At 28.3% G+C, this 72,089-nt stretch overlaps 5 protein-coding genes and 1 pseudogene across 5 annotated transcripts; 3 read left to right on the forward strand and 3 right to left on the reverse strand.

The window, feature by feature from the left end:
- The first annotated feature begins 656 nt into the window (after positions 1 to 656).
- LOC126553155 (zinc finger BED domain-containing protein 5-like) lies at positions 657 to 2,552 on the forward strand. Its single transcript, XM_050208326.1, has one exon. The coding sequence runs from the start codon at positions 657 to 659 to the stop codon at positions 2,550 to 2,552; it is 1,896 nt and encodes a 631-aa protein (XP_050064283.1).
- A 27,668-nt stretch (positions 2,553 to 30,220) lies between these two features.
- LOC126553156 (uncharacterized) lies at positions 30,221 to 30,962 on the reverse strand. The gene is made up of 3 exons (XM_050208327.1): positions 30,872 to 30,962; positions 30,570 to 30,781; positions 30,221 to 30,323 (listed from the first exon to the last, which is right to left on the reverse strand). The coding sequence occupies exons 1-3, from the start codon at positions 30,932 to 30,934 to the stop codon at positions 30,221 to 30,223; spliced, it is 378 nt and encodes a 125-aa protein (XP_050064284.1). The 5' UTR covers positions 30,935 to 30,962.
- An 889-nt stretch (positions 30,963 to 31,851) lies between these two features.
- LOC126553157 (uncharacterized) lies at positions 31,852 to 36,045 on the forward strand (annotated as a pseudogene).
- Positions 36,046 to 40,504: 4,459 nt separating this feature from the next.
- Positions 40,505 to 41,662, forward strand: LOC126553158 (uncharacterized). Its single transcript, XM_050208329.1, has one exon. It carries the CDS (start codon positions 40,634 to 40,636, stop codon positions 41,333 to 41,335), a length of 702 nt encoding a protein of 233 aa, XP_050064286.1. The 5' UTR covers positions 40,505 to 40,633; the 3' UTR covers positions 41,336 to 41,662.
- A 1,413-nt stretch (positions 41,663 to 43,075) lies between these two features.
- LOC126553151 (uncharacterized) lies at positions 43,076 to 44,594 on the reverse strand. Its single transcript, XM_050208322.1, has 2 exons — positions 43,493 to 44,594; positions 43,076 to 43,413 (listed from the first exon to the last, which is right to left on the reverse strand). Exons 1-2 carry the CDS (start codon positions 44,378 to 44,380, stop codon positions 43,387 to 43,389), a joined length of 915 nt encoding a protein of 304 aa, XP_050064279.1. The 5' UTR covers positions 44,381 to 44,594; the 3' UTR covers positions 43,076 to 43,386.
- A 25,571-nt stretch (positions 44,595 to 70,165) lies between these two features.
- On the reverse strand, positions 70,166 to 71,842 carry LOC114119283 (zinc finger MYM-type protein 1-like). Its single transcript, XM_050208328.1, has 2 exons — positions 70,384 to 71,842; positions 70,166 to 70,320 (listed from the first exon to the last, which is right to left on the reverse strand). The coding sequence occupies exons 1-2, from the start codon at positions 71,840 to 71,842 to the stop codon at positions 70,166 to 70,168; spliced, it is 1,614 nt and encodes a 537-aa protein (XP_050064285.1).
- Between the last annotated feature and the right edge of the window lie 247 nt (positions 71,843 to 72,089).

Consider the following 72,089-nt stretch of genomic DNA (forward strand, 5'->3'; position numbering starts at 1 on the left):
AATGTACTTCCTCACCAAAAGACGATAAGTAAATGGTATAAAGCAGCGTTTCTTAAACTGTGTTCCGCGGAACCCCGGGGTTCCGCGGAGATCACTTCAGGGTTCCGCGAAGCTTAAGTAATTTTTTTCAAAATTTTCAAGAAAATTACTTAAAAATGTCTAACTAAAGAATGTTTGTATATTAAATAATAATGTATAATATGTCATATGGAATAGTCTATCTCTATACTCTAACAGTCTAACCTCTATACTTCTATAATATATAGTGTTCTTATACTGCTTATACAGTTATACAGTTTTTATACAAAAATAATATTTGAACGTCGTTGATAAAAATACTAATTGGTTATGACCGTCCGCGATAGCGTGAACTTAAGAGAAACGACCGTCGATAACGATAAGCATAAGAGTAACATAGGTACTAGTACTATTCATAAATAATATTGTGTGTCGTTAATAAAAATACTGATTGGTCACAGCCGTCCGCGATAGCTTGAATTTCTGAAAAACAGATAAACGAATAAAATAACGTTTCAACGTTTCAATACAACGCGACAGTCTACCGCGTGTCTTGTGACCTGTGCGTTATATTCGAGTGCGTTGTGTTATAATTTTATTGTTTGTCTCAAAGATGGTTTTGTTATTTTATTTGCAATATGGAGAGATGGCTTAAAAAAGGAACTCTAAAACGTTCCTCTCAAGAACCTGAATATTTTGCGGTGAACTCAAGTCATATTGATAACCATAGTAATAATGAGAATGATACAAATGAAATCACCCCAAAATATTTTAAAAAATGTAGAAAGTATGATGAAAGTTACATATCATTAGGATTTATGAATAATAATGATAATCCTCAGTGCGTTATTTGCAGCAAAGTTCTCCCAAATAGCTCTATGGCTCCAGCTAAAATGCGTCGTCATTTAGAATCTGTTCACGGTGAACTTAAAGAAAAAAATGTAGAATTCTTTATTCGAAAGCGTGACGAACTATTAAAATCAATAAACTGTATGATTCAAACCACAAAAACTGTGAATGAAAAAGCAACCGAAGCTTCTTATTTAGTTAGCTATCAGATAGCTCAACGCGGTGAAGCTTACACAATTGCCGAAAGTCTAATAAAACCTTGTGCTATGGAGATGGTAAAATGTATGTTAGATGAAAAATCTGCAAAAGAAATATCTAAAATCCCAATATTGATAGATAATCGTATTAATGATTTAGCAGCCGATATACAGAATGAACTTGTTTTTCGTCTCAAATCGTGCAAATTTGCATTACAAATGGATGAGTCTACCGATGTAGCTGGGCTTACAATATTAATTGTCATCGTTAGGTATCAACACGAAAGCACATTATTGGAAGATCTTCTTTTATGCAAATCTCTACCAACACGTACTACTGGAGCTGAAATATTTGATCTTCTAAATTCATTTCTTGAAGGAAATGAAATACCATGGGAAAACTGCGTTGATATCTGTACCGATGGAGCAAAGGCTATGAGTGGTATAATTAATGGAGCTGTACAGCGTATTAAAAATATTGCAAAAAACTGTTCTAGTAGCCACTGTATGATACATAGACAGGCACTCGCTGCAAAAAAGTTATCTGTTAGTTTTAAGAAAGCTCTTGATGAAGTCGTAAAAATCATAAACTTCATAAAATCTCGGCCTCTTCAAAATCGTTTATTCAAAATCCTATGTGAGGACATGGGAAGTGTACATACTTCTCTTCTCTTACATACCGAGGTCAGGTGGTTATTTCGAGGAAAGATACTAACTCGTATTTTTGAATTAAGGGACGAGGTACGTGCTTTTTTTTTGGAACACAATTTCGAATTAAAAGATCGATTTCTTGATCAAATGTGGCTACTTAAAGTCGCCTATTTAAGTGATATTTTTACAAAAATCAATGAGCTTAATTTCACACTTCAAGGCAGACACGTAAATGTTTTTACTGCACACGAAAAAATTCATGCTTTTAAGAAAAAGTTAGATTTTTGGAAAATTTGTATGAGCTCCAACAAGTTTGATTGCTTTCCTACAATTAAATGCTTTTCGAAAGAGGAAGAGGTCAAAATTAATGAAGTTTTCATTGAGGAAATTATTCAGCACCTCACTGGATTGAGTGAAGGATTCAACCAGTATTTTCCAAATGACCAACAGGTGAAATATAAAAATGAACTGTGGATTAAAAATCCATTTATTGTCAATACACGACCTCCAGCCATGTCAGCAAAAGAATATGAAACCTTTATTGAATTTACATCTGATTCGTCGCTGCAAGAAAAATTTAAATCAATGCCATTAGCAGAATTTTGGTGCAATTCAAAAGATGAATATCCTCAATTGTCACAAAAGGCCGTGTTGGCACTTTTACCATTTGCAACCACGTATATGTGTGAAACGGGGTTCTCTACCTATGTATCGACAAAAACAAAATACCGCAACAGACTTGATGCCGAACCTAATATGTTATTACAACTTTCGTCAATAAAGCCCAATATTAAGAATATTTGTAATAATAAAAAGCAATTTCACGCATCTCATTAAGTAATTATTGTCAAAGTAAAATTATATACAATTTTTATTATTTTTATTATTTTTTTTTTAACATATATTTTAATTAAGTACCTTTAACACAATATAAGTATATGCAATAATTATATTTTTTTTTTGCAAATAATCCTAACAAAAAGCTTAAAAGCTAGAAAACAAAGTAGGGCTTCCACGATAAAAGTGCACGTCAAAAAGTGTTCCACGGATAAAAAAGTTTAAGAAACGCTGGTCTATGATAATAATTAAAACTTATAAGCATAATATTATACTTTAATAATGTTAATAAACTAATAAATATCTTACGTTATTTTCGGCAGTCGGATAATCAAAGATAAGGTATCCAAAAGAGCCCGGCATGTTATTGACTATTGATTTTTGTAATAAAATTGTTTTCACTTAAATTAATGTCTTAAAATAGACATGGAAAATACCGATGTCTCGGTCGGTACGCACTACACAACATTCCGCTGCCCGCACTTTGCAGTCTGTTGTTTATCAGTTCACAATATTGTTTTCCAATATCCCCTATAATTTTATATTACATGCATTACATATTATTATTACTTTTTCGATTTCTACACAACGACACGATTTATGATTAATATTTCATTTTTATTTTATTTATTCTAGATACGTTACACTGGCACCCCAAAGTTAGAATTTTCCACAAAAAATGTCATCATTAGTTAGTAACCAATTCGTAACCATTCGTAACCACAAATTCGGAATTCGTAACTTCATTTTCACACGGGAAAATTTGTTTTTTCTTCGGGGGTGCATCGCGTTTCACTAGTTGTTCTACCCGGTTTCAAAAAATTTTACTTTTTGATTTTAAAATTGGGCTAGGGTATTAAACCGTTTAATGACCGTTTCGTAAGCATCACCTTCCAATATTTGTATATTTACTCTAATGGACATTAATTTTATAATTTAAATACTTTGTCTTATTTTAGATGTATCATGTGTAGATCATAATATTGTATTCTATATCATAGAATTTTAAATTTAAATATCCTAATCATTTTTCAGAACTGAAAATCTATTTTACCAATGACTAATTTTCTCAAATGTTTTTTAAGCATAGGGTAAAGCTTTAATTTTCAAACCGAAAATCATAATATTATCTCAAAGTATATTATTAAGTATATGGATTTTCTCTCCAGAATTTTATGCAAATAGTTAATGGGGTGCCAGTGCAACATTTAGCAACTAATTTGTAACCATAAATTTTGGAATTAGTAACTTTATTTTCTACACGGGAAAATTCGATTTGGGGGAGCTACAGTAAGGTTACACTATATTTGTAACAGTACATAATGTGACTAGAAATAATATATTCTCTTTGTTAATTATATTAATCTATGGTTTTCCAAAAGCTTATTTTAATTTTATATTCATTCTTACTAAATTTGCAATGACATAATGGTATGATATATTACATTTATTATAATTTAAAAACACATGAATAATTTATTAAAATGAATAGGCTTTTATTCAGCTACATGATAAAAAAATGTGTATTCCTTATCTACTTAAAGTATTGAAAATAATAATAATAATAAAGTAATAATATAACATAATAATGTTATATATATTTTTATATATGTCTATATAATAGTATAATACGATTAAAAGTTTATTAAATGGTAAAAATGATCATTTCAGCGTCAACAATTTTAGATGAATGAATGTTTAGTATCTTTAATTTTGTGTCATCGTATAGTTCCCAATGATCATTTGTTCTTAAAGAGCAAGCTGTATAGTGTCCAGTTGTACACCGAAGTCCTCTTCTTTCACTTCCGTGGAAGTTAATTATACCTCTCAGCTTGTACAAATTACCTTTGATTATTAAATTGTTGTTTATGTCTTGAATTTACATTTGTTCGGTTTTGCAAAATTCTGTTTAATAAGGTCCAATGGTACGTTGTCTATGTCCGTTGTACTGGTTGAATTGTTTAAATCTGAAAATAATAATTTATAATAAATCAAAAGTATTCTTTGTTATTTAAAGAAAATGTATATTATTACCTAACGGAATTGAGTTCAGCTCTACTAATATATAAGTTGTTGTTTTAACCACTGATTTTCTTTCATCTCCACAGTAAACACATAATTCCTTTTTATCATTAACATATTCTTCCAGCTCATTTTGAATACTAAATTCTTCATTAAAGATGTTAAGGGATAGTTTAGAAGATGTGTGTTCAAAATGTGGAAGTGGACATAAATTATTTTGACAATCACTTGACCTTATGAACGAAGGCATTTCTTTTAAGAGTTTATCCACCATGGATGCCACTGTGTCGGTTATGTCAATTGTTATTAACCCACCAATTAAAGTTTTTTTGTTATCATTAAACAATTGTAATAATAACATTAATCGTGTGAGGTAAAGTTTCTTGACATTTTTTTGGGAAATCATTTGCATAGCAAGAGAAGCGGTCAAATTTGGTATCATTTTTTCCAAATAATTCCTAAAAATTATGCTATCAGCGGCTGCAGTTGCTAATATGGACATTATAGAATCTACTGTGCATGTATTATTCAAAACTATTTTTCCTATACCAGATACTGAAATCGGTTTATTTAACAAACTGTTACCAATTTTTAACAAATATATTAATGTTGAAGACCTTTTTCTATTTAAATCTAAGAAGTCAAAACCCGGTTGTGGGACAATATAAGACCGAGCCGAACGTGTTCTCTTTAATAACGAGTTTTGATTGTTTCCTTTTCTATTCCATTTTTCGAATGCTTTGTTTTCAGCTAGTTCTGATGTTATCTTATCACAATTTAAGCATAGTCTTCCTTGTCCACAACCCTCTTCTGTACCAGACACCGAAACAGAACATCCAAACAAATGAATAGATTTTTTGCATCTTCCACACTTATGTAATCCGGTAGGTAGATCACCATTCTCACAAGGAAGGCATGTTGTTAATTGCATAGTTTTTGGTTTCATAGAATCTGTTGTTGTTGTAAGTTGTACTATTGTATGTAATTGATTAGTGTTGATTTTTTCGGTTTTTTTAACTGATTTAACTACCAATTCATTTTCATTAATTTTTAAATAATCTAATTCGCTGTTTTCTTCTTCGATCGTAAACTTATTTTCAGTATCACTGTATGCGCCCAACACAATGGGCCGAAGGACCACTCGGTACTGACCGAGAACAATGTAGGCCAAAAATCGGCCAACTCTGGTTCGAAACGCCGATTAAGTGGTGGGTAGGCAACCGAATATACTCGCGCCTTATGTATTGAGAGTAGGCAATATATGTGCGCTCGTCGACAACAAGGCGGAACGGGAGAGAAATATATATATGTGAGGAACAAGTGAAGTAGGATAATACAAGTTATTTATTCAGGGCTGAGGGGCCCTATGGTCGATCCGGTCTGGTGCAATGACCACAGGGGGGAACTATCAATGGGACAACTTAAAAACTACCATAGGCGTGCGTAGACTTCGGTTTCAGGGGCAGCAAGAGATTAATTCGGCCCATTCTTCAAATTCACCATTAAACCCAGCCCATAGTTTTACTATTTTTGCTATTGGGTATCAAAATTAAAGTTGTATTGATTATTTGTTTATTTGGATAAACAGTTGTACAGTAAGGTACTAAGCCACTTAAGGTGTACTTTTCCACAAGCCTATAGTTAATAATATTATTATAATATGATAAAATAAAAAAAACATTAATAATAATATAAAGTATATATTTTAAAAATAATAATTAAAGTAATAACAATTGGTTGTAAATAAAACAATAAAACCTCTTATAAACATTCATACACTTTTTTCACAAACTTATAATACTAATCTACGCTCTACAGGTAATAAATTTTTAAATTCATCAATTACACTCTCAATATTTACAGAAGAAGTTAATTCTTGTTCGACAAATAGAAACAATAATGCATTTAGTCTATCTTGTGTCATGGTAGATCTAAGTTTGCTTTTAACGATTGTAAGTTTAGAAAAACTCCTCTCACAACCACAACTCGTGACAGGGATAATAACAAACATTTTTAAACATAGAAAAAAATTATTAAAAATATTTGATCGATCACATTTGTTTAACCAGTCAAGCCACTTATAAACAGAACCAGAACAAGTACCTTTAGGAGTATCTTCTAATTGTTTCAAAAGGGTTATCTCAGAAATTAATGATTCTTTAGAAATATGGAAATATTTATTTAATGCAACTCCAATAGTCCAATTACGTAATAGCTAATCGCTATTTAATATCGTCTATCATTAATGTTGTGGCGGGCCAGCATCGTCATGGCATACGCATATTAGTGTACGATATTACGATAACGTTAAAAACCCAGTTTATTTTTAGATTTGTTGACCATAAATGATAGTAATATTTTCGATTAAAAACCATGGCTATTTATTTTAATAGTAGACACGAGACAGTTTTATACTGATAAATTCTATAATCATAAAATATTCATATCTATAATTGACCAAAAAAAAAAAAAATCATTTGTGGAAATATAATTTTACCGAGGCCCATTATTTAATATTATCCGGCCCCGGTAGCCCCAAATAAAGTCCAGGGGCAGCATATGCTGCCTCTGCTGCCCCCGTGCGCACGCCTATGAAAACTACTTATAATTAAGGCAGGTGTTGGCAGGCTGGGAACTGGTTGGCTGGTAACGGGTACAACTGGACGACCGGGGCGGCCTCTCACACAACCCACAGTGGGTGCTGGCGGTCTTACGCGGTGACGCTCTCGGTGGTGGTACTGCCGTGGTGGTGAAGTCGCGTCGCACAGTACTCGGAGGACGCTGGCTATGGTGAATGAATGGATGAGGTGGTGATATGGTGAAGAAACTTACGAAGTGGGTCGTGGTATGAGGGTGTTTATTTTGATTCTTCACTAATAGAATCAATTTCATTGTTATGTAAACATAATATGTCATCATTTTCATTTTTAAAAATACTTTTATTCTGTCTGTATTTGGTTTCTCTATTATATTCGTTTATATCGTAATTTGAACTAGCATATCCATAATCACCATTTCGATTACCGTCACTGTTTTTGTTTTGGTCACTATATTCATCTCTATTTATTTCTTCATTTTCACTGCTATTTTTACTGCTGTCTTGTCTATTATTTTTGTCCTCCACACCAGACTGATTTTAGATTCTGAACGAAGTGATGAATGTATTGATTTTACAATGATGTGTGTTTTTTTTTTTTTTTTTTTGTGTCTGTCACCACGTTTTGGAGCAGTAAAAGTGCTCCGATTTTAAAAAGTGGACCCTGCTTCGGATAGGAAAGTGAATGTACTTTGGGGGGTCAAAAGTAAAAAATTTCCTATAGTTTTCAAAAGCGCCGGGAAAAACCAAAAAAAAATGACGGAAAAACGGGAATTTTTACGCAAAACCAGTTTTCGACCAAATCGATTTTTTTTTATGGTTGTAATTCAAAAACTAATCACTGAAAATACTTGAAATTTTCACCAAATGTTAATGTCAGTGGTATCCGTATATAGTTAAATTTTCAAAAAATTTTGACTTTTTTTGAGTTATTTATAGACCACTGAAATTTTCGATTTTTTTGAGAAATTTTTTTTAAAGTATCGATAAAAAATTTTTGGATGACCAAAAAGTTTTGAAAATTTAATACAAGGTTCCTTATGAGTTGTTTTTAATGTAGCTAAAAAAAATTAAAAATCGTTAGTCACAATTTTTTTTTATAAGCGTTTATAGTTCAAATTTTTACGAAATCTGTCGAAAACGCGAAAATTTGCAAGTAATTTTGAAGTTGAAAAATCATAAAATTTTTTTCTTTTATAACTAAATTTTGAAAATTTGGTACAAGGTTCTCCATAAATTTTTCTTCAAATATCTGTAAAAAAACTCTACCGGATTCAGACAAAAAATTTTTATGAGTGTTTGAAATTTAAATTTTTACAAAACCGCGCTAAATAACGGTTTAGCCTCAAACGATTTTTGATATTTGTTATAATTCAAAAAGTATAAGTCGTAGATACTTGAAAATTTTACCAGTTATTTAGATTGGCATTTTATTTACTTGATTTAATTTTCAAAATATTTTGAGTTTTTTTGAGCTATTTATAGACAACTGAAATTTTTAATTTTTCTGAAAAAATTTTTTGTAGGGTCGATAAAATTGTTTTGGCCCTATCAAAATACTTGAAAATTTTATACAAAGTTCCTCATATGTTATTCTTATAGTGATTAAAAAATTATAAGAATACATGGGCACAATTTTTTTTTATTAGCATTTGAAGTTCAAATATTGACAACAATTCGTCAAAACCATGAATATTTGCAAATTATTTTGTAGTTAAAAATTCATAAAATTTGTTGTTTATATAACTAACGATTAAAAATATAACACTAAGTTGTCCATAAGTTTTCCTTCAAGTATCTATAGAGAAAACTCGAAGCATCATTATAGGAAAAATTTAAGTGCGTTTGAATTTTAAATTTAATTTTTAAATTAAACGATAACGATTTATCCTCAAACGATTTTAAATATTTGTTATTTTTCGAAAAAAAGTATAAGTCGTAGATACTTGAAAATTTTACCAGTTATTAAGATTGGCGTTTCCTTTACGTGATTTAATTTTCAAAATATTTTGACTTTTTTTGAGCTATTTATAGACAACTGAAATTTGAAATCATGAATATTTGTTAACTATTTGGTAGTTAAAAATTTATAAATGTTTTACTTACTATCAAAAGCTAAGAATTGAAAATTTAATAATATGCTGTCCATAAGTTAAGCTTAGAATAATTATAGAAAAGTTTGAGGATTATTCAATTAAAAAAATGTTAGGAGTGATTAAATTTAAGTTAAGGTAGGTTTTAATTTGAAATCAAAAATTAACGTGTCAAATAACTTTTTACTACTAAAAATTTTTCGATTTTTGTTATTTTTAAAAATTTACTGATCGTAGGATCTTGAATCTTTTACTTAAATGTTTGAATTTTCTTTTTTTTACTCATTGTCTAAAAATCCGCGAGTATAGTTAGAATCTTGAATATTTGAATTGCCGCTTTAATTTCCCTCCGGAACCATGTGAGTATGTCTGATAGTGGGCAGTGATAACGAGGGAACAAGCAAGTTTGTTTATGCTGGCAATCGTTAATTCCAAAATATTATATTGTATAATTATATGGAGGAATGTTTCTATTGTAACTATTCACTATTCTTTTCTATGTTATCAACTATCAATTATACTTACGTTAAAAGTTAGGTTAGGTTAACACATTTCTTGCATACTATATAATATTTTATTTACCGAATGGGGAACTGTAATTATTGTTTTCTAATTCCTCGTGAGTTGAACTTCTATTTTTTTTTTAATTAATTACGCCGCAGTTGTTTTTATTACATAATATTGTTTAAATTGTTAGTTAGAATACTAAATAACCAAGTGATTGGTTTAATTTATCAACGTAGGTAGTTGCTTAATAATAATTTATGTTTGAGAATAAAATATTGGTCAGTCATGCGATTGATGTAAGTTTTTTTGAAATTGTTAATCTGGGTCCATATTATACCATGTTGTGGAGAGTTAAATAAATTCAACTTGTAGGTGACATGTTACCAATATTTTATTACCCGTGTATCAAATATAAAATACGTGACACGACATTTGAACTCAACTTAAGTTGTGTCTTCGAAATGAAAAACATTTGGACCAACACCTTACAAAACATCTCTAATGAATATCCAACGCAAACTGTTGTGATTATGGGCGACTCTGCGTTGGCTCGATGTAAATTTAGACATTGCAATACAACCATTCAATTAATTACTAACACTTGTAGTGTTTTCGGTGAGTATTTTCTTGATATGGTGGTATACATTGAGTTACTTAACAAAATGCACCTACATTTTCAGGTCCTACAACCCTGACGTTAATCGAAGCTGCATTAATGTACTATGTACATATGTACCTATTATGCAGTAGATATTAATCATACTGTGATAGTGTGATATTTGGGCCAAAATATATTATGTGCCTGCTACAAACAGTAAAACTCAATCCTAACCTAACCAGGTATAGTAAAATTTGGCATATGTTTTAGAATTTTTTTTTATAAACCTAGTAATATGTATTTTAAAAACTAAAATGAATAACATTTACAGGGTTTTTTTTTTTTAAATTTTTCTTTATTACCTATGTATTTTTTTCATACATTTTTTTTTTTAAATTCATGACCATAGGTGATATTATGGTCCTTACCGGTCCCGGGTTTATCTCCATTGCATCCATGAGACTGGTGATTGGACTAGGAGTATCTGCCTATAACATAATTTAATAGTATTTGCATTCATTGTAATTAAAAGCAATATACAATCGTTTTAACATAATAAACATAATACCTACTAATTGACTATGATAACAAAAAGAGTTTTGTACACTTTTAGCTTTTTATGCAAGGCTTCTGCAAATTTGAAGTACCTACATTTCTAATATAAACTATCTTTTATATATCTTATTATATTAGTATCTTTTAAATTGTAGGTAGTTGATAAAAAGTTATGATGATTTAATTAGAATGTAAACCCCCCAAAAAAGTCTCTCCCAATACCACATTTATTAAATTTATCAACTATCATATGTTTAAATAAATATCAATGCTGACAGTGACCTATTTATTTTGGCTATGTACTGGTTTGGGGTTTAAATTAAAAAAAAAAATGATTGTTTCATTAATAAGGTTATAAATATTCTACAGATACTATTGTTCTATGCAGACACCTATAACATTATAACCTTTATAAGCCACAACCCCGGTAGTAATTTACAAGGGCTCTCTTATAAAAAACAAAAAAGGTTTCTTACATTTATAATATTTATAATCATATAAAATAAAGGTAATAATTGCATTTCCGTGTACATTTAATATGAATTTACAATTCTTTATCATTAAATAATTAAATAAAATATACAATTTAAAAAATATACTTTTAATACATTTTAATAATATTAAATACTAGTATTTATAATCAATGGTTCAATGTTTACAAACTGATTCGATGGGAATCCGAGTAACCTAACCTAATCCGAGTCGCGAGTTAACTTAATATTCTTTTCCATTTAGATATGGGCCCCTAATATTAAACGTTCAGTGGCCCCCAGTAATCGCCGGGTAGCTGGGTGGGCAAAACCGACACTGTTAAAACCTAAACTTACTAATTAGTTATTTTGTTCTTTTGTAAAATATTATACCTATCATTTATTAATATTTCATGTAAATAAATAATAACTTAGGTATCCTGTTAAATCGTTATGACTAAAGTCTAAATGCATTAGGGATTGCTGATTCAAATAGAAATTGTTTTTAATTTTAATTGTTCTAACTCTAAAAAGCAGAAATTAAATAATATGAGTTCAAATGATTTAGTTCCAATTCGGTAAGAAAATAAATGTGTTAACCTTTATACTGATACATTTGTTATTATTATTTTTTAAATATTGGTACCTAATTGCTTGTTGTTTAAACAATAGGATATAAGCTCATAAAATGACAACCACTAATACTCATATTTGAAAATTTAAAATACTGTTATTTGAATGTTATATATTTAAATTTTTTTTTTTAGGTTTGATTACTAGATGGTTATAGAAAATATAAAACCACCTTGTTATATGTGTAATTGCAAATAATATACATAGGTAAGTACTGAAAACTTACTTTATGTCTTTGTTCGTTAAGAACGTCCCTCAAATCACCAGTCACATGTTTTGCATCCTGCCACCAGCAAACACCAAAATGCCACTTACAGCAAACTTGGCATTCTAGTTAAAAAATAATATACATTGCCATTATTCTTTAAGTATAATAATCATTTAATCATTAAAATACATTTGTCCAAATATACTTACTTTTCTTTTTTTTTTTTTTTTGGTTGTGTTGTGGCCTTACAGGGCCCTCTGTGTTTTTTTTTTGCAAACATGGCATTCTTTAAAATAATTTAAATCAATTTTATTAGAGAAATTCATTAATTTTAACACTATATTAGTACACTTATACATACTTGGTTTGTAATTTTTTTTTTTTTTAAAGGCATTTGCAACAACAGTTTCTAAAAAAAAAACAAATTGAAATTAAAACACAATTTATAAAAAATAATTAAATTTTGGGCTTGCTTACTCTCTGGCGTAGTTTTGGGGGGCTCCATCCCATAGTAGTTATTATGGACAATTGTATATGCCATCTAGACAAATTTAAATAACAGTGTTTATTGTAAAATTACAGAATTAATAATGTAAATTTAAATATTATAATGGTGGTTATTTGTAAAAATTCTTATTCGGAATAAAAAGCCGATGCTGTAGGCAAATAAAATTTCCGGAGAAACAATTAGTTTTAAATAGTTTATTTGGATTAGTCAATAAAATATGTAGGTACACTAGTATAATAAAAAAAGTATTATTTAGTTCATCAGTTGGTACTGGGCTTTTTCTCTGATGGCAATGTCACCAGATATTTTTCACTTATTATATTTAAATATGGTTACAGGTTTCAAGCAAAAAGAGTTGTTGACTTTTAAAAAGCACTTATGTTTTTCTATGTTGATTGGCTACCTATTTAAATATTATTTACAAATTGTATTCTTAAGGGTTACATTAAGAATTTTTTTCTGTTAATATTAAATGTATGTGTGTTACCCATTTAGCATTTATAAAACGTTTTGTGCCACGGTGGGCATAGTGGTTGGCCTCCGTCACCGAACAGATACCGCGGTTAAGCACCACCCGACGTCGCTAGTTCCCGGATGGGTGATCATTCAGGAATTTTAGCGACAAAGCCATGGCACAAATACCCACACGTGTTTAAATTAAACCAAAGCTGGGCAAGTTAGTAATTTTTTTCAACTAGTTGAATTTAAGTTACTTTAATAAAAAAATTAATTAAGTTAGAATATAAGTTAGTTTCTGAAACTGTCAAAATTTCTAACTTAGTTAGAAGTTAGTTTGGTGAAAATAGTAACTAAAGTTAGAGTATAAGTTAGAAGTTAGTTTTTTATAGATTAAAAACTTTTTGTTTTGTTAAATTGTAAATAATAAGTTATCTAACTTCAATTATTGATTTAAACTGAAAAATTGAAATAAATACCTAGTAGTTTGGTCAAAATGTTCTAATTAAGTAAGTAATAATTTCAATTTCTTGAAAATTAATTGGTATATCATTTATTGGTTATTAGAACATGAAAGGTGAACAGCTTAAAATATTAATTTAAATAATAATACATAATATAATACAATTATAATAATAACTAGGTAGTTACTTTATTTTCTAACGAGCTAGATTAGACTATTTTACACATTAAATAAACTAGTTAAGTTATAAAGTTAATATGAATTAAAACTAACTAGTTAGTGCCCAGCTTTTACTTTAACCCTATTGTTTCAACCATATACTTCCCACCCTTACCGCCAATAATGGCCATAGTTAATTAATAATAATAAAATTTTAATATTCGTATAATACATGTAGAATTTAAAGAAATTCTAATAGTAATACGTAGCCAGGTGTAAAAAAAAAAAAAAAAAGTGAATATTTTACTTACTTTTTATTTAGTTCTGTCGAGCTTCGTGACGAAAATGAGATTGAGCTTATAATGCCGCTGACCAAACCACCACTTCCAATATTAATAATTTTCGTTATATTACGTGTGTACTTAAATAAATGTGTAGTTTGTCCCTCAATTAATCTATATAACTAGGTCACTTGTCAAATTTGTACCTAATACAACATTATCATCGAGATTATCATATAATTTATTACCGTCTATCGCCATATAATACTGGTCGTCATTAAATAACAAGTTTTTCGTACTTTTGAAATCGCAATAGTTATCTTAAGGAATTGCGGAGACGTGCAAAGAAATGATACCGAATACCGAATAATGGGTTTTATATATATATTATCTTCCTACATATATAGTGATCGGCAGTATTTCGTCAAGTACATATTTTATTTTTGATTTCGATTCAGGCTGTTTTATGCTGTTTATGTGGCAGGTACTCGTGTCTCATCATCCAGTTTTGTCTATACCTATCAAATTACATCGTGATTCTGGTGAGTATAATACCTAAAGTTTATATAATGTTAATAGCACCCAGGTATTAACGCTTGTAATTAATAATTATTTTAATTTATATTTTATTATTTATTACTCAACTATATCAATTTGCAATTTTGATTTGTTCCTGAATTGTATTTATTGATTTACTTTTATGTTATACACTTTTACTTTCATATAGTTATGCGTTCATTATACGTTTTAGGTTTTGAACAGAGACGATGTGTGAGCCTATATATATTATTTGTTAGTAAAGTGTTAATAAGTTTCCCTTAATAATATGGAGTTATGACGACTTAATAAAATTTCCAGTTTCAAACAATAAAAAAAAGCGGGCAATTGAGTACCGCTCTGCTGTACATTAGGTGCCGTATGGATCATTATAATATTATAGGAGTGTTAAATTTGAATCCATGATAGTTATCATTGTATACGAAAAACGATTCTGAACGAAGATGATTTGTCAGCCTAGGATATAATTTCTAGTGGTTGGTGAAAAAGGTGGTTTATGTTTTAATGGCCTGAATACAACAAAATTTAAGTTCTTTTATAATATTGTAAGTTAACTTATGAAAACCTGTATTAAATTTTCAACTCTTAGCTACTTATACAAAAATTTTTATGAAATATACCTACAAAATAATTTGCAAATATTCATGGTTTTGACGAATTGTTGTCATATTTGAACTTCAAATGCTAATAAAAAAAATTGTGCCCATGTATTCTTATAATTTTTTAATCACTATAAGAATAACATATGAGGAACTTTGTATAAAATTTTCAAGTATTTTGATAGTGCCAAAACAATTTTATCGACCCTACAAAAAAATTTTTCAGAAAAATTAAAAATTTCAGTTGTCTATAAATAGCTCAAAAAAACTCAAAATATTTGAAAATTAAATCAAGTAAATAAAATGCCAATCTAAATAACTGGTAAAATTTTCAAGTATCTACGACTTATACTTTTTGAATTATAACAAATATCAAAAATCGTTTGAGGCTAAACCGTTATTAGCGCGGTTTTGTAAAAATTTAAATTTCAAACACTCATAAAAATTTTTTGTCTGATCCGGTAGAGTTTTTTTTACAGATATTTGAAGAAAAATTTATGGAGAACCTTGTACCAAATTTTCAAAATTTAGTTATAAAAGAAAAAAATTTTATGATTTTTCAACTTCAAAATTACTCAAATTTCGCGTTTTCGACAGATTTCGTAAAAATTTGAACTATAAACGCTTATAAAAAAAAATTGTGACAAACGATTTTTAATTTTTTTTAGCTACATTAAAAACAACTCATAAGGAACCTTGTATTAAATTTTCAAAACTTTTTGGTCATCCAAATTTTTTATCGACACTTAAAAAAAAGAGAAAACGAAAATTTCAGTGATCTATAAATAACTCAAAAAAAGTCAAAATTTTTTGAAAATTTAACTATATACAGATACTACTGACATTAACATTTGGTAAAAATTTCAAGTATTTTCAGTGATTAGTTTTTGAATTACAACAATAAAAAAAATCGATTTGGTCGAAAACTGGTTTTGCGTAAAAATTGCCGTTTTTCAGTCATTTTTTTTTTGTTTTTCTCGATTTTTTTGAAAACTGTTGGAAAATGTTAACTTTTTACCTCTATAATGCACCAAGGATATTCACTTTTACATCGGAAACCACCCCCATAGTTTGAAATTGGAGCATTATTTCGACTAGTTATGCTGTACACAGACACAAAAAAAAACACACATCATTGTAAAATCAATACATTCATCACTTCGTTCAGAATCTAAAAATGGAATATAAAATGTCTATAAATAGCTTAAAAATAAGCGAAATATTTCGAAAATTAAATTATGTAGAAAAAAAATAACAAAAATATTCCTAGAAACGTTATATTCACATGCATTTTTGATATCATGAAAATAAACATTAAACACTCATAAAAATGTTTTGACTTACACTAGATTTTTTTTCATAATTATTGTAAGCAAAACTTGTAATAATCGTTTTTTGATAAATTGTTATTTTACGCAATTTTGTAAACATTTTAATTTCAGACGTTTATAAAAAATTTTCCGAATCTGACACTTGAGTTTTTTTTTTAGTTATTTGAAGAAAAACTTAAGGATAACCTTGTTTTGTATTTTTTAAGTTTAGGTATAAAATAATAAAACTGGATTTTAAACTACAATATTACTTTCAAATTTTACCGATTTTTACAATTCCTTAAAAATTTAAACTTAAAGCGTTTACAAATAACATTTTTTTTTTTTTTAACTGCGATAATAACGACATAAGAAACCTTCTATTACATTTTCAAGATTTTTTTGGAGGTCAAATGTATTTTATCGATATTTCAAAAAAAAAAAAGCTGGCAAGTGGGTACCGCTCTGCTGTACCTACATAAGTGCCGCGTGGATCACTATATATATATATATTATATATCACGACTTATAGAAATTAATTCAATTTTTATGAAAACTTAGGTCTATGGTTAAAATTAAGGGTTAAACACATTGACAGTATTTGACTTATAATAATTAAGTTAATTTAATACAATTACTCCTTGCACTAAAATATGATACTGATTTTTATTACAAACATAAGCTATAATAACATAACCTATTATGTTACATCAATGTATAGTCAAAAATGACTATATAAATAAGTGATACTACTAATATTAATTATTTTTAATTTATATTATTTTGCTAACATACATCATTTCGATTTAGATCTGATACATAAGATACATTGCTGCTCAAATTCCTCGTTGCAGATTCTTTGGATCGAATTAAGGTAATTTTATGTTATCACGATACATACATACTCGTACATCAAACTATACCATATATTTCATGGCACTTTTATATGAAGTTTTATACACATGAATATCAATAATAATTAAATGTTCTAAAAATTATACAACCAATTATTTTCATTGTAAAATATATAAAATATATTTTAAAACTAAATTAGTTTAAAGATGTTCTAACTATAACCAATAATAATCAATGTACATAGTGATATATATACTATGAACAGATAAATATTCAGTATGTTAGTGTATACTATAATTATATACTATGTTAATATTTATTATTTATTGGATTGGATGATATTATATAATACAGGATGTAACAGAAATAACTGATTGATGTAACTTACCAACTTGTGATATATTTTTTCTTCTTTTAAAATTTTTAATTGAAATGTTATGTTACTGCATACTGTTAATTCTCTGTTTTTCATGTGTATTATTGTTACACTCTATATACATATAATTTCTGTTATATTGTGTTACACGGTCTGTGAAAAAAGTTTATTAAAAGCCATGAGCTTAGGCGACATTGTCAGATCAAGGAATCCTTGTTTCAATTATAGCTTAGAGCAGGGATTCCCAACCTTTTTATCATCGAGTACCACCAGACACTTTTTCAATCAATACGCGTACCACTTCAATTCTAAAACTAAATTAGGAGTCAAATTTTTTTTAACGTATATTTTTATGATTCATTAATTTCTTAACATTTTTTTTTATTGTTGGATATTTATGAAAGTAAAAAAAAAATAAGTTAAAATTTCTTTGCGTACCACCTACGAGCTTTCCACGTACCACTAGTGGTACGCGTACCACGGGGGGAACCTCTGGCTTAGAGTACTATTTCTAACACCACCAATAAAGTTAATCGACAAAATGTATTATTAAATGTTTAGGGGGGTGTTTATTATGTCTTATTTATAATCTTTTAGTTACTTTTACATTTATTTGTTTTTATCGTATGGGTTTTTATTACAATTAAACAATTTTTATTTTTTTAGAACCTTAGAAATCCTGTGACAATTAAGGTTTTGATTTTGCTGTGTTTAGTAAGGTAATTTTCTGCTGTAACTTTTTTCGTTTTTTGTTGATATGAACTAACCTTGTTTGTTTTTTTTAGGTTGTCATAAGTAATTTTCAGTTTTTTATTTTTTTTTTTTTTTACAATTCTCATTGTTTGGGAAATAGTTTTTTGTATCATAAATTAAGTATTCTGTTTGTATTTTTTTTTCGTTTTCGTATTGTATTTTTTTTTTTTTTCAAAATGGGACGACTATCAAAACGTGCACTTAAAAATAAAGAAAATAAGAAACGATCCCGTGAAAACCAAAGTGTTCATGTACATGAACTTGAAAAAGATAAATTAAGAAAAACACTATGTCGTGCATCTCAAGATATTGTTGTTACAAATCAAATAAAATTACTTAATTTGAAGTGTACATTGAAACGATTGGAAGACCCAGTTTTAAGAAAGCAAACCAGATCGCCAGTCATAAGAGCATGTTGAAACGATTGCAAGATCCGGATTTCAAAAAAGCACATCAGATCGCCTATCGTAAGAGCATGTTGAAACGACTGCAAGATCCGGATGTTAAAAAAGCCAACCAGATCGCCAGTCGTAAGAGCATGTTGAAACGACTGCAAGATCCGGATGTTAAAAAAGCCAACCAGATCACCAGTCGTAAGAGCATGTTGAAACGACTGCAAGATCCGGATGTTAAAAAAGCCAACCAGACGCCAGTCGTAAGAGCATGTTGAAACGATTGCAAGATCCATTTAAAAAATGCAAACAAGGTTGCCAGTGTGAAGAACAGATTGAAACGAATGGAAAATCCAGTTTTCAAAAAAAACATATCAAATTCAAAATGTTCGAAACATGAGAAAGCGAAGATTACCATCAGATAGTAGCCTATGTCAAAATGTATCTACTAAAAAGAAAACACCAAATTCAATATCTTATAAAAAAAGAGAACGGCAAAAATTAAATGAAACTAGGCAGAAGGAAGATGTTTTGATATCTGAATATATTTTGAAAAGGTCTCAAGGTTTATCAGAAAAAGTATTCGTGTCATAGATTACGTTTCCCATCCAGTGTCAATAAATGCAACTCTGATATCTTCAGTCGATTGGGGATGTCAATTCCAAGTGATGCCAAGAATACTGTGACGATATGTTCCAGTTGTCTTCCGCATATAAAAAAATCCAAAGTTCCTCCGTTGTACATAGAAAATGGTTATGAGTTAAACAGTGTTCCGTCTTCAGTTACGCAATTAAATCAAATAGAAAAGCAAATGGTTTCCCTTAGATTACCGTTTATGAAAATATTCAAATGTCTTCGCAGTGATGGACAGCTAAAAATTAAAGGTAACGTTATCAATGTTCCAATAGATCTGACTAAGACTACATCTATTTTGCCAAGGCGTGCCGAAAATTTAGCTGCAGTTAAGATGATGAAGGTAAAATTAAAAAGAAAATCGTGCTTTAAACAGCATTATCTTTATCAAAATGTCAGACCATCATTAGTAGTATCAGCATTGAATGATTTGATTAAAAAACCTCTATATAAAGATGCTGTAATAGACAAAGATTGGCTGGCGCATGTGTCAGAAACAACAAAAAGTTTAGAAAACAGCTCGGATCACGAAAGTGAAGAAACAGACGATGAAGACACAAATATTGAACCAATCAATCCGGGATCAATGGACACGATGATTGAAAACTATGATTTTGTTTCTTTTGCACCAGGCGAAGGCATGAAACCGTTATCTATTCTTATTGATGACCATGCAGAGGAAAAAGCTTTTCCTGATTTATTTGGTGGTCATCCACGTACAAATAAATCACCTTTAAAAAATTACTCAAAAGTAGTAAGGTCTGAACTGCTGAACGTAGATCAAAGGTTTGCATCGGACTCATCTAACTTGTTTTTTAAATGCAAAGTATTAGTTCAAAAACTCATTGCAAGCAATGTGCAAATTGTTTTACGAAAAACAAAAAAGGAAACACAACTGCGAATGACGTAGCAAATCCAGCTGTTCTAAACAAAATTATAGATAACGATCAAGGATACCGAATGTTACACAACGTACAAAATTCACCTTCATATCTTGCAGCGATGAGAAAAAATGTTTTTGCCATGGTGCATCAAGAAGGTCAACCGACATTATTCTTAACATTTAGCCCTAGTGAATCAACTTGGACTGATCTGTTAAAGATTTTGTATAAACTGCGTTACTAAAACGTTGTCTGATGATACTGTCCTAACTTATGCACAAAAATCAGATTTAATTCGACAAGACCTAGTTGTTTGTGCTACTTATTTTGATCATAAGTTTAGAGCACTTTTTAAATTGATCAAGTCCAAAAATGTTATTTTCAAAGAACACAGTGTGAAACATTTTTTTTATCGTGTCAAATATCAACATAGGGGCAGTCCACATGTACACATGCTATTGTGGTTAGACAATGCACCTGTTTTCGACCCAGCCAAACCAGAAACTTTTGGTGCATGTGTAACACTTATCAACAAATACATTACGTGTATGGTAGACGATGGCAGTCCGGCCCATGAGTATTTGCATAAAAATACTCATAGCCATACACACACTTGTTACAGAACTGACAAAGACAAACAAATGAAAAAGTGACGCTTCAACATACCATATCCGCCAATGAATGAAACCTGTATATTGACTCCGCTAACAGAAGACATAAGTAATCCGATCACAAGAAAAATTCGTACACTACAATATGAAAAACGTCTGCAATACCTCAGGGACTTCAAGGACAGTGATTCATCTTCAGATCCATCATTAGAAGACATTTTACAAAATTTTCAATTAAAGATGTTAATGAATATAAATCCATTATTCGAACTGTTATCAGACGGCCAACAGTTTTTCTAAAACGTACAATAAAACAACGAATGATTCTGGATTCAATGAAAAATTATTTCCGTTATGGCAATCTAACATGGATATACAGTTCATATTGGACGTTTATTCTTGTGTTAGATATGTAATCGAGTATATTGGAAAAAGCCAACGTGGATATCAAAACTAATGAGAGACATTGTCGAAAATCTTATGTCTTCTACTGATTTATCGGTTAAAGAACAACTGAAAAAAATAGCGTCAACTTTTTCAGGGAGTCAAGAAATCTCTGCACAGGAAGCAGTGTATACTTGCTTAGGTATGAAGCAATGCAATACTTCAACTGGGTATATATTTATTAACACTAGCCATCCTGATAAAAGAACTCGAATGTTGAAACCAATGGCAGTTAGAGGAGAAATGGATCCAAAATCTGATGACATTTTTTTTGACGGTCTCAATGAATACTATTCATGTAGACCACACAGTCTTGAAGATGTAACTTTAGCAGAATTTGGCTCCAATTATGAAGTCCGCGGTAAAAAAAAACCGGCTAACAACAGTTCTGATTCTGACACTGATAATGAACCTGATACCACTTATCCGATTGACTCCACTCTAATCGGAAAACCAAACAAGTATATACATAAACGTAAAATCAAAAAATCATACGGTATGTTAGGTTTAATGTGGATAAAAATGAACAAGACTTTTACAGAGAAAATATTATGTTATTTTTACCATGGCGCGATGAAAAAACTGATTTGTTAGATATTAACTGTAAACAAGTGTATGAAACAAACATTGATCAAATAAAAAAGTTGTACCAACAGTTTAATAAAGTAGAAGAAACCCAATTAGACGATAATGAAATTCAAATAGAAGGAGAACAAGGCCGTAACAATAATCAGCTTGTAGACGATGAAGATTGGGTACCAGACGATGTACTAATAAACGATGTTGGAGATTATGTTGAAAATACCAATACATCAGATGTAGATTCACCTAAAGATGATGGTAAGATAATAGTGCACCTGATAGACAATGAACAGTTTAAAGACTTAATCGGATGTCTAAACGACGGTCAACGCCAACTCTTATATCATACAACTAATGTCATAAGAAGTCAATTGTGGGGAAAAGGTCATCCTGCGATGAAGGTATTTGTCACTGGACCAGCGGGAGCTGGAAAGTCAATGCTTATACGTGCATTAGCACAATCTGTAATTCGGATAGCAAATCTTAGACCAGATATAGATGATCTGTCACTTCCTCCCGTATTGCGGACAGTACCAACAGGTAAAGCTGCATATGGAATAAAAGGATCAACACTTCATTCCGCATTCAATTACCATTGAATCAATTTGCCGGATTGTTACCAAAGTTAAGTTCAGATATTTCAAATACACTACGTTGTCAGTTTGCCAATGTAAAACTTTTGATAATTGATGAAATTTCCATGGTTGGCATAAAAACACTGGGATACATTGATCAACGATTGAGGTCTATATTAAGAATAAATAAACCATTTGTGGACATAAATGTAATAGTGTTTGGCGATTTCTTTCAATTAGCACCGGTATTAGCAACACTATTGTACGATAGTTTTGAAGAAATATTGTCTAAATTTCCAAGTGCTGTAGAAATGTTATCGATTAAATCTATTTGGGAAACATTCAAGTTTTATGAGTTGACTGAAATAATGCGCCAAAAAGATGACAAACAATTTGCAATGATGTTAACAAAGTTGGCCAGAGGACAGTTGGAGGAAGCTGATGTAAAATATTTTCAAAATCTTATAACCCACCTAGACATTACTTTTCAACCACAAGTAATGCATCTTTGGGCTACTAATAACGAAGTCGACGAAATTACCAGGAGAGTGCTTAACTCTATGAATCAAGTTAGTTTCATATCCGAAGCCATTGATACGTCTGCAAAACGATCGGATATTGAATCTGCCAAGAAACTGCCATGACAAAAGACTATGGGTTTAGCTTTACGTTAGTTTTAAAAGAAACAGCTAAATACATGGTGATAGCAAACATTTCAACCGAAGACGGCATAGTGAACGGTGCAATCGGAGAACTCGTGCAAATAAACAAAGGACAGACTGTAGGAGGTAAAGAAGTTCCAAAAAGAATTTGGATCAAGTTTGATGAGCCAGATGTGTGGTCACTAACCAGACAGAAGATAAAAAACAAATAAAACCCGAAGGCGAACACACAGATGATATGTGCAAGTGGACACCAATTGAAATTATAAAATTAGAATTTCAACTCGGTAATGCAGAGCACCATAAAGTAACTAGAATGCAATTGCCCTTAGTGGAAGCTTTGGCATTGACGGTACACAAAAGTCAAGGTGCCACATATCAATCTGTAGCATTTCATATACCCCAAAAATTCTTGAAGTGCAATATGTTATATGTAGGATGTAGTCGAGCAACTTCTGCTCAAGGTTTGCGTATAGATTACTTTCCTGCAAAGCCACCAAAACCTTCTGCAAAAGTTGAACATGAGATGTGCAGACTTAGGACACCAAGTTGTGCTCTTTTTCCGCGCTTTTCTAGAATTATGACACACAACATGCCACTCTCCTGCATGTCACACAATATAAGGTCTTTAAAAAAATATGAAGCTCACATTATGCGGATATCGTTCTTTTACAATCTAAAATAATGTTCTTCCAAGAAACTGGTTCAAAATCATCTGACACATATACCATTAAGAACCATACTGAATGCTGTAGAATAGACAGTATACATGCAAATGGTAAAAGTGGTTCATTTGTTTTGTTGGAGAATCCATTAATCATAAAGAAATAATCTGCAGCACAACATTGCTTCAAGATCAAAAGAAAAAGACACACTTAGAAGCAATTGAAGTCATCATTGAAAATATTACCTATATTGGGATATATTCATCGCCAAATTTTCCTGTACAGAAGCTTTGTGATTTCATTGAAACGGTAGCTTCCACCAAAAACAATGTTATCTTTATTGGTGATTTCAATGTAAACTTCAACAAACCGCCAAAACAACTAGTTCAAATATTAAAACATTTCAATTACAAAATATTGGTTGACGGTATTACTACAGATCACGGAACAACCATTGACAATGTCATTACAAATGTTGACATTGCAGCTTTGGTGTACGAGTCCCTCATAAGTGATCACAGACCTATTCTGGTTATGGACATAGATACTTTCAAGGAAATAGAAAAATATTCTGAGACTGTTGATGACCAAATTGTACAAGAAGAAGTCAAAAACAATTTTATTAAACCAAACGTTCCTGCAATCGATGGATTTCCTGTAGAAAAATCCAAAAAATCGATTAAATCAACTAAGGTCCTGAATAATAATAATAAGTTGGACGATATTGAGTTTATACAGGTTGATAGTGACACTATTTTGGTTCCAGAAACTAAAACTAAATCAACCAAAATAGTTGATTATAATACCGTAATTAATGATATTCAATTTATTCAGGTCAATAGTAATACTCTCAAAGTTCCAGAAAATTGCAACATAAGGTCAGATTCATTATTAGAAACAATAAGTGATAATGCAACTATGTCAAAAAATCCAAAAACAATAAAAATATCAAGTATTAAGAATAAAGTTGACATAACATCAAGTAGTATATTTTGTGGCTTTACTAACATTGATGGTGTATCATGTTATGCTAATTCTGTCATACAGGTTCTTTTTAATTGCCAATCTCTTGTAAATGAAATTCGCAATAATCAACTCGGACCAACACTTCAACATAGCTTACACGAATATACAAGTAACAGTGGGTCATGTGATACTCGAACAATCAGAGAATATTTGGACAACGAGACAATATTATATACTCTGCAACAGCAACAAGATTGTATAGAATTTTTAGAAGCACTTATGGACCGTAGTAGACCTACATTTGAATCTTTATTTGGATTTCAAGAATTGTATACCATTCGTTGCAATACTTGTAATCATACAACGGCCAACAATGCACTACAAGTTTGATTCTACATTTTGAGATTCCACAGCACAGATCACAACTTTGCAAACATTATTTTCAACAAATCAAAATGTTTGGAATACATTAGACGACTACAAATGCAATAATTGTAACAAAATCGGAAGTTCTGAAGATAAACATCAGATAATAGTGGCAAATGAGTATATTTATAGTAATTCAACTAAAACTATTTATTCCAACATTTGTAAATGGTCAATTTATTCCCACAAGATAACAGATCTAAAACTTAGTGGCGTACCCACCTCTATTTGGAAATTGCTGGAGCACAATACAAAACTCAAGCTGCAATATTACATATGGGAGAAAACACAAGTTCTGGCCATTACATTGCATACCTGAGACAAGGAACTTCCAATTGGGTTTGCGCCAATGACACAATAGTTGCAGAAAAAAGATGGCCAAACAACAGCAAAGATGTATATGTTATCATTCTAAAAATAATGTAAAAATATTCTCCAATTGGAAAAATACAAAACATAACACAGCTAAAAATAAATTGTAAACTTAACCTGTAAGTATACAATCTGACTGTTAAAGGATTCAAAAAGGAACGTATAACCGCCAACTATTCACTTACATAATATTATGTATGAGTTGCCAGTCCCAAGCCTGGATAAAAAGTGTGAGGGTGCTAACCTTATAATAATTGTTATTTTTTAACATAGGCAGAAACCTAGATTTTATTTTTATTTAAATAATATCGAACTATATATTATTATCCACACTTCTGACCTTAATATCTTATACTATGTATGTTTGTATTCAATCCTCCAAATACAAACTACAGTTTTAATTGTGCGGTCTTAAGATTATCAACATTCATTATGTATTCGTCTAGGATCATAACTTATTTTAATAACTTATATAATATCAGTTATACAGCAAAGCCTATCATCCAGTGTTAAGTATTTAGATGACTTTAGCCTGTATAATAGATGTTATTTTCCATACATAATTTAAATTGTTTAGGACATTTTATTTTGTAATTTTGTGTAAAGTATATAATTATAATATACAATGACTAAAAATAAATAATCAGAGTTTATTTAAATTTATTTATTCATAATACTTCATATTTTACATTGTACATTTAACTATGATACAACTCGAATACTAACAATTTATTGAATATATTATAATTCATATAATACATTAAAGGTAAAAAGTAAATACTTACAAAGCCACTTATTATATATGTTTATACTAATTTATTACATTAAATTTGTTATTTTTACAGATTCAAAATATTTAATCAATTTAAGGGTTGAAAGTATATGAATCTTTCAATGGCCTTCATTGGGTATAACAGTGCAAACATTTTTATTAGTTGATATCGTTGATGTACTGTGAAGTATGAATCTTATAAACAATTTGTCATTACTCAATGTGCTGTGTAATACAAAATTCTTACTCAATTCTGTATCTATTGAACTTAGAATTTAAGAAATGTATTAATCCACTGTTATTTTTATAAAATATTAGCTGACCCTGTGCACTTCGTTGCCCGTTAAAAATGCAAATTCTATATAATATGATTCGAATTTTGATTAATTTGTTATTTACTATTCGGTTTAACGGTGTTCAAAGTTAGACATTTTCATTGACTGTTTTTATTCTCAAAAATCTTGTGAAAGCACCACTTTAATATGCGAATTTTGTAAAATGCTTTCTTATTACACACTAAATTTGTGATACGATTTTACGAATGTACCGTGTAAATTGTAAGCATCCATCTAGCATTGTTCAGGCTCTACGTTTATCAGTCAGTGAGTTACTCAAGTCATAATATTATAGTCATTCTGCTTACCGTTGCCGTGAGACTCTCTTATGATTATGAGAGCAGTATATTATCATGTAGGCAATCCACATGTGGTGGATTGCGGACCCCGCGAGATGTGTATAAGAAGTTTGACACGGTCGTGTCGCACGAATACCGCGATCTCACCCGCTAGACCCCCTTGCCTAGGCATCACCACTCGTTCGATAATCAATCGGGATACCCGAGCGATTAATCGAACCAGTTTCTGAGTCAGCGATGAGCCCCGAAGCTCCCGAACCTAACCGAGAGCTTCGGCGGCGTTTTTATCTATCGTTAACCGTTGTTACGATCGATCACCTCCCGCCGCCTTTCTATCATAAGTCCGTGCGTTTTCCGCGACTTATTGCGTATTTTATTAACTTCGTTTTCACACGAACGTGATTTTTTTTGTATTATACATATACATATTATTATATATTTATATTCTCTCGTTCGTCTACGTCGACTTTGTCCCGTCGGGATACTGACGTGTGTGGACTGTGCCCTCGCACATTGGTTTATTATTATTAAAACAAGAGCGTCTGTTTCTCGGTTATTACTTTTTTGTGCTTACTATTATTAATATCATTATTAAAACTAAACATTCGTTCTATAGTTATATACATTTGTTGTTAGTAGTATAAATATGAGGCGTCTGGCTCCATTTTTCACCGGAGATGAAAAAAGTTTGAGGGGGTATGGTCCCCTTACAGTGTAAGAAATTCCCGCTGTAAAATGGAGCCAGACGCCCCATGGTTTTTCTAACCATTTCTTAGTATAAATATGGGGCGTCTGGCTCCATTTTTCAGCGGAGATGAAAAAAGTTTGAGGAGGTATTGTCCCCTTACAGTGTAAGAAATTCCCGCTGTAAAATGGAGTCAGACGCCCCATGGTTTTTCTGAAAAAAAACCTAGGTAAGTAATTCTCCCTTCCACACGTTATTTGATTTGATTTCACATGCATTTCAATTTTTTTAATATAATCAGTTTAGTATATAACTATACATGCACAAATAATATACTTAGTTTATAAATATGCGATGAAACGATCATATCTGTGTAAATAGCATCTGTGTTTCACGTTTATTTAAGTTATTACATTTATTTCTATTCGTGTTTAATTTAAAACATTTAGTTTGTTACTAACGGTTGAACAATTAAGTCGTGTTATATTTTTTTTATTATTTCTCTGATAAATTAGCTTATTGATTTGTTTTTTTAAGTATTTATCTTGATATACATCTTAATTAAGTCTTGTTATATTTTTTTTATTATTTCTCTGGTAAATTAGCTTATTGATTTGTTTTTTTAAAGTATTTATCTTAAGCTTTATTGTAACCATGAATTTACAGAAATTTTCCAACGATTTTCCATCTTTAGTTTAATTTAGTTTAATTTAGTACGAAATAATTCATATCCAGTACATTCAGATTATACCACATTTATGTCAAGATTAAAAACATATAACTCATATCCATCTACTTCATGTCAAAATAAATATTCGTTAGCTGAATCTGGTTTAAAATATACCGGTGTAGGTGATATAGTTGAATGTTTTTTCTGTGGACTTGTCTTACAAAAATGGTCAAATGATGATATACCATGGGTCGAACACGCAAAATGGAATCCTAAATGTATATTTGTATTACTATGTAAAGGAAATGAATTTATAGAAAATGTAAAAAACGAATATGTAAAAGCTAGCCATGTTTGTGATTGTAAGTCTAAATCAAATGATATTACTTGTTAGTTTACTTTGATGTTTCTTATTACTTTTATAATTTATTTGTATTTCAAAATAAATATTGAATTAATCAACTTAAATGTGTTAATATTTGATTTTATACCTCGTGAACTTGTTGTCAAGTAAGATAACGCGTCTAATTATAATTAAATATATTAGATTTAAAAAAATTGCAGTTTCGGGTTCGACAGATCAGGTACCTAAGTAATTCTCCCTTCCACACGTTATTTGATTTGATTTCACGTTCACTTCAATTTTTTTTAATGTGATCGGTTTAGTATATAACCATACATGTACAAGTAATACACTTAGTTTATAAATATGTGTTGTAACGATCATATATGTGTAAATAACATCTGTGTTTTACGTTTATTTCAGTTATTACATTTATTTCTATTCGTTTTTAAAAATTATCATCAGAAATCGACTATATCAAAAAGATCACGTCGTCATACAATATGAATCCATCAATTGTTGTCGCTAAATCAATATTCAGTATTAGACCTTTTAACAAGAAAAGTGTAACGGTTGGATTTTTGGTTAATAAAACGATTTCTGTTATTGTAATACTAGAATGTAATGTTACTAAAAAATTGTTAACCTTCGATTTACTTCAGTGGTGTACACTAATGTGTGATAGCAATTATAGTTCAATAACTAATAATCTACATACTAATTGTAAACGTGTGAAAATAACTGATAACATATATTATTCAGTCAATTTAAATCAGTTAACTATTAAATTGCATGTTAATGATCATTTTATTACCTTATCATATACTGATTTACATCGTTTAAAACAATTACAACAATGTATCGATTCACATATTGTAGAAAAGCAGAAAAAGTTGGTTCATATCAGTCAACTTTTGATACCGTATATTCATTAATTAGAGCAGACATCAATATTCTACCATCATCTTGTCAGCGAAATGATTTTACTAATCAGTATATTCAAAATTTTGACTTTAGCATGTGTTGTATACAGAACGATGATTCTTGTTTTATATATGAAATACTTCAATTCCACAATAATTCACTATCAGATATGATATTATATGATTTAATGACGATTAAAATAAAATTTGTATTGAACTTTATACCATTATAATTGTTTAATTACTCTAAGAATTGATTTCAATATTATAGTAAAAGAATAAGATTAATTAATTTTATCAATTTTAATAATTTTATTAAATGTCATAATTTATACTAGGTACCAATAAAAAATTTTTACATAATAATATATTTGCATTTTTATTTTTTACTGTTTTTCACAATCTTCCGTTTCGGATCCGATGAACATCGATTTAAAATTGTGCGAATAAGTTCATTTGTTTTGATCGATATTTCGTTATCAGCAGAAAGGTATTGCTAGTGTACAACTTTACACTAGCTTCAGAATGTTTCCATCTATTATAAAAAATCATTATTTAATAATATTCGTAATATGTTATTATTTAATCATGTATAGTTAAATATCAACGATAAAATCCTCAATCTTATTATTTTAATTAGAATTTAATAATTTATTTGTGTTGAATAATAATAGGTAACGGTCAAATTAAAAAAATAATCTGGTGATCAATAAATGATTGTATCGCTGTTGTTTAACTATAGTTCATCATTTAATCATTGATTTTTTATTATGGTTTTTACCTTTCAAGTGACGGAATGTCCTTTATAACACTAGTTTTATAATGTTGAATGACGTAGTAGTCATCGCATTTTGGCGCTACTGGACACCGAATCGTATACGTGTAATTTCCTTCCGTCAATGTTATTGAATTAGAAACGTTATCTTCAATATTTCCTTTCGAAATTACACTAGCTAAGGCATCCTTGTACGTCTCTATTGATTCTGTTCGCTGCTATACATTCATATATATTTTATTAAAAATGAATGTGTGGTGTGTGTGTGTGTGTAATATTTAAAAAAATAATACAATACAAATTATTACCTTTCCAGCCTTAGACATTTTAACTTTTGGTTCAGTATCATTTTTTCTTTTTTTATTCTGCATTTTTACTGGTTTTAAAAAAGATGATAGTGTTGATAGCATACTACTTTCATTCTATTATTTGATAATAATATATTAATATCATACACACACGTCACACATACATAAACAAATAGGTATAGGTACTTACATTATCATTTGAAGAGCTTTCGCCTGCAGATACATTAATATAGTACGACATATTATTTTTTATATATATTAAATATACCTTAAATAAAAATGATAATCAGTATAAGTTTAATTTTTAATATAACAGATTGTTTAAAAAACATTTACCTGATCAAATTGTGTTACTTGGTTTGTTATCGACTTGTAGCAAACGGATATATTACGGTATGAAACGACGAAACATAAAATTTATAGACAATGTTGAGATTTAACACTAACTATAATCAATGTCTACTGATCACTTATATACAGATTTGTAAGGTTGTGGTTGATATATGGTGTGATCATAGTTTTACCTAATCTATAAAATAACTGTGGTAGCGTTGTAATATGGCGTGATCATAGTTTTACCTATTCTATAAAAAAATTACTGTAGTCAAAGTTTAATATAGCGTGATCATATTTTTACCTAATCTATAAAAAATATCTGTGATCAAAGTGTAATATGGCGTGATCACATATCACACCACTGGATCAGACTATAAATCTGGTTCATAATCATTCAATGTTTTTAGACTTATAGTCATTTACAAAGTGCTCTTGAGTAGGTTATAGTCTATTATCCTCAGTCTTTCAGTACTTGTGTAAGTCGCTGACTTATTACAACACTATCATCAAGCAAGGTTTTTGATATTAGTTAAGTTTTATTAATAATTAATCTAAATTAAATACAATATTAATTTGAAGAAACAGTTTGATTCTTAATTCATTTTTAATTGATAAACTAAAACCTACTTATTCAACGCATCAACATGGACCGAGGTATTCATCAAACTATGCAGCAAAACAATAAGTAAGATAAAATACAAATATAATTAATTATAAATAAATATGTTTTAATAATTTACAAAATGTCAGTGAAATAAAAATCAGATGAATAATGAAATATTTAAAATATAAATTAATACATACGTATAATATGAAATATAAATAAAATGAATAAAATATAAAAAAATAAAATTGGTTGAATTCAAATTCAATATTTAATATATATAATAAAAGTTGTAAAACACGATCAGATTAAAAAATATATGATATAAAATCAAAGTTAAAAATATTATTTTATTTGAATATTGTTTATATCATTATAGATTAATTAAGCTGCTAGTGAATCGGTTAGTCTTAGTGAACAAATATAAAAGATATGATCGTATTTATTTATATATTTTTTTTAAAATAATAAGTTATGTGTCTATAAAATATTTATATTATTGATTATAAATAAATATTTTAATAATTTACAAAATTTCAGTGAAATAAAAATCAAAATTAATTATGAAATATTTAAAATAAAATGAAAACATACGTATTATATGAAATATAAATAAAATGAATAAAATATAAAAAAATAAAATTGGTGAATTCAAATTCAATATTTAATATCTATATATATATATATAATATATATATATATATATATATAATATATATAATATATATATATATTATATAATAAAAGTTAATAATATGACTTATAAAGTATGGCATAGTAAAACACGATCAGATTAAAAAATATATGATAAAATCAAAATTGAAAATTATTATTTTATTTGAATATTGTTTATATCATTATAGATTAATTAAGCTGCATGGTGAATCTGCTAGTCTTAGTGAATAAATATAAAAGATATGATTGTTTATTTTTTTATATATTTTTTAAAAAATAATAAGTTACGTGACTATAAAATATTTATATTATTGATTAAAAAAAAATATGTTTTAATATTTTTCAAAATTTCAGTGAAATAAAAATCAGATGAATAATGAAATATTTAATATCAAATAAATTCATATTACGCATAAATAAAAAAAAATATAAAGTACATTCAATAATCTAAATTTTATATAAAATAAAAAATTATGAAATCAGTATTTTATTTTTATTAAAATATATTTTAGTAACATAGATAAAAATAATACTATGATACTATTAATTGATGTTGTTTAATTACAGGCAAAAATCAAAAAATAAAATAATTATAATTGATTTTGAATTCAGCAACTATCAACGTACAGATTTAATACTTATTTCTGCAGCTATATCACAGACTCACGTAAAATCTGAATTATTCGTCTACGAGGTCGACCTTTAATAATATCACCTGATGGAAGAATAAGATTAATGAATAATTATTCATATACAAAAACTAGAGATTTGCTACTAAAAATTTTTGAAAAGAAACCAGATCAGCTTCAAGTTATATTAAACGAATTACATTTAGCTATGAAATCAAAAACGTCGAACCTAACTACAAGCTTTTTAAAAAACTATCTTGATTTTAATAACCAAAATGCAATTATTTTACTATGGAATGGTAATTCAGATAAAAATATTTTACAAAGATTAGGTTTTAATACAAATATAATGTTGAATATGACTGCATACGATACTGATAATAATAGAGTATTTTATTTAAAATTAATTAATTTTAAAAGTAATGAAATTATATTAAACCATAAATTAGGTTATATAATTAAAAATGGTAGATTTTTATCGTTGAAGGAAACTCATGATTCAATTTGTAATCAAAACCATGATATAACTTATATACACGATGCAGTTAGTGATGTAAAATTAACGAAATGTATTTTCAACTATTTATGTATAAAAAACAATTATCAGTTTATATTAAGTAAAATAATAAAATAATATAAGTTCTTACATTATACTAATATTGAAAAATTAAACTCATCCGTTAAAAATAATTACAATCGATTTTCATTTTAACAAATATTAACATGTCGATTTAATACTTAATTTCTACAGCTATATCGCAGACTTACATTAAATCTAAAATTAAACGACATTGAGAACGACCTTTCATAATATCACTTGATGGATGAATAAGATTAATGAATATAATATATATATATATAAACCAGAGATTTGATACTAAAAAAATTTTGAAAAAAAACCAGATCAGCTTAAAGTTATAGCCTACTAAGTTAATTATTTATATATAAAAAAGCAATATTATCAGTTCATATTAAATAAAATAATAAAATTATATTGACTTATCTTTAATAACAATAGATCGTAATTAGTAACACAGTAATATTTTAAAAATTAACCTCGATCGTTCAATGGTCAACGCTATTGATTGTAATAATAATAAATAATGACTTAATAAGCATAAATGGTTAATACGTTTTTTTTTATTTAGTAATAATAATTATTTATTGTATTTAATGGTAAATTTTATATTATTATTATTATTATTATTATTATGTATTTATTTTTATTACAGTAAAATACAACGAAATGTAATATCAAAAAGAACACGTATGAACGTAATTGGAAGCGGACTTATTCAATTAAATCGGTTTAAAAAATGTTCAAAAACGTTTGTTTTAAAAAACGATTATAATTTCATAGACTTTAATCAATTTTTTGACTACGGTTTTGAAATGATTGTTTGTAAATTAAAAAAAATGACACAATAAACTAGTATTAAATTTAACTTATATCTCGACTGTGTTTATGTACATGTGTTAACACAGGAATACCGAGATATTTCATTTAAAACAGTGAATGTGTTGGCATATACAAATTCAAATTTCGAAAATTTATTAAAAAAAATGTTTGATAAAATTAACAAAGAGGAAAGTAATTTTGTAACTAAAGGAAGTGGTTGGAGTTTATATTCAATTGATGCATTACAATTAAGAATCAATATTGTAAACCCTTTAACCGGATCTTCTTATGTAATTTTACCAGAATGTATAAGGAATAAGAAAGCTGTTACAAATGTAAAAAATAATGATAACAAATGTTTCAAATATGCAATTTTAACAAAATATAATACTCGTTCAGATAAAACTAAATTTAGTAATCAATATTTTAAAATACTTGAAAAAAAAAGTAGATTAAATTTTCATTGTATCGATTTTCCGACACCAGTTAATCAAATTAAATCATTTGAACGTTTAAATAATGTATCAGTTAATGTTTTTAGTTTAGATAATAAAAATGTTGTTTTCCATTAAATATGAATAATGTGGAAAGTAAAAACCATTTCGATCTGCTTTTAATTAATAATGGTATAACGTCACATTATTGTTTTATTAATGATTTTTGCAGACTTATTCGTAATCAAAAGACGAAACATAAATCTAAATTAATTATATGTAAAAGATGTTTTACAGTTTTTAGTAATATTCCTTGTAAATTCAAACTATGGGGTATTGATGGGTTAAAAAAACATAAAAAAATTTGTGGAAAACATAAACTTGGAAGACCTGTAATGTTTGATAACGGTGTTTGTACCGGCGCTCCTACTACAGCGGTTGCCGCCGGACACACGGTACTTATGACTTTCGTAGGGTAGGGCAGATTATTTAAGCATAACACGCAAATATGAGCAATCTAAATTGTGTATTGTAAACAACAATATAAGCAGTTAAATTATACAATATATAATTGGGCCGGGGAGACACGGGGATCACCGAACTGGACTGCGCTGCTGCAATTGGATCCGGAGCTGGATGCAATTTGAGACGATCTTCTTTACTCACGGGGTCACGGGCGTGAGTTGTGCGGAGCTGCTAATTTCTCGATGATTGACGAGTGCTTCGTGGAGCTACGTGGACTGACGACAACAGCCTTAATCGTTGAGCAACAATGAGCAGGAGCGGTTTACGGAGATCACCGAACGACGATTAGTACGACGTTAACCTTAATTGCGTTTTCCATATGGCGGAGCGACTTGAAACGAAAGCGTTCGTATTCGAAGGAAAAACGTGGTTTTTAGAGATGTGTGAACCGGAGCGGTAATCCACAGCACGAGTATACGACAAGCAAACACGTGTTCCGGAGCAAGAGTGTCGGGCGGGCGCTCACACCCAGTGATGGTATGAAAGCATCTGCAATATTCCCGCAAGGAAACACAAAATATCCCGGTTTTACTCGAAATTTCCCTGCAGTGCTGACATCTGGTGGATTATAAATATAATATAAAAATCATAGTATATTACATTATTATACTTACCTATTATTATGTTTAAAATTGTAAAATAAAGTATTGTACCATGAACTATACCTTATTTTTTTTATCACAAATTCACAAATATAGGTAACATTTATAATTTTTGTTATGGACTATGGACCATAGTCTATGGTGTTATTGTTAAGGTAGTTATAGACATGAACATAATAATATAATAGTGGACTATATTTATAAGGTTTTTGCAGTTACTTTATATTTATTAAAATTCAAAACTGTACTATTTTACTTATAAAATGTCAGCACATAGGATGAAATAATAAACAAATAGATTAGGTATTTAACATCTCATTTATTTATGAAAGAAAAAGATCACTATTCACTAATATTAAAAGAAACTTATAAACTTTTAAAAGCACTGCTGAGTGTAAATAAAATATTTATCAAATTAAAAAAAAACTAAGTAATAACAATATAGGTAATGATAATATAAACATAAATAAAAAACATTTTAAGTATTAACATAATTCATAAAATAACAATTAAAATAATAAAACAAGTTAGTATCAGTCGTCAAGTTTTTAGTTAAGGAATAATACATTTTATTCAGTCTATCGTTTACTTTTTAGTTTCTGTTTTGTACATATTATAATTATGTAATTTTAAATGTTCATCAGTTACAACAAATTTGTTAGCTGTTAGGTTTTTATCCTGAAAAGATGAACGAATTATTGCCACTGAATTTAAAGTGTTATCACCTATCCTATTTCTTTTTTTGGTCTTAACATCGGTGACAATAGAAAAAATTCGTTCAGCAGATGCATTACTATGAGGTAATGTTAAAATCATTTTGGCTAAAATGAAGATATTGTTAAATTTGTAATTGTCACTTGTAAAATCTTTAACAGTGCTAATTTCGTGCCACATTTCTGCAATACTCATTTTTTTTAAGTTTTCTATCTGTTCATTATTAAAGAAATAGGGTATTTCACGCAATTCTTCAACTACTTTATATTTATCAATATAACTTCCAAATATTTTTTTTGAATAATCCAACTGATTGGATTTGTTATAGTTTTTGGGATTTAGGCAAATGTTTGGATCTAAAAATTGAAATTCCTGAAAGAGCTGATTATTTATGGGTAATCTTACTGCAATTTCTTGGGCAGCTTTGACATAAAATTTTAGACATGTATTTTTAAAATCAGTAAAAATTGGTTTCGGAAGAGTTTTAATGAATTCTTCACATTCAGATCCCACAAATATTTCTGATTCTGGTAAATAGTTTTTAGGATCTGTAAATGAAAGTTGATCCAATTTATCAGTCATTAAATATTCAGGTTTTATGAAATTTTGTAAAATCATTTTTAAAAGCCTAATTGAATTTGAATACATTTCATGAATTATTATATTTTTGGTTTGAAACATGGCGTTAAAAGAATTAAACAAATTTAAAGAGTATTTGAGAAAGTAGAAATAGGCCTTGACAACATTGTTATTTAAAGATTCTAATATAATTTCAGCACTTTTTAAATGGTCCTCTGATACAGCCAAAAGGAAATAGTGTGAAAGACTATTCCAACAGTCTAGCATCCGTACAACACATTGATGTAATGCCAGCCACCTAGTATCTGCCAACCTCAATATTTTTTTTTTCTGTTCTCCAAAATAATCTTGGATTTCTTGTAAAATTGCCGTTCTTTTTGCACTGCCTGATATATAAGTGGCCACCTGATAATAATTATAAAAATAATCATTAATATATTGTTAAACATAGAATAAATTATTATTATAGTTATAAATAACGAATAATTACAGATCTAATTAAATCTTCAGGAGACCTGGGCAACTTTTCCGCAGCCTTGCTTGCAACTAAAGCCGCTGAATGACATATGCATTGCATCAGAACTACATTTTGGCAGTCTTTCTTTAAATGTGAAAAGAAAGAATTGTTTTTTCCCACCATCACATTCGCACCATCACTAGCTATTCCAATAATATTTTTGATTGGTATTTGTTTGGATTGTAAGCAGTTTTTAAATTCCTCGTATATTTTTCTTGCACTGCAATCAGCGGCGTCAATAGCAACCAACTCAAGCAATCGAGTATGTACAGTTCCTGCTTTTGGATGGACAAAATGAACAAGAACGCAAAGAAACTTATGCGAGCTAATGTCGGTGCTTTCATCGACCAAAATAGAAAAGGGACATGTTCTAATAATCTCAATAGTCTCATTAATTTCTACAGGTGCAATAATATTCATAATTATGCTTGTACATTTTTTCCTATGAAGTGTAAGTGATTGAGCAACTTTTGAATCTTTAAAAATATCTTGTAAAACAGGAGTTAGCGTATCTGCAGCCTGAAATGCAATGTTGTGATTTGCAAAATAGGCTGATAGTTTTATTTCTGCTCTCTTAACATCAATTTCTTCATTGTTATCTTTATGCTTTAAATTGTTAGTTAAGACTTTAATATTTTTAGATCCTTTCAAGCCTTTTACGTTTGATAAATGCTTTTTTCCTTCACTGTGTTTAGCCAACTCACTTTTACCACATACAAGAGTTACATTGCATGCTACACATTTACATTTTGTTTTATCATCGTCTATTTCTTGTAACCAAAATTTGTAATCATTTATTTCTAGCCATTCTCGTCTAAATAATTTGACTTGTACTCTTTTTTTTTCTTCTTTTGTAAGTTCATTGCGCCTAGCTCTTTTTTTTTCGGAGTAGACGATTCGGATAGCAATTCATTTTCAGAGTCCATGGTAACTTTATAGTAAAATATTACTTAACAAAATATAAATAAAATAATAAACTTAACAAATTACAAATTAAAATTTTAAACATTTAAACTATCATTTTTAAATTTTTTGATCTGTTATCATTGAAACAAATATCGTTATTATCAAATATAAAACCTAGAATCACGGTAGATTATATAATTATAATAGATAATTATTATAGATAATATAATCTACCGTGCCTAGAATTACTGCAGTTATTAACTACACTTATAATCGGTGGCAATATTGAATATTCGATACGACTGATACGAGGCTAGACGGTTGTACAGTTCGGCACCGAGATAACAGGCAGAATATAAATTATTTTCAACGCTATATTACTATGATACATCTAAGTCCATGATAGAATGGTGGTAATCGGGATATTCTGTGATATGAAGAATCGAAGTGACCAAAATCTAATTTTTTAAAATTATAAAAAAACATTACAAATTTACAATCACAAAATTTCCCATTGTAACAGTAATTTTTGGTTTAGTTTCCCTGCATTCCCGTTTGGTAAAATTTCAACAAAATTTCCCTGCATTCCGGGAAATTCCCTTCAACTTTCCATCACTGCTCACACCAAAGCCGTGAGCCCGCAGCGGCGCCATAGCAGTGCAGCCAACGCTGCGGACACCAGTGCGCAGTGCCCGTAAACAACGTTACCGTACCCCGCGGCGGCGCCATAGCATGACCACCGACGGCGGCAACCCAGCATTCAAAAGGATCGAACAAACGGTGATGACGTTACTATTTATTTTAAAAATTTTAAAAGATCTCAACGAATACCTATAGTAATTTATTCTGATTTCGAATGTTATTTAAAACCTATAATAAACAACCAAGACATTAAAACTAAGACATTGATAACTCATAAACATAAACCTATGAGTTATGCATTTTACGTAAAAATAGATTATGACATTATACCTAAATATTTAATAAAAAAATATAAAATTCCAACAAAACTTCATGTTTATAGAAATCGTAATGCAGCAAAACATTTCATAAAGACAATGATAGATATAGGTTCAAAAGTGTGTAATCTTTATAAGATAAATATACCATGGACAAATTAACTGTTGATGAAGAGCATAAATTTCAAAATGCTAGATTATGTGAATGCTGCTTCAAATCATTTAAAAAAGATAATTTATTTAAAGTAAGAGATCATAATCATTTTACAGGACGTTTTAGATCAGCTGTTTGTTTAAATTGTAATTTTGAATTAACTAATGTTTCATTTATTCCAATATACTTTCATAACTTAGTCTATGACAGTCATTTTATTGTTCGTGAACTTGGTTGTAATGAAAATGATATTCATGTAATACCTAATTCATCAGAAAAATATATATCATTTAGTAAAACTATTCAAGATAAATTCAATATAAAATTTATTGATACATTTCGTTTTATGTCAGAGTCTCTTAGTTCACTAGCTGATAATTTATCTGAAGACAAAACTAGATTTAGAGAAACATTAAAAATATTTTCTTTGTCGACATTAAATTTAGTTACACGAAAAGGTGTGTTTCCTTATGAATATATTGACCATCCTAATAAATTAAATGAAACTTGTTTACCACCAAAACAGTTTTTTATAATTCATTAAAAGATGAAGATATTAGTGATGAAGATTATGCGCATGCTCATAAGGTTTGAAAAAAATTTAATATAAAAACATTAGGAGAATATAGTGACTTATACTTAGCAACAGATGTATGTTTACTTTCTGATGTTTTTGAAAATTTTAGAGATCTTTGTTTACAAACACTTAAACTCGATGCTTCACATTTTATGACCGCTCCAGGATTTGCATTCGATTGTATGTTAAAACATACTAATGTTAAATTAGAACGGCTTAAACAGTATGATATTCAAATTTTTCTGGAGAACGGATTACGTGGTGGAATTTGTCATTCAGTTAAAAGACATGTAAAAGCTAACATTCCTAATATTCAAAATATTAATTATGATTCAAACAAACCTGTAACGTGGTTAGCTTACTTGGACTGTGTAAATCTATATGGAAAATCAATGCTATCTGCTTTACCTCATACAAATTTTGAATGGTTTAACGATTTGACAATAGATATAACACAAATTGAAGATGATGCTGAATATGGTTATATTTTAGAAGTAGATGTTATTTATCCAAAACAATTACATGACAATCATAATGATTTCCCATTTTTACCTGAGAATAAATGTCCTCCCAATTCAAAAGTAAAAAAACTATTAACAACATTAGAATCGAAATTTAATTATGTAGTTCACTATAGAAATTTGAAACAGGCCATCGTTAATGGATTAAAAGTGAAAAAAGTTCATAGGATTCTGCGTTTTTCACAATCTCGTTGGGTGGCACCATATATAAATTTATGTACAAATATGAGGGTTAAGTCAAGGAATGAGTTTGAACGACAATTCTGGAAACTGTTAGTGAATAGTGTCTATGGAAAATGTAAGAAAACGTATGTCAATGTTTCTAGTATCTAACGAAAAAAAAGCACATCGATTAATGTCGAAAACAACATTTAAAGATCGAACTATATACACAAAAAATTTAATGGCTATTCATATGAATAAGGAAAAAATTAAATTTGATAAGCCTATTTATGTAGGATTTGCAATATTGGATATTTCAAAGTCGATAATGTATGATTTTCATTATAATGTAATGAAAAATATGTATAGAAATAAAATTAACATTGTGTATTCAGATACTGATTCGTTAGTTTACGAAATAAGAACTTCTAACTTTTTCGATGACATAAAACGAAAATTATTTTCTTACTTTGATACTTCAAATTATCCGAAAAATCACTATTGTTCTAGTGATCATAGAAAAAATCAACCAGGTTATTTTAAAGACGAATTAAAATCTGAAATCTTATTAGAATTTATTAATTTACGTCCTAAACTCTATGCATATAAAACAAATAAAGATGAAGTAAAAAGAGCTAAGGGTGTTAAAAAATATGTTATTAATAATCACATGAAGTTTGACGAATATTTAAATATATTAAATGCATATATCAATAATTCAGCTAGTCAACAGTTATGTAAATCTATGAATTTTATACAATCAAAACACCATTTTGTTTATTCTAAATCTATAGATAAAATTGCTCTTAGTGCGAATGACGATAAAAGGATTATTATGCGTGATGGTATTAATACTATTGCATATAGTCACTATCGTTTAAAAAAATAGTTTATTTTTTTTTTTAATTATGTAAAATTGATATAGTATTCAATAAAAATAATAATATTAATAAAATAAAATATAGGATAAATACAATTTAAAAAAAACAAAAAACGTTATTTATTCATGATTTTTATTTTTGTTACTAAAATGCATGTTTAAACAATTAGCTAAACAGTATAACATTTAATTTTTCAGAATGAACAAACCTATAATTCCAAATTAGAAATCGATATTGAAAATCTGAGTCAACTCTATTTTATTTTTGACAAAGTTTTACATCGATTGCCAGATTAGTAGGGATATGGGATATGGTAGTAAAAAGATTAACGGATTTAATTTAATTATAACATTCGGTAATCAATTAAAAAATAAATTAACATAAAAATGAAATAGATCCAAACATTGTAATAATAAAATGGTTTATACAATTAAAATAATAAATATTGATTGATACATTTCGTTTATTTACTATTTTAAAGTATCGTTTACATCAATCCACGAATTATGACTGTTGTTAAAACCTAACCATTTAACATATAATTTGTTTTTATTTTTTTTTATAATACGTTCAATGAGAAAGGTGTCGGGAAAAAATGTTTTTTTTAATTCTTGTGTATAAAAACAGCCTAATATTAAATTATTTGAACTATCTTTTAGTTGATAAGTTAATGGATCTGTATAACCTTTACTGAAATTATGTTTATACTTAGATATTCTTACTTTGTCATTAATTTTAAATTTAAGTTTATTTGATGTATTAATTTGTAATGTTTTTCTTTTAATTGTAACCGGGTTGATCCGAGCTTCGTGTGGTGAACATTTTATTGTTGAATGTTTTGTATTATTATAATTATATACTAATTTAAAAATTGAATTTATCCAATTCCATGAACCTGTTGATGTAAAGTATTTGTAAATTTTATTTTTTATTGTTCTTATAACGCGTTCAACCATACCAGCCTTTATACTGCTGTATCTTGAATAATGTCTAATATGATACTTATTCATTATATTTTGAAATACATTATTGTAAAATTCTGTTCCGTTATCTGTTTGTAATAATTTTGGTTGATTTTTTTTTAATATTTTTATTATACCTTTTGTACACTCCTTTGCTGTTTTATTTTTTAGTGCTTCTACCCACACATACTTGGTAAATGTATCTATAATAATTAAAATGAATTTAAAACCATTATTTTGTCTAGAATGTGGTTGCATGTCTATTAAATCAGCTTGCCAGAGATCATCTTTAAACCGTGTTACTACGCTTCGTCTAGGAAATATTTTTCTCGCTGGTCCATGTAACTCCTCAGCTAAACTGGTTAAGATTGTCATTATACTATAATATTTCTCTCGCGTAATTCTTCTAAAATTGATATAATTTCATTATTGACACCAGTATTACCAACATTTTGTGATGATGTTAGAAGATTTAATCTAGTTACTAGTTCATTCGGATCGTCATAATAAACTAATTGTGTTTGAGGTATTACATCTTTATATAAACCAGAACCTCTCTTAACCTTTGGGATTGCAGTAAAGTTAAACATTTTTTCATTCTTTGGATCTGTAGTCATAGAACTGTTTGCTGTTGGACGAAATTCAAATGGATCATTTGGTATAGTTGTATTATTATGAATATTACTACGTTTAGTGTTAGATCTAGATAAATGATCGTTAATTTGTGCTAAACTTAATCGAGGATTTCTTGAGTTATTAATTTTATCTATTTCTTCGTTTAATTGCTTTTCCTCATTTTTCATTCTATCGTATAGAGGTTTTACAACATTCGTCCATTTATGAAACTTTGAGGTTTTAGGTTTCCCATCTGCTTTTAAATGAGCTCGTGAAGTTTTTAAAATGTAATAAGATTCCATATCTTGTAGAGTTGTATTTTTTGGTTCTTTCTCACATAGTAAAGACCATAGTCCTTCAGTCCATGGATAGTATTTATTAAATAACTGTAAGTTACCATGACTAAAAGTTACAGAGTAGCCTCCTATTTTATATGAATCACTGGCTTTATCATAATACATACCATATGATTTATCATATCGTTTTGATGTAGGACGTTTATTGAAAAAATTTGAAAATGATGAATTTAATTCGTTATCATTATCATCATCACTAACGTCTGAAGTTTCCGGTTTTATTTCATCAGCCGGTTGTGTATTCTTTTCTTTTTGGTTGCTCAATGGTTCTATTATTGGTTTAAATGCTTCACGAAAATAGTTGTCGGAATCTATGATACCACGTTTCATTTCCATTATTTTTCGTTTTATATTTTTTTTTGAGGTTATTAAATTTTCCAATAAAACTTTTTCTTTAATCATTTCAAATAATAATGTGAATATAACTGTATCGTATGACTATTGACAACACAATGTATATAATTTCAGTTATACTTTATATTTATATTTATACTTACATTTATTTTATTTTAATAAAAGTATGAAAACCACATCTATATCTTCCTTCATTCATTTCCCGAGTTTTATCAATAACCATAAACCCATAATCACTATGATTCCAACATAAATGGGAAATTTTCCGAAATTCGATGAAATCCATATCTGTAGACGAATGATCATTGAATTTATGTCGTAAATTTGTATCGTCTTGTTTTAGTATTATTAAAAAATTTGAGTTATCTCTTACTAACTGTTTTGGTATTTTAGAATATGTTTGTGCTAAATAAAATACTGAACTAGCACCTGAATGTCTACAAATTGAGAAGTATTCTCTGATTACTGACTGCGGACCACATATAACGTCATCAAAAATTAAAATGGAATTTTTTTTAGTTAAGTTTGGTTTTATAACTTTATCAGCACTTGTAAAAATGAAAAAATAAGCACCTTTTATATCATCTATTATTTTTTTTAACAAAACATATTTTTCTTGGTTTGAGGTTTTAGAGTATAGATAAATATTTTCAAATCTTAACCCGTTTTCATGGGTAATTAAATTATACATTATATTTGTTTTTCCTGAACCACTAGGACCAACTAATATAGCACGTATGGTATCAGGTAATAATGATCCATGTTTTGATGGTTTTTTTTCTATCTGAACATCAACATTTGTAATATCTAATTTATCTTTCTGCTCAATAAAGTTCATTTTTTAGTATAAATACTCATGCATTTTTACTTTATAATCAGTTATAAATAATACGTTCAACTCATAAGTGTAAATCAGGTAAGACTGGTAAAGGATTTGTAAACTCACTTATAAATAGTCATCCGTTTGAAGCTCGTATTTCAAACTATTAGTATTGTTGACATGGTGCAAAATTAAAAAAAGTGACTAGATTGTGTTGATAAAAGAATAAACCCGTTGGATACTGCATGTTACGATCACGATATTTTGCATGCAACTAGAAAACATTCAGAAGATAGACATAAAGTGTTAGAACTTCGGGCTTGGGAAAGATTTAAAACAAAAGATACACCTAGAAATTGAAAATCGTTGCGTACACCGTAATAAACGCAATGAAAGCTAAAAGAAAAATAGGAATGGGTTGTAAACGTAAACGGAAACGTACTACAAAAATAAAAATAAATGGTATAATGTTAGCGAAAAAAAAAAAACGTTAAAAAAAAAAATGTTGGTAAAAGGTTGATTTTAACACCAGGTCAAACAGGTGGTGCAATTCCCTTAATACCTATTTTTGCATGATTATCAGCACTTGGTAGTTTAATGTCTGGAAGTGCCAGTGTGTATAATGCAATACAAAATTCAAAAAGAAAGAAAGGTAATGGATTATATTTAAAAAATAATGGATCAAGGAAAAAAAACTGATGAATACGCTACCTAACAGACCACTAACTTCTAGAGATATTATAAAATAAGTTACAAAGTTTAATATCAGTCATTTCCGCGGAGTATTTTCACGTGATAACTTACCTAAAAAACCTCTCACAATCGAATGTGGTATATTAAACTTAGACGTATCTTCCGGTAATGGAAGTCATTGGGTAGCGTTTTATAAAATTAAAGATAAGGTTGAATATTTTGATAGCTTCGGTGATTTACCTCCACCGATTGAACTACAAAACTATTTTAAAGGAAACAAAATTAAATATAACTACACAAATTATCAAGATTTTAATTAATTTAATTGTGGACATTTATGTCTTAATTTTTTACAATGCAAGAATCAGTTACTTTAAGTTTATCTGGTAATACAACCACATTATCTGTACATTATTGTCCACCAATTGATGTATACGATGACTCGGAAATTGCTTTGTTAAATTTACAAACATATAATACATTTGCAAACATAAACGAAACTAATAACAACTTCAAAATATATTTAGAAAAGCCCGATCGTTTACTAAATAATAATAAATTTCCAATCTGTTCTATCACACTAAAAAAGGGGTGTTACGATATTAAGGATATTAAAAATCGAATTTTGACCCAAATAGATGACTTTAATAATGATAACGATTACTTTAGAATAAAATCGACAGAGAAAATGACTTTTGATATCGGGATTGATCAAATAGATTTTAGAACAACCATATTCAGTAATGGTATAATACGTTTTAACGTAAAGAACAGTATAGGACCTTTATTGGGGTTTGAAAAAAAAAGTTATGAACCACACAATATGCACATTGAGGGTCATCGATCACAGAAAGTGACAATTTAATCAGTGTTAACTCAATAAAAGTAATGTGTAATATAGCTCAAGGTTCATTCAACAACCACATGTCAAGTCATTCAATTTATGAGTTTTCCCCTAGTGAGATCATAGGGTCTAAGCTGATTCAAACACCAAATAACCTAATATATTACAAATTAAATAAAACAAATATCGATTCAATAACTATACAATTAGTTGATCAAGATCATAATCCGATAAACAATTTAGGTGAGAAATTAATAATCAATCTACATATTAAACGTTACGGATCTTAATATGGGATCATGGTTTTCCTGAAACAACGTGGGGCGACTGGCTCCATTTTACAGCGGGAATTTCTTACACTGCAAGGGGACAATACCCCCTCAAATTTTTCATCTCCGCTGAAAAATGGAGCCAGACGCCCCATATTTATACTAATAAATGGTTAGAAAAACCATGGGGCGTCTGGCTCCATTTTACAGCGGGAATTTCTTACACTGCAAGGGGACAATACCCCCTCAAACTTTTTTCATCTCCGCTGAAAAATGGAGCCAGACGCCCCATATTTATAATACTTCTTGTTCCTTGGTTTGGTATTCCATGATAATTCGATATCATAATTATTACTAATAATATTATAGCGATATAATTTTACTTATAATGTTACAACACAATAATATTTAAATAATACCATTTTCTACGCCATATCTTTGAACCATACACACGTATATAAATAGAAAAGAAGTAGATAGAACACGTGTACTTGGTATTACCAGTTCGTTAAAAGGTTATCTATCAGGTACACCTGATAATTATAATTGTTATGAAAATGCTGGTTGGATTTTTAAAAATATTTCAAACCCAGCAAATAATAATGGAGAATTTAGTGCATGCATTCCGTTGAAATATTGGTTAGGTCTATTTGAAGACTTTAAAAAGGTATTAGTTAATTCTAGATTAGAACTAATATTAACTCGATGTCATAACGATTTAAACGCTCTAAAGGTAATAACCAGTGCAAGTACAAATTCTGGAAAAGTTGATTTGAATAAAATAGTTTGGAAGGTTCCACATATTACTGTTGATGATGAAGAAAGGTTAAAATTATTAAAACTTATTGAAAAAGAAAAAAGTTGGTTTATCCCGTTCAGATCTTTTGAAACTTTTGAATATCCTGAACTCGGAACCACAAAAAAAGTAGTGTGGAACTTGAAGACAGCATCAAAATTAGAAAAAACCACGATTTATCATAATTGGATTCCAAAAAGGACGTAAAAATTCGTTAGAAAAAGATTGTAGTATATTTGATCACTGTAATATAACAAACGTTAAAGTATTTCTTAACTCAATAGCTTATCCATATGATAATTTGAATTTAGATTTTACGAAAAATAATTTCACCTTATTATATGATATGTATACATCGTTTCAAGAATCGTACTATGAAAAAAATATACGAAACCCCTTATTAAGTCCCTCTACTTTTCTATCGAACGCACCAATTGTAGTTATCGATACTTCAAAACAGAACGATTCGGCTACAGCATCATCAGTAGATGTGCAATTGGAAATTGAAGCATCGGAATCTCTTACAGGTGTAACTGCTTATTGTTATTAATTCATGATCGGATTGTTGAATATGTACCTTTTACTAGAGAAGTAAGAAACTAGTGTGAATAATATTAAAAAACTGATTTATTTAAAATACTTGATGTTAAATACTATTAATTAATTTAAAATAAATAAACAAAATGATAATAAAAAAAATGATTTTATTTATTTCAGAAATTTAAACGAAAATGATTCGTTTAACTAATAACTAATCATGTTTTATTTTCAGTAAAAGTAATAGGGTGATTTTTTATACTGAAAGAAGGACATTCCGCTTTAAACATTTTTTGTGTCCCTATAAAAATGGAGCAAAACGCCTCATGGTTTCCCTGAAACAACGTGGGGCGACTGACTCCATTTAACAGCGAGAATTTCTTATACTGCAAGGGGACAATACCTCCTCAAACTTTTTTCATCTCCGCTGAAAAATGGAGCCAGACGCCCCATATTTATACTAAGAAATGGTTAGAAATACCATGGGGAGTCTGGCTCCATTTTACAGCGGGAATTTCTTACACTGCAAGGGGACCATACCCCTCAAACTTTTTTCATCTCCGCTGAAAAATGGAGCCAGACGCCCCATATTATACTAAGAAATGGTTAGAAAAACCATGGGGCGTCTGGCTCCATTTTACAGCGGGAATTTCTTACACTGCAAGGGGACCATACCCCCTCAAACTTTTTTCATCTCCGCTGAAAAATGTAGCCAGACGCCCCATATTTATACTACTGTTGTTGCTTTCTTTCTTTCGCTGTTTTCTTTGTTGTCATAATGTTGTCATTTTGTTTGTCATAATCAATAGCGACATTAATATAGTTTTTTTTCTTGCTGAACTGCAGTGATAGTTATACATTGTCTTATACATTTTTGTCTCCATTTTTATATACATAGATTTTTAATTTCTTTTTTACTATGACAACGATTTTAGTTTGTATGTCTATTTACTTGCATTATTAAAAAGCGGGCAAGTGAGTACCGCTCTGCTGTACATTAGGTGCCGTATGGATCATTATTATATATTATAGGAGTGTTAAATTTGAATCCAATGATAGTTATCATTGTATACGAAAAACGATTCTGAACGAAGATGATTTGTCAGCCTAGGATATAATTTCTAGTGGTTGGTGAAAAAGGTGGTTTATGTTTTAATGGCCTGAATACAACAAAATTTAAGTTCTTTTATAATAATTGTAAGCTAAACTTATGAAAAACCTTGTATTAAATTTTCAACTCTTAGCTACATATACAAAAATTTTTATGAAATATACCTACAAAATAATTTGCAAATATTCATGGTTTTGACGAATTTTTGTCAATATTTGAACTTCAAATGCTAATCAAAAAAATTGTGCCTATGTATTCTTATAATTTTTTAATCACTATAATAATAACTTATGAGGAACTTTGCATTAAATTTTCAAGTATTTTGATAGGGCCAAAAGATTTAATCGACACAAAAAAAACAATTTTCAGAAAAATTGAAAATTTCAGTTGTCTATAAATAGCTCAAAAAAAGTCAAAATATTTTGAAAATTAAATCACGTAAAGAAAATGCGAATCTTAACAACTGGTAAAATTTTTAAGTATCTACGACTTATACTTTTTGAATAATAACAAATATTTAAAATCGTTTGAGGATAAATCGTTATCGTTCGCTATTTCGTTAAAATTTAAAATTCAAACGCACTTAAAATTTTTCCTATAATGATGCTTTGAGTTTTCTCTATAGATACTTGAAGGTAAACTTATGGAAAACTTAGTGTTGTATTTTTAATCCTTAGTTATAAACACAAAAAATTTTATGATTTTTCAACTTCAAATAATTTGCAAATATTCATGCTTTTGACGAATTTTTGTCAAAATTTTAACTTTAAATGCTAATAAAAAAAAATTGTGCCTATGTATTCTTATAATTTTTTAATCACTATAAGAATAACTTATGAGGAACTTTGTATTAAATTTTCAAGTATTTTGATAGGGCCAAAAAATTTTTATCGACACTTCAAAAATATTTTTTCAGAAAAATTGAAAATTTCAGTTGTCTATAAATAGCTCAAAAAAAGTCAAAATATTTTGAAATTTAAATCAAGTAAATAAAATGCCAATCTAAATAACTGGTAAAATTTTCAAGTATCTACGACTTATACTTTTTGAATTATAACAAATATCAAAAATCGTTAGGTTAGGTTAAACCGTTATTTAACGCGGTTTTGTAAAAATTTAAATTTCAAACACTCATAAAAATTTTTTGTCTGAATCCGGTAGAGTTTTTTTTACAGATATTTGAAGAAAAATGTATGGAGAACCTTGTACCAAATTTTCAAAACTTAGTTATAAAAGAAAAAAAATTTATGATTTTTCAACTTCAAAATTACTTGCAAATTTTCGCGTTTTCGACAGATTTCGTAAAAATTGAACTATAAACTCTTATAAAAAAAAATGTGACTAACGATTTTTAATTTTTTTCAGCTACAATAAAAACAACTCATAAGGAACCTTGTATTAAATTTTCAAAACTTTTTGGTCATCCAAAAATTTTTATCGACACTTCAAAAAAAAATTCGCATAAAATTCGAAAAATTCAGTGGTCTATAAATAACTCAAAAAAAGTCAAAATTTTTGAAAATTTAACTATATACGGATACCACTGACATTAACATTTGGTGAAAATTTCAAGTATTTTCAGTGATTAGTTTTTGAATTACAACCATAAAAAAAAATCGATTTGGTCGAAAACTGGTTTTGCGTAAAAATTGCCGTTTTTCCGTCATTTTTTTTTTGTTTTTCTCGATTTTTTTGAAAACTGTTGGAAAATGTTAACTTTTTACCTCTATAATGCACCAAGGATATTCATTTTTACATCGGAAACCACCCCCATAGTATGAAATTGGAGCATTATTTTGACTAGTTATGCTGTACACAGACACAAAAAAAAACACACATCATTGTAAAATCAATACATTCATCACTTCGTTCAGAATCTAAAACAACCTTGCTATAACATTTTCAATAAATCATTTATTTAATTTAAATGGTTGCCATTGACTACCAAAAATAATTTAGTTTACTATTTGCTGGATAGATGGCGCCTCTGTAATTTCATCACCATCTCGTCATATTTCTCAAACCTGATAACTTTTTCAAATTTTTCGTCCGTAAGAACCTTCTCCACAATGAGCTCTTCAATTTAAAAACAAAAATCAAAACGATCGGTCCAGGGGTTGTTGAGTTATGCGCTTACCAACACATTTTGCGATTCATTTTTATACATAAAAAAAGATAAAATCCTTTATTTAATGGTTTAATTTGAATTATTAATATTGTAAATAGTCCATAGTAATCTGGTCAAATTTATTTGGAATACCTCTGTACTTAAGTCTACCAGTTGAGAAACTAATAACAATTTGTACTACAGTACACTGAGTATAACATCAGCTAAGCTTGGTTACACCATTGATTAAATATACATAGATAGACCATAGCTATACGCAATATGGAAACACGTAAATTAGTACGGATTATATGACAATAGATAGCGTTGGTAAATACTAAATTGTACACAATACACAAACCGGTAGAATAAAAATAAACCGCAATAAAAATAATTCCAAGAATATAAATTAAATTGAATATTGTTATTTACTAAATTGAATGGCTAATCATATAATGATATTTTATTTTCAAATATTATGTTTTCTCATGGCACTACCATGATGATTGCTGAATAAAGTTAAGTTTAAAATGTTAATTTTAAGTAAAATTATTATTTTTTTCAAATAATAATTTTTCAGAAGCAACTCAAGCACACTAAGCAACATTATTGATTTATTTTATATTTAATCAATGAGAATATAGGTACCATAGTTGATTTAGGATCTAGCAAAATATTTTTATTTTAAACAAAACAACTTAAAAACTTACATATCCATCTAAAATTATTAATAATAAATTTTAAAAAAGCTGTGATTTTACACTTTTAGTATCTTTTACAAATTAACAAACACATAGATACATTATTTTATAATCAAAAATTAAAACAAAAGTAAACACAGGTTGGATCAGATCTAAAATCTTAATAATAAATCGTAAATTTAAGACAATAACAATTTTAAATAAAAGTATAGTATAGATAATGTAAATATAATTATTACATTTTACGTAGGTGCTTAAGAACGGCGTTTTACATATAGTTTAATAATAACCTATAAATAATAATAATTAAACACTAAAAAAACATAAAAAAAATAATTAAAAAACTTCCAAAATAATGTTACATAATAATAGGTAGGTAATTAGGTACCTAATAATAATTATCAGTTAATACACAAATTAGAGAAATGAGGATCAAACATTCTTTAAAATCTTAAGTTTAGCAACTGTTTGGTTTTTATTATTTTTAGACTTCCAATTAAAATCTCTAAGCAATTTACAGTTGATCAAATGTAAAATAATGAACTCTAGATGAGGTTGACATTCAGTTTTGAAATTAAAATAAGATGGAACTAGTTTTTTGTAAATTATTCTTTCAATCGTTTTTCCGATTTTATTCATAAATGGTTTTTCAGCTACTATATTACCTAATATTAATTGACACTCTGTAATGAATTTTCTAAAATTATCGGTTGGTTTTTTTAAATAAAAATTTTCTGATTTTATGCCGTAGTTTTTACAAAATATTAAATAGTCCGTTTGTTTATCATAGTTTACTGGGTCTAAAGTTAACATTAAATTTTGACAATCAACACAATTAAATTTTTCATAACATTTTTTCCTAAGTAACCACTAAAATAACTATCTGAGCAAACAGAAAGAGTTACGATAGGCTTAACTAAATTTTCATTTATTTTAGCCAGTGGTGATATTGAAAAAGAAGAAAGACTAGAGTCGGATTGTTCGTCTTCTTCATTAACGATAGAGTCATCAGTTGGTTTTATAATTGTATTTGTATCAAACTCAAACATAACACTACGATCGTCATCTGCTTCACAATTTGACAATGCAGATGGTTTCATCAATTGCATATTAGATAACATTTTAAAAGTAATTCTAAATGCCTTTGCTGTAGGGTTTGTATTATATCCACCTCTTTGGCGAAAAACGGAAAATGTATTTTCAATTACATCTTGATTTAATCGCGCCGTTAACAAGTATTCAAACCCTAATTTTGATTGTTCTTCATAGATATTAATGACCGCGTTAATTGTCCATTCTAATCCGTCAAAACTGTATGGTCTAGAATGGCCACTGCATTTTTTTAGACTTTGGTACCATGTTTTTGCACTTTCTAAAAATTCGAGTTGTTTAGGTCTCTCTTTTGATATTGCACACATGTAAGGATTTGAACTGTACAATGATCGACTATTTAAACAGTCAAAAAGATTATTAACAAATGTAATAAACTCAGCAGTAAACAATGCTGAAGATGATTTAAGTTCGCCAGTTTTTATACAAGTTTTAATTGCTGCACTCATTGTATTGCTAAATATTTGTAAAGCCAGTTTACAGCTCATTTTTTGAAATTGCCCGGGATTAATATGACTGTCCGTTATTTTAAGAAGAGCTCGACTTGAAGTACTTTGTTTATCAATTAAATATGTTTGTTTTATGTCCGAAAATGAAACTTTATTATCTAAACAAATTATATCGCTTGATAATAAATTATTTCTTAAATTTTTAAAAAGATGTGGTACGTCATATATGGCAAAAATGTTTATATTATTAACTATAAACCATATTTTCTCTTTTGTTAGATTAAGCAGACCTGTTATTCGGGCCTTGATCACATACTATAGCTCTAACTTTTAACCCACAGTTCATTAATTGTTGTACATGATCAATAACTAGCTTACTCAAAGTAGTTGCTTTCATTGATGTAGCAGAAAGAAAATATGAAACAGGCATTTTCCAGCTAGAATACATGCCTCTAATTAAAAAAACCATAGCTTGAGTAGCTAATGCGTTACTACATCTTTTTGTACCCAAATCTTCATATCCTTCAACGACATCTAAATATTTGGAGTACTCTAAGAACTTTTTAATTTTCATTTCGTCAAAGACCAGAGTACAATATTTTTCTTCATCTGACATTGAACCGACTTTTAACGTAAGTTGTTTTAAAATATTTGCATTTAAGCCTGGCTTAAATTTATAAGAACTAATTAAACGTCTAATTGTACTGACCCCAGGTAGATTAATTTGTATGTTTCTTAAAAATTTATAGGCTGACGGAGATTTGTAATAAAGTTTAAGAGCAAAGTTTTGTTCATCTTTTGACCATGATTTCTTTGACATTTTACCTCTCATAATTTGCATATTTACTAATATTTGAGCATCTTTTGATGGAAAACGCAAGGATTTTGTTACATCATGAGAACGAAATAAATGACGAGCGTTACTTAAACTTTTACGGAGCTTTGATATTGTCGAACGTTTACTTTTTAAATTTTTTCTTAAATTTTCTATTGTTTTTTTAAGTTTCTCTATTTCCTGTTTAGAATCCTCGTTTGTATTCGCAAATAACTTAACTGGTTTAAATATGAGGGGACTAGGCATATTAATTGAATTTTGAACTAAATGTTGTGTTTTTGGAGTAAGAATTGGTGTTTTTTGTTCTGATACACGAGAAGAATTTATTTTAGTCGGTGTTGGTATATAAATCGATTTTGTGGGAGAGTATTGCTTTGAAGTTGACATTGAAGGTGAGTTATGCTTTAAAGTTTTAGATGAATACGTTTTTATTGGAGTGCGGATGTGGAAAAAAGTATTTTCTTGATATGGTATTGGAATGGCTGATTTTTTTAAATATTTTTTAGTATCATTGTTGAAGTCAAAATCTTGAAAATGATTCATGCATATATGTTTTTTATACAAATCAGCAGTTTCTAAATGAATGAGGTCGTCATTGCCTAAAAAAGTTTTTTATTTAATTTTTAGAGTAGTTTGAAATATTTTAAAATTATAAAAATAATAGTTTAATTATTATTTAATAAACTTAAATGCCCAGAATGTATTTTTGAAATTATTTAAAAAAAAAAAATAATAATTAAAAAACGTTTCGAGTATCTAACAATATTTTTTTTATAACTTATAATTTAAAATATATTTTACCTGAATTTATAACCCATTGTTGTTGAAGTTTTGGGTTTTTTGGAAATCGGTAAAGCTTAAGACCACTTACGGTTCGTCCACTTTTACCACAGTTGAAATATAAACACTTGTGTCCACTTTTTCGAGACATTTATATAATTATTATAGACGCACACCACCAAAACGTTTAAATTAATTAAATAAAAAACTACTGTGCAGAAACGAGATAGTAATATTCACTACAGACACGTATTGATCACTGATCAGTATAACAAAATAAAACGTTTTAAATGTTTGTTGTTTCAAAAATAAATAGTATATTAATTGACAATAGAATTTTAAGACTATTTATATTCTGTGATAACGAGTTAATACCCATTTATAACACATATACAGCACATAATATTGTTACTCGTGAGCAACAATGTGTAAAAATAAATAGCCTCTAATATCTAAAATACTTCTTGTCTAATGTTTATAAATACTCAGGAAAGTAATTAAAATAGTATATATTCATTTTATGGTGAATATAATAGTAAGGAAATAACTACTTAATTCGCTAAATTTACATATTTGAAATTTTGAATTGTGTCGTTAATACAAAATATAGCTTTTTTTCGAAAATTGTCTAGTAATTTTGTTATAGGTAACAGCTAAAATGATCATATATATTAATTAAAAAATGCTCAGCCATGTTTAATTTATTTCAATATGAATAAATTCTTAAGATATAGGTACTTAGTCAATAGTCGTATTGTAAAGATAAATAAAAGAAAAAAATCTGTTGTACTCTGCAGGATTCGAAATCGGAACCCCTGGGTTCAAAGCCGTATAATATGACCACTGAACTACAAAAATAGCGCACTCTGATGTCTAGCTCCCATACTACTACATTTCTGGCTCCCCCGGTCGGTTATTGGGAGCTTCCATACATTATCATTGTATGGGCTATCTATGTATATTTAATCAATGGTTACACTATAATATGCATATTTGATGATAAAATTCAGCCATTAGTAGTATCTAAACAATAAACAAAATACATAATTATAAGTAAATATTAAGTAATTTAATGTGATAGGTACTTATTAAACTTACATAATGAAATCTTTAAGAAATGGCTCGTCTTGATGTTAATATGTAATTGTTACACACAGAATCAACACGATGTAGAATCATATTAATTTAAAACGATTACAATTTAATACATGGTTAATTCATAATAGAAATAAAATTTTAAAAACCGTAATCAACCAACAACGTCAACATACGGAATGTAAACAAAACATAAAATATCACAGATATAGATAAAGTTTATTATCTATATCAGCAGCTGCAGCTGTTCAAGGTTTATAGATTATAATAGATTATAATCTATAAACCTTGGTTGTGTACAATATTATATGTGATTATATCTAATTCCGTGTACTATACACATAGATAATAATTATGACTACTCTATGACTATACAAACTATACCACGGTTGTAGATAATATTATATATATGGGATATCTACCTTCGACTATATAAGCTAATGGACGCGCCTTATTATATGCTTGTATAGGCACAATTATGTAGCCATCATATTTAATGATATGACGTCACGTTTGGGTAAATAATTTCGTGTTATTTTTAGTTCGTTTATTTGGCGTTCACACTTTTACAGCGTTTGCCCTTTGCCATTTGGAACACATTTTTACTATCGTATTGCCTTATTAATTATTAATATAATTATTGCAATTAAGCATATTATTATTTATTATTCATATTTTCTATATAATATTATATTATATAAAAAAAATGTTAATTTTTCACGTAGCACAGATTGAATAATAATAATAATATAGGAAAAAAACAAATAAATAAATAAAAGAAACAACAACAAGTGTATAGGTATGATACCAAATGAAAATTAATATAATGATAAAACAAAACAACTAGCGAAAAGAGAACTTTCGTTGCACAGGTCGCAACTCAAACAAGTAGTCGCAAGAAAAGTCAAAAACCTACAGAAAAGCATTTACAAGTACTTTTTGATATAAGCTATAAAAAAAAACAACTGTCGCGACAGATGCAGTCTGCGTAGGCGGTGGACGGAGACGAGTCGTAACGCTCGGTTAAAAACAGACAAACGCCGCCGAAGCTCTCGGCGGTCGTCACCCACGCCGCGGGAGCTTCGGGGCTCATCGCCGACTCAGAAACTGGTTCGATTAATCGCTCGGGCGTCCCGATTGATTATCGAACGAGTGGTGATACCTAGGCAAGGGGGTCTAGCGGGTGAGATCGCGGTATTCGTGCGACACGACCGTGTCAAAGTTTTCACGATGTTATAGGTGATAATGCAATTTATTATTTATTTTATTTATTATTTTATCCATTTTAGGTATAGACGAATAGTAATATAGATAATATAGATACATAGAATAATAGGTTAATATAATTATAGAATATAAATTTAAGTAGTGTTAGTTGTTTAATCTATTCTGTAGTTGTAGTGTGAGTATGGCTAATATCAAGAGGCAACTTAGATTAACTTGTAACTAGTAGACTAGAGCACTTGCGATTGCTTCTTGAGCAGTAGCACTCCGTTCTCTGGCAATAACACTCCTTTCTTTTGCTATTACCATTCTTTCTTTTAGTTCGATTTTTTTTTTTAAGTAAATCAAGTTTGGCTTTGTAATAGCTCTCCACTATTGAATTGCGGGTTTCGATACAATTTATTAGTGGCTTCAGCAGTATACTTTAGCCTATCTGCTTTTGAAAATTTGACACTGATACATAATAAAAGGTATGTTAACAATTTATAGTTTAATTATAAGTTATATCTTTAATATTTCTATATAAATTAAGTTTATGTACCGTTTAGATTGAGACAACTCTGGGAATACTATTTTGGGTGGCTGAGTAAAAGATGCATTCTCAGTATTCTAATTATTTAGTTCAGGCATTGGCATAGGTTGTAAGTTACTTTTATAAAATATAAGAATTTTAGATTTAATGCAACAATAAATAATTTATTATTTTTTTATTGTTATATTAATAGCTTACTGAAAAGTACTTGTGGTTGCAGGCATGTGAATAGGTTTGACTGATTCTGGCACACTAATATTGGAATCAAAACTGAAATTAACAGTTGAAACCTGAATATGAGGATCCCCACTTATCGGTACTTCCCCAATTGTACCTAATATCCTCTCTTCAACAGGATCTAACTTTTTAGTCTGAGGAGGACCTCCACCAGTTCCAGAATAATCACTCTTAACACCACTTTGCTTTTTTAGCTTTGGCTTTAAGATCTTGCCAAGTCTATGATTATAAATTTATATTTGTTTATTTTAATTTATTTTGTTAAAAAAACATAGTTATGCCTTTTGTACCTTGTTATGACATTTGTATTGAATTGAGTTAGTCAAACATTGTCAATATGATATGCTACAAATATCTACAATGTAATCTAAATTTAATTTAATAACAAAAGTACAAAATGCATGAATAATATAATTAATACTAAATTGAACGTTAGATTTTAATGTCTATATTGTACCTATGATGTACCTAATAATTTAAATTAGATATATTTAGTTAACTATTTTTGTAATACAACTTAGTAAGATTAGTTTAAAACTTTGTTTGTTTAAATTATTTTTAAATCTAAAAATGAACTGCATACAAATATATACATACATCACACTGTGTCTGTTTATACATTTTCTTAATAGTTGATACAATCTTGTCAAATAAAATTAATAATAATATTCATAGGGATTTTAGAACATTTGTTAATAATTATTAATTATAAAGTGAAAGTCTTCAATAGTTGGTGAATAAACTATAATTAATATAGTTTTAAATTACTAATTAAATATTACCAATTAAGTTAATTTTGAATTTTTGTTTTATCTAGAATATACTTTAGTCTATAACGATTTGTCGATTTAAATTCGTAGAATATTAGAAAATATTGTTGGGAAAAAAGAAAGATATTTTCGTAATTATTTCTACAAATAGCACGGAGGGCTAGTAATGCTTAGTATACTAATACAATTTTAAAATAATAAATAATAACATTGTAACAATGTGACATTTAACCGCCCGTATGACCATATTATATAAGATATGTCCATACCTACGAGCTCACGAAGTCACATTTAAATATTTAATAATACCAGATTATTATTATTGTTATTATTACTTAATATTTATTTATATTTTATTTTATAATTTTTATGATTGTCGACTATCATTTTGTTACAAAAATACCTACCTAGTACCAACTATAAATAGTGGTGTAATATATATTTGTACAATTGCACATTCATAGTTCATAAAATAGTTTTCATTCCTTACTGGCTCGCTCAGTCTTTATAACGCTACTGCAGTTTCTGCGATCTTCAACCGTCAATAAAAAAAATTATTTATCACGAATTTGTTACTTATTGCCTATTGAACATAGCCGTCATGGACAATAATTATCCAAGTAAGTAATATTTTAATTAAATCCAAGTAATTTTACTCATGTTATAACAGTATTGTAGAAATAAACACGTATAGAATTTAGATGATATTGTTATCATAAATGTAAGTATTACAAAATTACTACCGAATACCAATTGTTGGCGATCGGTCATCATTGTACACATCATATTAGCCTAATTATATATTTAAAAAAAAAGGAACTGTAGTGTATATTTGTAGTCGTTGTAGGGGTCCAAAACATGCTCATAGGGTAGTTCACTATTATGGATTTGTTAAGTATAAATGCAATAGTACTTAGTAGGTAGGTATCATTGTATACAATAACAGATTTGAACTAAAACGATTTATAAGCCTGGGATAATTTATAATATTACATTTATATATTAATACCTATTAATTAATTTTTTTTTTATTGATAATGTAATATTGTGAATTGTGATCAGTTTTATAAAAAAATTAAAACGTTTATTTATAGATTATCGTTCAACACCTATGTTTTGTGATTGCATTGCGTTTTAACAAGAGAAACTTTATTAAACCAATTCTTTTTAATGTATACAAAACTGCAATATTAACTGTACACAATATGTTTTTCTAATTATTGTAACTTGAAATTTTTTTTAAAATTTTTAAAACATAATTTTCTCAGTTTTTGGTGAAAATCCAGAGCACCAAGAATTGAACAGCTCTAATGATATACCAAAATGGCCAAACATGACTACTTATTTTGAACAACTAAAATCAAATGATTTAAATGCAAACAAAAACAATCTGATCTTTAAATGCATTTTGTGTGGTCCAAAAGTAAAACACATTTCTACTTCTAAATTATCAAATTCAAATCTTAGAACACATATCAAAGTAAGTATCTGTATTTGTAATTTATAAATGGATTGTATTTTAAGTTAACGAGCCTTATTTCTTAAAGACCAAGGTATTAACCATAATAAAAATAGTTACCTTTGTTTTATTACTTTTATTAGATAATTTTAAAATTGTTACAAAAAATAAATGTTCATACATTGTGCTTTAAGTTCTAGAACCTTTAATAGGTTTTAGATAATTTTTTAAAATGTTATAGAACAATATTATTATATTTTAATGCTAATATTTTTAAATAGTTTGTATTGTTTATTGTTGTTTACTATTAAAATAAAAAAAGTTATAGTATACTCTTGTGCAAAATATTATATTTATATCATTTTCAGATTAAGCATCCAAATGATTTAACAAAATTTAACAATTGTATGAAAAAGAGACCAACAGATTTTTCAACAATACCTTATAAGCAACTTAAATTAAGTGAGGTTGGTAAAGTTCAAACAAAGAAAAAATTAGATCAAGTTGAGTTTGATAAGGCTAATTTTAAACTTATAATTGATACTGTATCACCATTTTCATTTATTGAGCATCCTGCATTTGTCAAATATTGTGAAGTTACATCAAATAAAATTCCTGCATCACGTATAAGTTTTATAAGTTTAATGTGTGATGTTGAGAATTTATACAATAAAATGATACTTAAATGAAATGATCAGTGAATTAGATACAATCAAATATGTATGTGTTACAGCAGCCTGCTGGAGCATATTCCACAGGTAAATATTTTGAGCATTTTGATTCAATTAAGTTTTTCTATTTCATGTAATATTAAGTTTTAATCTTTTTTTATTTTAGATCATACCTAGGATTTACTATCCATTGGATTAATCCACAAACGCTGGAAAGATGTTCGAAAGGACTTGCTTGTATACATATGGTAGGAAGACACACATACGATAACATTGCTGAATTAATAGACAAAGTACTCAACGAATTTAAAATCCAGAATAAAACAACATTAATAGTCACTGACAATGCAGCAAATTTTGTCAAAAGTTTTAGGTAATTATCCTTTTTTTATTAATAATTACCTACGGATTAAACTTAATTTTGAGCTCAACAAAAAATCTAACAATCGTTAATTCATACTTAAGTTTATAAATCATTTAAAAATATTGCATATTTTTATTTATGCTAGTGTACCTAACTCATTTATAGGTATTTAAATTGTTAGAAATAATTGTTTACCTATAGTATTTAATTAATTTTTCAATAATAAATACTATGCTATGTGTACAATAAGACTTATATAGTTCTATCTTCTATATATTTACAATAAGTATTTAAAAATAATATTCAAGTGTTTTAGATTCTGAACGGAGTGATGAATGTATTGATTTTACAATGTTGTATGTTTTTTTTTTTTTTATTTTTGTGTCTGTGTACAGCATAACTAGTCGAAATAATGCTCCAATTTCAAACTATGAGGGTGGTTTCCGATGTAAAAGTGAATATCCTTGGTGCATTATAGAGGTAAAAAGTTAACATTTTCCAATAGTTTTCAAAAAAATCGAGAAAAAAAAAAAATTACGGAAAAACGGGATTTTTTACGCAAAACCAGTTTTCGACCGAATCGATTTTTTTATATGGTTGTAATTCAAAAACTTATCACTGTAAAAACTTGAAATTTTCACCAAATGTTTATGTTAGTGTTATCTATATACAAATAAATTTTCAAAAATTTTTGACTTTTTTTGAGATATTTATAGACCACTGAAATTTTCGATTTTTATGTGGATTTTTTTTTGAAGTGTCGGTAAAAAAAATTTGGATGACCAGAAAATCTTGAAAATTTAATACAAGGTTTCTTATAAGTTGTTCTTACAGTGATAAAAAAAAATCCGAAATCGTAAGTCACAATTTTTTTTTTTTAAGTGCTTAAATTTCGAATTAATACGAAATATGTCAAAATTGCGAAAATTTGCAATTAATTTTGTGGTTGGAAAATCGTAAAAATTTTTTCTTTTAGAATTAAGTTTTGAAAATTTGGGACAAGGTTCTCCATAAATTTTGCTTCAAATATCTGTAAAAAAAACTCTACCGGATTTAGACAAAAAGATTTTATGAGTGTTTGAAATTTAAATTTTTACAAAACCGCGTTAAATAACGGTTTAGCCTCAAACGATTTTTGATATTTATTATTATTCAAAAAGTATAAGTCGTAGATACTTGAAAATTTTACCAGTTATTTAGATTGGCATTTTATTTACTTGATTTAAATTTCAAAATATTTTGACTTTTTTTGAGCTATTTATAGACAACTGAAATTTTCAATTTTTCTGAAAATATTTTTTTGTTAATAAATAAATAATAATTAATAATATTAATTTTTTTTGTTATTTTTTTAAGTGTCGATAAAATTTTTTTGGCCCTATCAAAATACTTGAAAATTTTACCAGTTATTTAGATTGGCATTTTATTTACTTGATTTAAATTTCAAAATATTTTGACTTTTTTTGAGCTATTTATAGACAACTGAAATTTTCAATTTTTCTGAAAATATTTTTTTGTTAATAAATAAATAATAATTAATAAATATTAATTTTTTTTGTTATTTTTTTAAGTGTCGATAAAATTTTTTTGGCCCTATCAAAATACTTGAAAATTTTATACAAAGTTCCTCATATGTTATTCTTATAATGATTAAAAAAATTATAAGAATACATAGGCACAATATTTTTTTATTAGCATTTGAAGTTCAAATTTTGACGAAAATTCGTCAAAATTATGAATATTTGCAAATTATTTTGTAGGTATAATTCATAAAAATGTTTGTATATGTAGCTAAGAGTTGGAAATTTAATACAAGGTTTTTCATAAGTTTAGCTTACAATTATTATAAAAGAACTTAAATTTTGTTGTATTCAGGCCATTAAAACATAAACCACCTTTTTCACCAACCACTAGAAATTATATCCTAGGCTGACAAATCATCTTCGTTCAGAATCGTTTTTCGTATACAATGATACCTATCATTGCATTCAAATTTAATCTACCCTAGTCCGAGGTCAACCCCACCCCCTAATGTACAGCAGAACGGTACCCAATTGCCCGCTTTTTTCTTTTTAATATTTTAGTATTTCTATTTCTATAAGATAGTTTTTCTTATAATTTAAAATAATATTAAGTATATAAATTATATAATTTATAATTGTACTTATATCATTAAATCTTAAATGTATAATTTGCCAACATAGAATTTAAATACATTTGTATAATTAGATTTATAAAGTTATTAAAATTTAATAATTTGTAGGCCATTTACACTTTATAATTTATAATTGAACAATAAACAATTTTTATTATAGAAATTCAGCAACTTTTTATCGAATACTAAATATAGTTATACTAATTATACTTATAACTTATAAATTAAAACATAACTTTTAAACTATTTAATTTACTATAGTAAAATTTATATAGTAATATACTAATGCGGTTCTCAAACTGTACTATGCGGAGCCCCAGGGCTCCTCGAGACTAATCTAGGGGGCAGGGGCTCCGCGAGCACATCTAAATTAAGTACATATAATATTGTTATTCCTCAAATTGTTACAAGTTACATTTATATTGTATACATTTGTCATTTTGTATATTAGCAATTTATTGATCCATAATTGTTAGAGTTGTAAAATTGGTATTTTAAGTTTTTGGAGCTCCGTGAGTTATTTTAAGCATATCAAGGGCTCCGTGAAAAAAAAGTTTGATAATCGCTGTACTAATGTATACTAAATACAAATTAAAACTATTTATATTTTATCTATATAAATTTATTTATAACTAAATGTGCTATTGCCCTTGCGAGTGGCGGCTTGTCTATTGTTCTAAAGTATCGTGTTTTCGATAACGGATGATGACAATTTTATGTTGGTAAAATAATATAAGCAAATAACCCAATGAATTCTGTGCGCCCGTTCACCATACATGTTTATAAATAGATAGACAATTTGAATTACTGTTGATTTCTTGTTATTATCGTAATGTCATTTGTCGATTATCGAATATCGTACGTTTCTTGTTAATTTGTTACTCGCTATTTACAAAAACAATATTTCACTTGTGCTTTGAGGGAGTGCATTTCTTATTCTGTTTTTTGAAATGTCAAATACAAACTGTATGCTTTTGTGGAAAAAAACGATTGAAATTAAATTTCACGAATTGGAAAAGACACCAAGATTTTTGTAGGATTTCAAAACTAAAAAAACATAATATTGTAAATGACTTGTCAAACTTTTATTCAAAAAAACATGGAAGTGATGAACCAGAAGAAATTCAAGGTTTACCAAAAAAAGGTAAGTAATTTTTGGTTATAAATGATTATCTAGTTTAATTTTGTAAAAAATATATACCTATTTAATATATTAGGTACCTACCTATGTCCTATGTAAATAAAATCATAATTAATATTATAAATATAGAAAATAATATATAATGACGATATAATAAATTATTAATCATTATTTATCTAATGTACCTAAGTTAGATGACTTTTTACATTTTTGTTTATTTAGATAAAAATTTAGGTAATTTTTTTTTAAATGAATACTATTTTTTTAAAATTTAATTAGACAATATTAATGAAATTAATTACATCTCATTATCTAATTAAACTATCGATTTTGAATTGTGCCTAAATAGTTAGGTACACATAGAATTTATCATTTTAGTTTTTACCTATTTAATTTATATAATTTTAATTTTAAGGAGAGGACTTAGGTACAAATGTCGAGGAAAACGAGACTGTCTTTACCGATCAATCAAAGAATTTTGAACGTTTGCCTGCATCAACAGCTCAAACTTCATCTATTGGTAAATTACATTTTTGTTTATTTCTATAGTACTTCATTTTTATTAATAATTGTCTATATAATATAGAAATTAACAATACTTATCATAATTCATAATGCATGTTTATTAACTTAAACTTCAATTTATGTTATTTTATATACATAATTAAATAATATCTTGGCTGAGTAAAGAATTTAATTTATTTTTTGTATTTTATTTTTTAGTACCAAGCAACTTACTTCAAAACTGTATTGACCCTGAAATAAGTGCTGAACATTTATCTATTGATCCGGGGATTCTTCGAAATTTGAAATTATCGCCCGAAGAGAAAATAAATATTATTCAAAGAGGCCCTTGTCAACCTACAGAAATCGACACAAATTTTCCTAACTCAAATGGTCGATGTTTTTTGTCGAAATTTTACTGGAATGAACTTACCAATGGAGAACGTTTCAATAGAGATTGGTTGAGTTATTCCATTTTATTAGATAGAGTGTTTTGTATATACTGTATGTTTTTTGGTAAGAATACACAGAAAGCTTGGACGTACGATGGATTGCATGAAGCGTGGCAAAGACCTAAAGATATTAGTACACATGAGAAGACTACTTCACACATCAACGCAACTGTTACTATCAAAATGAAATTGTTATCCATGCCTGTGTTACCAGCACTTATTGAAAAAATAAAAATGCAAGTAGAATTTAATAGAGAAATAGTTAATCAACTTATAGAGGTCACACTGTATCTTGGCAGACATTCTTTAGCATTCCGTGGGCATACAGAAGACTTCAATGAAAATATTCGTGGTGATTTTAAAGATTTAGTAATTCTATTAAGTAAATGGTCACCATCTTTGGCTATTTATTTAGAAAGATTACAGTCAACCGGTCGAAGTGAAACAAACTTTTTATCCTGGCAACGGCAAAATCAATTAATAGATTCTGTTTCAATTATTATCAACAAATCTATTAAAAAAAAAATTATTGATGCTAAGTATTTTAGTGTCTCTATTGATACAACGTTCGACCATCTAAAAGAGAGCAATTAGCTTTTGTTGTACGGTATGTTAGTTTTTCTAATAAAATCCCAGAAATTCAAGAACGGCTGATTGCATTAAAAGAATCTTCTCTTACTACTGGTCAAAGACTGTTTGAAATCTTTAAAGATATTTGTAATGAAAGAGAATTAAACTAGAAACAACACTTAATTGGTCGGAGTTATGATGGTGCTAGTAACATGCGAGGCGAGTACGAAGGTCTACAAGCATGGTTCTTCAGCAAAATAATTCTGCCATTTACATCTGGTGCTATTCCCATAGATTAAATCTTGTAGTTATACAAATGGCGAGTACTTCTTCTAATGCAGTTGACACATTTGGAAACTTAGAATATTTGTACAGTTTTATATCAACTAGTAAAAAAAAGAATTGCTTTTTTTGAAAAATCACAAAAAAAACACTATCCCAATCAGAATGTTCGCCGTTTAAAGCGAGTTGAAACCACGAGATGTATGTCATATTCCTCAGCTCTAAATAATGTTTTACTTACATACAATGCTGTAATTGAGACATTGGAGTATATAGTAAGTGAAGAAAGTAGAGTAGATTTTAAGGTTGGAGCTAAAGCATCAGGTTTAATTGATTTTTTATTATCTCATCGATTTATACTTACTGCATTATGTATTAAGAAAATATTTAATTTAATAGATCCGCTTACTCGTATGCTTTAGGCTATTGATAACGATTTACTGAGGCTATAAATAATATACAAAATGTCCACACTTCATTAAAACAAATAAGATGTGAAAATATATTCGAAGAAATATTCACAGAATCCAATTATTTTATGAGTGATCGTGCTGATGAATTTGAATTCACTCAATTGGTCGTAAATAGAAGTAGAACTAAAAAAAAACAATTTGATGAAAATTCTAGTGATGAATCAGTAGTAGATCCTAAGCTGAAATTTAAAATTGATACTTATTTTGGCGCACTTGATGCAGCAATAATGGCTATAGAAAACCGATTTCACTCAACTGCACAAAATCTTTTAAGGGATATATCATTCTTCTCAAAAAATCGTTTAAATCAAATTAAAAACGGAAAACTACCTGCAGATGTGTTCTGTACATTTTTTAATTTGTATCAACAGTTTATAGATCGGAATGAGTTGTGTAATGAATATATTCAGTTTGCAAACTTGTATTCTAATTTTGAAAAAGTAACTAAACTACCAAAAAATATTTATCCGTTTACTTCCAATACAAACACTTCTGACATTGAAAGTAATGTGGAGATTTCAACATCAGATGAAAAATTAAACAATGATCAAACACAAAAAGATATTATGAATACTGGAAGCTTATTAACATTACTTCAAATATGCTATTCAGCTGGACTTCATAGTGTATTCCCTACATTATTTATGGCCCTTCGTATTGCTTGTACATTGCCACTATGTAGTGTAACCACCGAAAGAACTTTTTCTAAATTAAAAATTATCAAAAATCGGTTAAGGAGCACTATGAAACAAGATCGTCTTGAGTCATTATTAATAATTTACTCGGTGGAATTGTAGGTTTCGGAACTGTAAAACAGTAAAAACAAACTACCTAGCAATTATAAATGTATTGACTGAAGATGTTGAAGAATGTACAAACAGTGATCACTCATAAGCTACAGGTAAGATAATATGCACAATTCTTTACCTAATCTTTATCTTCATATTATTTTAATATAATTTTTATATTACCGTTTTAGGTATTTTATCTATAAAAAAATCAACAAGATTCGTGGTATATTTGTTCATTTTGGAAGACATTTTACAAACAATAAATATACTAAGTCTTAAATTACAACAAGAGTCTGTTACATTAGGAAATGCTACAAATTTAATTGAGAGCATTATTGACACATTTGAAAACAGCCGTTCAATTGAATCATGGGAAACAATGTGGGAACAAATAAAATAATTTTTAAAAACAAATAATGTATCAATTTACAACTTAACTGACTCAGAGATGAATGGTAATATTTATATTATTTTTAATTAAACATTAATAATTATTGATATTATTTTATTTTTATTTTTAGAATTTAATCGTTTAAAACCAAAAAGAATAAAAAAAGAAACCAACTCATTTAAAAAATTATTTTGTGACAACTACAACTAGTAGCGAGCAAGATCAAATTCCAGAAAATGATTTTCATAAAATAGAAGAGTGTTGGAAAGTAAAGTATTTCCATATTTTAGATGTTTTGGTTGTTAATATGAAAAAAACGTTTTTCAATTGAAAATTTAAAAATGGCAAATGCAATTGATGATTTCATAAAACTAGATTTTATTGGAAGTTTAATGTTCATAGAACACTATAAAGTAAGAATTAGTAAAAAAAATTAATTTAATTTAAAATTTTTACATTTCACTTACTTTTATTGTGATAATTTTGTTTTAGGGATTACTTAACATTGATAAAGAAACGCTTAAATCGGAAATGGTGGTTGCTAAGAATTGTGCAATACGATTGAATGGACATAATAATATAACACTTGTAGATTTAAAAAAAAGTTGTTGAAGCAGAAGTGTACCCGAATTTATACAAACTGCTAAAAGTAGATTTAACCATACCGGTGAATTCTGCTACCTGTGCGCGTTCTTTTTCAGCAATTAAGAGAATCAAAAATTGGCTGCGAAATTCAATGAGTCAAGAAAAATTTACAAATTTATCTATTATTCATATAGAAAGCCAGATTTCAAACAATTTATGTGTTGAAGATGTTTTAAATGATTTTGCTAAATGTAATCATAGAATATCATTATAAACTTGAACGTATGCATAATCGTATGCAGTATTTGCTCAGAAATATTCACGCGAAGAGATAGAGGTTATCTAACGAGGTGTCAGACATAATAAAGAAAAACATCGTAAGTATTTTTTTTTCACAATAAAAATTTACAAATTTATTAGATAAAATATTCATAGGTAATCAAATCAGTGGCGTAGCCAGGAATTACCTGAAGGGGGGGTTTAATGACTTTTTTTTGATCGCCTCTAAAATATATTGTTCAGGAGTGGTAAAACTAAATGCGCTAAAATGTACTGAGTTATACGCTTATATAATAATACATTTTTGTTTGATTAACTGAAGCTGAATAATTATATTTATTTATGTTAATATTAAACATGTAGTACACACTTATTGACTTATTATTATAAACAAGTAAAAATATAAAATAAAAAAAACTTTAAATTGTAATATTAATGTTAATATATTTTTTTACATTATAAATTATAAGCTATAGCAATCTTATTTTCCTTGAGTCTTTTGCAAAGTCATTAAGAACTTCATCTGTTGTTAAAATAATTTCACGATGAATATTTAGTAGTGCTAAACTATTTAATCTGTTTTCTCCAATAGTATTTCTAAGGTATGTCTTAAGTTTTTTTAACGTAGAAAATGACCTTTCACTGCTTGCTGTAGTTACGGGAAGTGTAGCTATTATTTGGAAAAGTTTATAAGTAGATGGAAAAATGAGTGGGTTACATGCTATAAGAGCTTCTAATGCATTTTTTGGTTTTTCTGCTCCAACAAATTTTTGTGTCCGTGTCAATACTTCTCCAATTACTGAATTTCAACTACATTTAAGATCTTCACTATACTTTTCTGCCAAACTTTTTATGTTTTCTTCTCTATTTGGCAAATTATTGTTTGGTAAGAGACAGCAAAAATTGGTAATTAGAGATTTATGTGCAATGAACCTATCATGAAGTTGACTAGTAAAATTATCTAAAAATGGAATAAACAATGATATTTTATAGTATTCGTTTGGAAAAGTAATTTTTACATTACACCGATTTTTTTGTATGTTTGTTAAACGAGGTAAAGTTATTTCAATATCAAGTGACATACATTTTTCTTTCACTTTCAAAAATAGTTTCTTAAAATCCTCATCTGCATTATTTCTGATATTTTTTAACACATCACATACATTATCTGCCAGAGACATGGCTTCAATTAAATCTATGTTTTGCATTTTAAGAAGTTTACTAAGAGGTAAACTTATGCTAAATACTTTTGCTAGCAGATGTGTTGCCAAAATAAATTCAGGTTGCTTAATAGCACACAAAAGTTGATAAGCTACTGATGACGATTCTCTGTCTGGCCATGTAGAAATAATCGATAATCCATCAATAACTGCATCAAATAATTCCATAAAAGTAATTATGGAGTCATGCCGATCGACCCATCTTGTTGGACAAAGTAATTTTAGTTTAGTAATCTGTGATTCAGGACATACACGTTTTATTGAATCTAACATTACACTTTGTCGTTTAGGGTATTTAAAAAACACACATACTTTTTGTATGGTACCAGTACAGTTTCGTATAGATTGAATGTTACATGTGTCGGATATTGCTAGATTTAAACAATGGGAGGTGCAATGAATGTAGTGAGCAAGTGGATATTTTTTGATAACGTGGGATTGTACACCATTAAAGCATCCACTCGTGGAAGCTGCACCATCAAAACCTTGGCCTCTTAAATATTTCAAATCAATACCAAATTTATCAAGAGTATTTAAAAGTGTGTTTGCTAAACCCATACCTGTAACATCAGTAACAGGAACAAACGTTAAGAAATCTTCTCTCATTTGCATTGAAGAAAATTCAAAATAACGTACACATAGAGAAAATTGCTCAATTCCCGATATATCGGCAGTTTCATCTGCTAATACAGTGAAACATTTAGCAGCATCAATTTTTGAAATAATTTGTTTTAATATTAAATTTGAACAAGAAGTTAATATTTGGTTTTGGATATCAGCACTAATATAACTTGCATTTCCCTGAGCAGTTTTTAAATGTTCAGCTAGATTTATATCACCAGACATAACTTTAAATTGTAAGAGTGATCTAAAATTACCATCATTTTCAACAGGAGGATTGTCACAGTTTATTGGACCTGAGTCTCGATGATCACGCAAAGGTAGACCTTGACGGCCACAAAACATAACAGTTTCAATAATTGGTTTTAATTTGGCGCGGTTTTGTTCTATCTCAGATTTCAATTTTTTATCCAGTTGTATTATAATAGAATCAGTAGTTTTATTAGACACTGACATTAAACAATCAAACTTTAATAATGTCATTTTATAGTATTTATTGTTATCATGTTTATTAAATTCTTCTATTGCGTTTTTCCAATTTGAAAACGGTGTTAAAACAAATTTACCCAATTTTTGACTACCCGAACCACCTACATGTTCATTAAAAATTACACAATATTTACATAATGCGCCATCGAACATTTTTGAGTAAGCAATCTAAGTCCATTTGTAAAGCCAATGGTGTTGGAATTTTAGATTTATTTTATTGTTTGTTGGATATTTATAATTTTGTTCAGGAATCTACAATGATTGCAATATTTCAATTCGTTTAATAGATTCAATCTTAAATAATAAACAAACTTATTAATAATTAAATATTTCAAATTTATAAATATTAAGTGTAATTATTCTACATTTCTAAATGCAACTAGTACCTAAAATAAACAAA

Source organism: Aphis gossypii, unplaced genomic scaffold, assembly GCF_020184175.1.
Source record: "Aphis gossypii isolate Hap1 unplaced genomic scaffold, ASM2018417v2 Contig00087, whole genome shotgun sequence".
Classification (NCBI taxonomy): domain Eukaryota; kingdom Metazoa; phylum Arthropoda; class Insecta; order Hemiptera; family Aphididae; genus Aphis; species Aphis gossypii.

Bases quoted from the DNA above. Each gene is read 5' to 3' on its own strand.
- LOC126553155 (XM_050208326.1), top strand. From the start codon at position 657: ATGGAGAGATGGCTTAAAAAAGGAACTCTAAAACGTTCCTCTCAAGAA.
- LOC126553156 (XM_050208327.1), bottom strand. From the start codon at position 30,934: ATGCAGAATAAAAAAAGAAAAAATGATACTGAACCAAAAGTTAAAATG. The intron at 30,782-30,871 runs GTAATAATTTGT...ATGAATGTATAG, and splicing joins AAATGTCTAAGGCTGGAAAG to CAGCGAACAGAATCAATAGA. The intron at 30,324-30,569 runs GTAAAAACCATA...TTTTTATAATAG, and splicing joins GACATTCCGTCACTTGAAAG to ATGGAAACATTCTGAAGCTA.
- LOC126553158 (XM_050208329.1), top strand. From the start codon at position 40,634: ATGACCGCTCCAGGATTTGCATTCGATTGTATGTTAAAACATACTAAT.
- LOC126553151 (XM_050208322.1), bottom strand. From the start codon at position 44,380: ATGATTAAAGAAAAAGTTTTATTGGAAAATTTAATAACCTCAAAAAAA. The intron at 43,414-43,492 runs GTAACTAGATTA...TATCAATTTTAG, and splicing joins ATGACGATCCGAATGAACTA to AAGAATTACGCGAGAGAAAT.
- LOC114119283 (XM_050208328.1), bottom strand. From the start codon at position 71,842: ATGTTCGATGGCGCATTATGTAAATATTGTGTAATTTTTAATGAACAT. The intron at 70,321-70,383 runs GTAATGTAAAAA...TTCCATTTTTAG, and splicing joins AAACATACAAAAAAATCGGT to ATAATTTTACTAGTCAACTT.